Genomic DNA, 72,089 nt, shown 5'->3' on the forward strand with positions numbered 1-72,089 from the left:
CTAGTACCTACTGTTAACCAGCCGTTAAGTGGCATCTGAAAAGACACAACTGCCCTTCAAGTGTCATCTAATTTTCTTTATCAACCATCCGCTAAAATCAAAATCAACCGTCGAATTTTTCATCCCTGTGACAACACTTTTGTCTTTCTTCTCCTCTCTGTCATCTTTGGACCAAAACCAAAGCATTTTGTGGGAGAAAAGTTTTCCTTTAACTATTGTAATTATCTAATCTGAAAAATGAAAAAAGAGAAAAGTCTCCGGCCACCATCACTGATCTCTCTCTCTCTCTCTCTCTAGTATCAAGACAGCTTCTAGTTCTCCTCTCTTTTACCTGTAGGATAAAATATTACCCTGTTAAGCTAAAAAATAAAAATAAGTTGCATAAAACTTGAAATTTTCTGTTCTTAGCAAAGACTTGCAATGATTTTGCAAGAAAGGCAAAGTCATTGCAAGTGTTTATGAGAGAGAGCTTGGGCTCTGTTGCAAGGGTTTTGGTGTTTGTGACAAAGAGCTTGGGCTCTGTTTCATCTTCTTGAGGAAGAAGATGATGAACAGTGTATTTTATTTTTAAGGGTAATTTTGACATTTTCAAAAGTCTTAAATCGCGCATGAGGTCACGTGATATACATAACTGACAGTCCATTAACGACAGATACTAGATTATCGTGTTTCGAAAGTTTGAACACTGAATTGTCGCATTTTAAAGTTCGGAGACCAAATTGTCACTTGAGCCAAAGTACTACTGATCGGGAATTTTCCTAAAAAATAATAAAACCTTATGCACATGTTGTAGTGTATCTGATTTATTGATACTTTGAACCTTATTCTGCCATTCCTTTATGTGTTCAATGTCATATGACTTGAGCTCTATAGGATTAACCGCAAAATCGCAAATGAGATTTGGAATTTAGATAACATTTTTTATGAGTAAGATTATTTTTAACAGAATCAGAGATTAGGTTACATCAGTAACCCCCTTCCCCTCCCCAAAATAAGTTTTTTTCTATCCACCCTTTGTTTAGCCAATACATCTCCATCCCATTAGCCAATTTGTGGATCCATGTTCTAGCAACACTTTGTTTCCTTTGAGTTCCTTCATCTCCCCCATTACATTATGCAACCAGCACACTACTATTTTGGAGTCTCCTTCAATTTGGAAATTAGTGTAGTTCATATCATAGCCAATCTTTGGCCTTGTAAAACAGCTAATATCTCAGCTCTTTTAAAGCTCATGTAGTCTACTGGTTCAGAGAAAACAGCATAAATGTCCCCATCATGGTTTCTAAAGGTTCTTCCTATCCTTGAAGTGCCCAGGTTGTCCCTACTGTATCCACCAAAGTTAAGCTTGATACATTGTTCCGACAGTGAACTCTATTGGGAGATAATAGCAACTCTAGAGGATAATAAACATGAGGATGTTGACAGATGTAGATGCTCTCGCCGCTTATAAAATATAGAGGATAAGGAGGAGGTCCACTCTAGATTCTTTTAACTGGGAATCAAAGAGGAATCGAGGGATGAAGAGATTCAAAGAGACGAAGCACTGGAGAATTTGCCTAAGGTGGAATAGGACCAGATTATATCATCCTCTTTAAGGTCGTCAAAGCAAACCCCATCAAGGAAGTTGATCAATTCTAGAGACAAAGTTCCACTTAAATGTTGAAATACGAGAGAAATGAGAGATGGATTTAAAGCTGGATAAAGAAAAAGGACAAAGAATTTATCTTTCCCAATTCCCATGAATGTCCCCCAGTAAAAAAAAAAAAAAAAACTCACACCTGATTTATTGCAAGCAAAGAAACAATCCTGCAATGGATTTCTACGAGGAAACCAATGTTGCCCTTACATACAGCACAACACCCCAGCAGTAACATCAATATCATAAGTGCCACCAAGCAATATTGTGTGTAGAGTTTATCAAAATCCAAAAGAATCTCCACAACCATTTGTCGAATAATGCCAAATTCTTGTTGTTTAATTACCCGCTCCCGACACTCCTTTTTTTTCTTTTACACACAACAGCCCAATTAATTGCAATAAATAGATATAGTTATTTATTTTATATTTAATTTTATCTTCTACTGCTTTATTATACAAATTTACTGGGTTTCAGCTTCCAAATCGATATCTAGATACATAAATTAATTGAATTCAAATCTATATTTCCATGCTCCCATGCACAGTGTTATGTACAAAGAAAGGGACAAGTGGTGTCTCGGCTCTAGAGGGCTGCCAACCAGGAAGGTAACCAGACGATTCAATCCCACTTGAGATGGGGAAGGAAAAATTTTTCGTTAATCACAAGAAGTTTTACAAATCGTTTTTGGTTAAGATGGTTTCTGATGGCCCACAAATGCATTGAAGAACCATTCAGATTTGTGATGACAACAATAGGGAGTTATAATCAGTCCTCATCAGAACCAACTTTTTGCCTCTTCCACTTGTAGGCTGCTTCCAGGATTTTGAGATTCGTAGTCTGAGTCTCCTCCGGGAAATGATAATCATAGTATTCTTCGTACCTGCAAGGTTTCATTTAGAATTAACAAATAAAATCACCCAACGCAGAGAGAAGAAATGAAGACAAAAAGAACTAGTAGCATGAGCTGATGAGAAATTGGCCAAAATTTTTCAGACAGCACTTAGCAAGGAACTTGGCCAAAGTCGAGTTCACATCTGCTGCGCAGCACTCCATTGCAACCCCGCAATAAAATGCAAACACCCCAGCATTTGCAATAAATTCAGGACACCATGTCAGCTGACAGCTGACATTTTATTTCAAACAGTGTGTATGTATTTCATTGGGGGTCACACGGTTGTTCTCTTGCCAAAGTCTGCATGCCACCCACGATTCCAAGATCCTAGTCTTAAAACGTTTCCACCATCACATTCTGTATAAAAGAATAGAGAGCATAAAGTTGATGGACATACCCAGCTGGACCATCCTCGGATACAATTGGTCTCCTCTTCTTCAACTTCTTTGGTAGCTTACTTTGGACTAAACTGATGTCTCCAAGATTGCCAAAGCTACTCTCCATATTCAGCCACTCTTCCAAAAGCATAGCTCTTTCCTCTTTCAGTTCAGGTGCAGATGTTCTAAAGTAGTTAACAGCTTTCTCGAAAACTCCTGGTGCATTTTTTGAAAATAGAAAAATGAAAAAGATTGTCAGAATTAATGCAATTAAGATCCAAATTAATGTATCTATGCATTTATGTGTCTGTTATATATATATATATATATAAAAGAAAACAAATCCCATACTTCTAGCACGTAGGAGACACTGTTTTCTTTCATTAACTAATTCTTCATCATTCTCTTCCTGCATATTTGAATCCTTGTCTTCTTCTTGCATAGCAGATGCCTCAAATTTTGCATAGCTTATCCACACCTTCAAGTGCTTGGTGCGATCTAGTAATCTCTCATAAAGCTGCCTGGTTCTTTCATATTCTCCCTCTGATATCTCAAAGTCTATATAAGCCTGTTATCCGGAAAAAGCTGTTAGTCCCATTTTCAATTTAAGTGTTTTGACTCGCATCCAGATACCCAAAAAAAGTTGCAAAATGCAGAGGCATGTATAGCAGTGATTCAAAACTATCTACATGTAAACCAAGTAGGGGTGTACAATCGGTCGATTCAGTTTGGTTCAGTTAGAACCAAGAACCTAACCAACTATTCAGTTTAATCATCTTCCCCAACTGAACCGAACTGACCCTAACCAAATTCAGTTTGGTTTGGTTTAGTTTGGTTGGGCCCTGATTCCACATAAATGGTAAACAATTAAACATTCATCCTGATTCTACATAAACAATTAATGAATAATGAATAATTAATAATTAATAAGTGTTATTAATTAAAAGCTAGAATGGCCCCGAAGCCCAATGGTTTTAATTAGTACTTAGTTGTTTAAAATCTTTAGATAGTTTAATTAACTATTATTTATTAAATGTTAAAAGTTAATATACTTAATTAACTATTAATTAAGTATTGGCCATTATCCACAAATAATTAATAATTAGTCTAGGTTTTAATACTTCAATGGCTTAGATTCTTTAAACAATTTAATTAACTATTATTAATTAAAAGTTAAAATAGGCCCAAAGCATTAGGAATTGCCGACTTGACCATTGATTAAGAAAATAATTAATAAGTATAAAGAATTAAATAGTAAGCATTATATATTTAATATACTTAATTAAATAAAACCACTAGTTGGTTTTCGATTAGGTTCGGTTCAAATCTCAACCAAACCGATAACTGATTTAAAAAAAAAAAAACAAAAACCAAACCAAACTAGCTTACTCGGTTTGGTTTGGTTCGGTTTTTGGTTTATCATCCAAATTTGAACACCCCTAAAACCAAGTCCATACTCTGGTTCTGTTTGACTGCTTCACTGGTGACGAGAATATTAAGTATCAGTTTTTGATAGCCAGAAGCACTTGGTTTTAGTGGTGAAATACAAACAGAACACCCACCCCAGAAAAAAAAATGACATGGAACATTATTTGCAAGTTTCCATCCCTAGGGAAGATCGAAAAGGACAGGTTGAAGTAATGAGAAATGATCAAGGGTCCAGAATTTAACAATGGATATGACACTTAACAGAACAGAACAACATTACAGGATTCATGTGACCAATCCCATATGGGGACAAGGCTGACTTGAGTTGAGCCAAGTCGAGTTCCACCCCCACCCCAAACTACATGACAGGTTTTTTAAGGTAACATTTCAAGTAAAAAAGAGAAGTTTACCAATTAGAAGAGCAAAAAGAGGCTAAAAGAAGACTGTTAATGCCTTGATGGATGTGCACAACTTATTCATGTAATGTGGGATGGAAAAGTTGATGTTATCATATTTCTTTTTTTTTATCAATAACAACAGACTTCAATAAATAGGAATAAGCTTACAAAGTAGAGGAGCTAAAGTATTTTAACTCCCCAAGAAGGTGGGCAGGCACCCAAAAGGAAAAGAACAATTACAACTGAGCCCAGAAACCAGAATCCCTATTCACCCCTTGCCTAGCCAATCCATCGGCAAAGGAGTTTGCATTTATCTTTACCCAAGTACACTGAACTTCCATGTTCTTGATCAGCCATTAGAATTTTCTCTTTTCATTGCTGTAGCTCCAAAGCTTAGAGGTGCCTTCTTTTAGCCAGTTCACTACAATCTCAGAATCTCCTTCTATAATCAGTTTTTTGACATTCAGGTCTTTAGCCCTTTGTACCCCTTCCAAAGCTGCTAACACCTCAGCCCTCAAAGAGTCTCCCACTCCAATTGGGCCAAAGAACATAGCTATTACATTCGCTTTCTCATCTCTTAGCATCCCCCCCCAATACCTAAAGGCCTTGGATTCCCCATGTTGCTGCCATCAAAATTTAGTTTGATAAAACCAAGAGGTGGAGGGTTCCAGGTGGGATTCGATGTCTTCTTAACTAAGGCTGAACTTGCAATTTCTTAACATATCATCCGTTGAATAATCTGTGAACAAGTCCATTGTTTTCAACCAATGTATTACCCTTATATGGATCACTTCTAGCATAGTTTCCAACCTTCTCTCCTTTTCTGAAAAAATCCTTGAGTTTCTTTCTTCCCATATAGTCCAGCAAATAGAAGCTCTCACACATCTCCACACGATCCTTGACCTTTTTGTTGGGCAGTTGAAAGAAGAGGAATTAAACAAACTTTGCACATTCAATGCGGAAATCCACCTGCACCCAAACAAAGAAGCAAACCATTCCCAAATATTTTTTGCCAAATCAAAGGATATTAGTAAGTGGTAACCAGACTCACTAGCAGCTTTGCAAAGAACACACTTGTGAGGAGATAAACAACTATTGGGTCTTTTTCTTTGAATCAAATCACCTATGTTGACTCTTTTCAGGAAAGCTTCCCAACAGAAACTCCCAACCTTCGGAGGTATAGGTTGACACCACACTTCTTTGGGGGGGAATGACAAGCCAATAGGAACTGCTAGTTGTATTAGGGCTTTAAAGGAGGCACAAGTAAAGGAGCCTGAAAGAGACAAAGTCCAGATCCTGCTATCTGTTTTTGTAGGCTCCAAGAAAACCCCATCAAGAATGGACATGAGAGTTAAGGTACTATCCAATTCTGTGTCCCTGAGAGCTCTTCTCAAACCCAAGTTCCATCCAAACCCAGAAGTTGAGTTTGAGAGTACAAGTGCAATTGGTTCATTTTTGAAGGTGGAGATAGCAAAGAGGGCTGGAAATTGATCTTTCAAAGGAGAATCCCCAACCCAAACATGTTCCCAAAACTTAATGAGATTACCCGAGTGCAAGTCATACCTGATCCAAGGAGAAAATAAAGGTAGAATAGCTTGGATTGCTTTCCAAGGTGATGCCCTTTAGTCCTAGCCAGAATCCCCGAGTCCCATGAATTCTCCGCAAGCCCGTGAATACTACATATTATCTTAGCCAACAGTTTTTCCTTTTCCAATGAAAATCTCCACAACCATTTCCCTAGTAGAGCCAAGTTTCTCTTCCTTATATTCCCAATGCCTAGACCTCCATCCTGCTTGCTCCTACACACCACCTCCCACCTAACCCTATGGTCCTTTTTCTCCTCCCCAGGTCCCAAAGGAAATCTCTCATTAGCTTTTCCAACTTGCTAGCCACCCTTGCAGGCACCTTAAAGACCGATAGGTAATAAATGCCATCATATTTCTCTGCTTTGTTTAGACAACCTTTATTCAGTCCAGTTCATATCAGGACTTTTCTTTTTGGCCACGCTTGTTGGTTGGTTCAAACTATTTTTTTTCTTTGATCAATAGGTTCAAACTAATAGTTTCCTAAACAAAATAGGAAACTACTAATTATAGACCTAAAATCCAGGTGCAGTCATCAATTCCTCATTTCAAATGTTCTAGTAAGTTTCTGAAGCCCAAACCTACCTAAAAATTAATTTATTGTATCCTCTATTGCCATAAAAGTTAAACTACATCAGTCACACTCTCTTGAAAAGAATTCACCCTCAAACTCTCATTGTCATTCTCCCCATAATAAGGTGAAAAATGCTGCACATTGCTGATTTGCAAATCCAGTGGCAACTTCATTTTGTAAACATTTTCATTAATCCTTACTAGAATCTCACAAGGATCAATCTTCTTGGGCTTGAGTTTATGATATTATCCATTAAGATACCTCTCTTTAGAAAGATACTCCCACACTTCATCTCCAACTTCAAAGGCATGTTAACAATAAATGTCAATCAGCTTGCTCCTTTAGAGACATCCTATAATAAGGCTTTTTGGGAAGGGTTGTATCAGGAATAAGATCAATATGGTGTTACATGCTACACATGAAGCAATTCAGGTGTCAATTCTTCAATAAAAACATCCTAAAACTCTTCCGATAGGGATTGTACTTTTTTTTGTTCTGGAACACTATCACCACCTTACTGTCAAAAGTATCCCTTTTTGCTACAAAAGCAAACACCATCTCCTGCTCTTCCAGCTCATACTCGTACAGATTTGGAAATGCATACTATTCCCTTCCCCTTTTCGAGCTCCTTTTCACTTTAGGAGACATTAACGTAAACCATCCTTATGAATGATATAACTGCTGGTCCAGCCATCTAACTTAATTTTCTATCAAACATTCAAACTCATAAGGTCTACCAAGCAAAAAACATGTATCACCAATGGAGAATGGCACAAGGTAGCATTTGTCATCTTCTAGCACATGGCCCTTATTCCAACCATGCAAGATTGTAAGGCCTGCGGATATAGCTCCATTTTCAAGTTGAGCTTTGTTGGTGTGAAAATTTTAATAAATTCTCATGCAACATAATTCACTCAATCAAGTGATTGAGTTTTTATTATTTTGGGTAAGGCCCATTTAGGGAATCATACCGATTGTTCCCCTTAATTACATCTCCACAAGAAAGTAGAGAATACTTTTTGATTCTGACTTGGAGAAATGAACGCATAGAACAAAAGAAAAGAACAATAGGGTACTTAAAAAGAACTTTTCATTTGCTTTTCTTTTACATCAAGTGTACAAGAATGAGAAGAAAGAAAAAGAAAATACAATTGAGAAACTATACAGCAATACATTTCTCTTTTCTTTTTAATACAAAGAAAATTTCCTTTTCACTCCTTTCTTCACAATAAGTTATAGTCAATCAAATGAAATTCTGATTGTAGACAGCCTTAATCCTTGGAATTTTGCATACAAAAAGGGAACCGTAGTCAATCAAACTGAATATTTGATTGTAGATGATTTTCATTCCTCTGCTCTTCATTTTCATTTGAAGGGAATCATAATCAGCCTTCGAGAATTAAACTATAGATGGTTTAATCCCTAACTTTGTCTTGAAAGAGGGACCATAATCAACCAAGTAGAGGCACCTGGTTGTAGATGGTTTATTCCCCTCTACTCTTCATTTTCATTTGAAGGGAACCATAATCAGTCTTCGAGAATTAGATTGTAGATGTTTAATCCCCAACTTTGTCTTGAAAGAGGGACCATAATCAACCAAGTAGAGGCACCTGGTTGTAGATGGTTTATTTCCCTCTATTTCCTTTCTCAAAAGTGAAAATAAAAGAGAGAGGAAGAAGGATACATAGTAGAAGACATATATACGAAGTATTCACAGAGAGGACTTTCTTTTTTCTACCTGTATTAGTGAAACTTTTCCTTCCTTGCCTTCCCTTGAGCACTTCTCTTTTCTTCTCTCCTTATCTTTGCTTTTCTTAAGAATCTCTTGTGAAAATTTTATCCGAAGAGTCTCTCTGTCTTTCTAGCTTCCTCTTAAGGACCTTAAATAGGGAGTGGGGTAGTTATGTAACTACCTCCTCCTAGGTGAAGGACGCCTGTCCCTCCCACTTAAAGAGAGGGAACTCCCATACGGGATACTTTTTTATAGTTTTAATGATTTGGCTAGCAGACTAGCCAACCCACTTATTTGAGTTCTAATTTATTTAAATATTATTTGGACTAAAAAAATGGCTTCAACAAGCTTATTCATAGTTTCTTGGGAAATTACATATTTTATGAGTAATGAAGAAAGATTTTATTAACTGAAGAAAAAGATTACAAGTAATTAAGTCCAATATTGTTAAGCTAGTCCTTGTTACCTAACCCCTTTGTGTCTTATGAACAGAAGTTACACTGTAACCCCAAATACAACCATTCCCTATTAACCCCCTGCCTTGCATATGAATAAGCTATACCATGATTATGTCCCTCCTAACTTTCTTGCAATTTGTTTAGCCTGCCTCAAAGTATGCCAATGTTTTTCTATATTATCATTACTCAGCATCTCACCTCTGTTCTAGAGGTTTGAAGGGAAATTACATTCTTGCATCTATCAGGGTCTATATTAAGCTTGGTGTGATAACCAGCAATGGTGCACTTGGTGGAAAAGATATCATTCCTTCAACTTTTGTTCATTGACTGTTTGGAGCATAAAGTAATTATAAATACATCAAACAAAGACTAAGAGTCTACACAAAAGAACATAATATGCATCCCCTACCTCTTTTTATTAAGAACCTGAGTTTTTTTTCAGATAAGTATTCATTAAGAACCTCAGGTTCCTGTAGCCGATATGATTTTCAAAGTCCTTACCTTCTTTCACCAATTGTTGTTTCCGGTACACAGGCAATCCAATGCAAAATGACCCATTCTCCGCACTGATAACTTCATACCAACCTTATGAGTAGCTGGTTTGGACATGGTGCCTTGTTTGGTGGCAGAAAATAATTTTGACATTTTGCAGACTGAAGAGCCTTGACTAAGATTGGAGGCACAAAATTGGAGATAGGCCTACCGAGCTGGTAAAAAAAGGCTATTACCCAATGTTCATTCCAGCTATCTGGGATCTTGGGAGGGGTATGGATACAGTCTGGTCCTAACCTTTGGCATTTTTTTTTCACAAAGTTGCCGCCCTCAGACACAAACTTACATTTTTACGCTTGCCAGCCCAAGATTTTACCACTACACCAAGTAATGGCCCCTACAGGGCCTACTAGGCTAGTAATGAAGCTAAATTAATTTTCAGGGCTGGTTTGCCCCACAAACTCTTCTGGCTGGCTAGAAAATTGTGGTTCTTGGTGTTCTACTAGATGATTAATTAGATTGCTCAATTGTGTGATCAACTCTTCTTTGTTCCCCATGTCACATCAGCTCTTGCATGCTCCTCATTTTGTTCGCACAAATCCATGATAGTCTTTATGGTAACCACTTTAGCTTCTTCATCAGAACTGGGATTGAAGACCTTTTAAGGAGGTATCTTAATTCTAATACCAATTAATGTAGATCTAGTTGATGGTAGCCTCACTTTAGAATCCAGCAAAGTATGCTTTTAATCTGGGGACATTCAGAGAACAGTTGCTGGTTTTCTTCAAGTGACAAAAACTACAACTCACTTCAAACTAGCATCCCAAACATTCTGGAATAATAGAAATCCAGAAAATAGAACTTAAAAAATAGTGGTAGACTCAAACTAAGAACACCCAGAAGAAAATAACAGCTGGTTTAGAAACTATCAATTATAAACTGTCAGCTTCCAAATCCAGGTGTAGTCTTTTTTCTTTTGAAAGGCAAGGTAAAAAATTTTATTGATGATAGAGGAAAGAGTTACAACAACATCCAGATGTAGTCATTGATTCCTCCTTTCATATGTTTTAGCAACTTTGAGATGTTCAACATCTCTATGGAAATTGATTTGTTATATCTTCTGTCATTATGGGAGGCTGAACTAGGAAAACCCAAGTTACCAAAAAAAAAGGAAAAAAAGAAGAATGATGTTGGAAAGGAGGGGGTCAATAAATGGCATAGTGGGAGTCAACAGAGAGCATTCTACATTATTAATGTCAGAATCCCTAGGGAGTTTCTGCATGACATATAGTGATTCCAAGGGGACATTTCTTGGTGTAATAGTAAAATCTCTAATCACGAACATGAAAACCAAGGTTCAAGTCTGATAGTGAACTTTGTAACCAAAAAAAAATAAAAAATAAAAAAGAATAGAATGGAAAAAAAAAGTTAGATCCATGTCCAGTCCAGTCCTCATAAGACACTGGATGCCAAGACCACATTTGGTAATGGCCCTTTTATATCTGTTGATTATCAAAAAAAAAAAGTAAGGCCCTTTTATATAGTGATTGGTACTTGATGACCTTGCCCCACTTCCTGCCCAACAGGAGAAAAAAAAAACTATTTTTTCTGGTATGCAAACCTTATGAAGCCTTATTTTATTGTGTTGCTTCTGTTTGTACAGGGACAATTAAACCTTAAAAGGGAAAACATTTAACTGTTTCCAACCATGAAAAATACAGTATGCAGAATTGAAATGCTCTTGCTATATCTTATGGCAATGGCAACTAAGAGTGATTTTACCATTACAAAGGCCCGAATAAGAACCCTTAAAAGAACAACAGGCAGGCACTTAATTTCAAGCAACAAAATTGAGAAGATTACTTATATACATACCTTCCACAATAGTTCTGGCATATCCAAGGCAGGTTGATCTATTGCAAGTTCAAAAATAGCTCTAGCCCGTTCAGTCTCACTCAAAGACCTCTCCAACTCTGCATATTTGCTCCACGCATAGCAGTTTTCTGGTGCCCAATCCAAATACTTCTCATAGAGTTTTCGACAACGATCAATATTACCAAGTTGCAACTCTATTTCAATATACTTCTTAAATATCTGTTTGTCGACATGTAAAGCAGTGAGCACAGAACCACCTAAATTTTTTAAAGTTGGTTAGAAGTAGTGAACATATTTAATACCTTATCTTTGGGAGCCTTCCCAATAGCGTTGCCTAGGATTAGCCGTGCAGCCTTAAGATTCTTCTGCCGTATTTCAAATTGAGCAGCCAATAACCAAATCTTTGCAAATGAGAACTTCTCATGTGGGATCAACTTAAGGCATTCCCTAAAAAAATGCAAATAAATTAAATATATTTGATAACCGGGGAAACCATACATCTATATCATGGGGGGGCATTCCCTGAACAAATGCAAATTAAATTAGATACATCTGATATCCAGGGGGAACCATACATCCATATCATATTTTCATTACTTTTTCCCTCTCTCTCTCATGCAGAACAACTTTAGTCAGATCATTCAGCTAAAGCTGATGGAACAATTATAGCAAGCCATGAAAATTTTCTTGGTGGATAATGTTAACATATTGGTTGTTTGGTCATAATACATCTTGAAAAGGAGATGGATGCCTTCTGCAAATGGGAAAACGGAGAAACACCTATAAACAAAGAAAAACGATGGTTTCAATGATCAATGCTAAAGGACAGGTCAGAAAAGAATATCTGAAGGAATTAATGGCATAAAATACCATATAGTCTTAACATTCTTAAACAAAACAGTGGTATATTGGTTAAGAGGAGCTATATAGAACAAAATGAAGTAGGTTCTTTCTGATAATCATATACATTTGCTCTTAATAGTTAATACTAGTCCAACTATCCCTCAATTTTCTGCTTCTTATTTTTTTTTTCATCAACCCAAACACAGCTTTAAATATATTTATCCCTGGTAATTAGCCAACTACACTGAATGAATTCTGAATACAAATCGAAGCTTGCCCAACCTCCCAATGAGAGTGGAGCTTCTCAACTCAGACAACAAAATTCATCTGAATAGAAGCACTATCACTAATGAACTTAACGGTCATGCTCTTTTACTTGTGTGTGTGTGTGTTTCTGTTTGCAACTTTGCATACACACATACGGATATCTTACAAATAAATTGGTCACAAACAGATATAGTTGAAATTCTTAACGGATAAATGGTAATATACAAAATTTTCAAGTCTAATCAAATCCAATTTTTATTTCTACTAAGTGAAAAATACCTGTACACTTCTCTTGTTCGCTCCATGTCTTCTGCATCAAGCTCCTCATATAAAGCATAGTTAATCCTGTATATAAAAGTGAGACAAAAAAATTTAGAGAGTAACGAACAGCAGAAAATAAGTGGTAGTGTCACTAAGGAAACTAGACCTTAAACTTCTAATCTGACAATAGCTGCAATACATCAAGGTATAGCTACTATGCCTACTAACCCATATCAACAAAGATAGGTAACCTACCATAGGTAGATATATCGTTGCCAATAGCGCTTTTCTGCAGCAGGAGGAACATTAGCAATTGCTCGTTCATAAACTTCTCTAATTCTCTCCTTGTTACCGACGCTCTCTTCTAGTCTGATATAATCAAACCAGTGATCATAATTTAGAGGATTCTTTCTCACCTCTTCCTCATACTGAAACCTCCTCTTCCCCACAACTGCATCTTCTATCCCCTCCCTATCCCCGTACTGCTTCTCAAACGCGACAAACTTCCTATACAAGTCTTCGGCTCGACCCTTTGGTATATGGTCCAGGGCAAACTTATAAATACATCGTGCGCGCTCCGTCTCCTTACAACGTTCTTCAAATTCCGCAAACGCAACAAATAAGTTTTCAGCCTCTTCGTCGTCCGCCAATTTCTCAACAGCCCTCTCATAACAGTTTCTGGCCCTAGCGACCTCTCCGTTCTTCATCTCGAATTTGGCGTATCGAATCCATGCTCCGACCTTTGGGTGGCACTCTACAAACCTCTCAAAAATCGCCCTTGCTCGCTCGACTTCATTGTATCTAAGCTCGAATTTGATATATGAAAGCCAACCTTGTTGGTCCGGCATCCAACTCATCCAACGCTCAAATATTTGGCGTGCACCTGCAACATTTCCAAGCATCTCCTCCATGTGAATGTATTTGTACCAGAGCTGATCCACACGAGGGAGAAGGGTGACTGCTCGATCCCATACATTCCTCGCATGGTTTATGAACTTGTTCTTCATCTCCACTTCGGCGTACTTGAGCCATAACGTATGATTTCTGTAATCCACTTCGAGAGCCCGTTCCCAAACCGACCGAGCTCGAGCAAAATCCTTCTGCGATTCCTCCCATTGGGCGTATTTTATCCACACGCTGACATTCCATCTGGTTCTGCGTATTAGGTCTTCAAACTCCTTTCGCTTTCGAAGACGATAGTCAGCAAGTTCTGTCGGGTCAGTGATCTTTTGTTTGGGAGGTCTAATCTCAGCTTCTTGACGTTCACGGGCTTCCCTGAGAATTTGTTCAGCGGTGATCTGAATCGGCGCGGGGGTCTTGTTCTTGACTCTCGTTGGTCGGGGGAGCTTAACCTCGGTTTCTTTGCGCGTCAGATATCCTAACGTAGGATCTGATTCTCTCGCGGACGCCATGGTTGATTGTGGGAGCTCTGTTGACTCCTGTCCTACGAGAATACCAGAGGGACAGATAAAGATAGAGCAGTTGACAGGAAGATTATACAGCCGGCGAGAGAAAGAGGGGGAGTATGCAAGAGGGTTAGAGGACGGACCAGGGTTAAAGAGGCAACAGGCGAGAAATTTCAGATTAGTAACCTGTATTTTGGGGCTAGTGTCACTTTCGTCCCTCGAACTTTAAAATGTGCCAATTTAGTTCCTTTCGTTAATGAATCGTTGAGTAGCATATAAAAAGACATAAATGCCCTTATAATGACATCTAATTTTCTTTATTAACCGCTTCCTCTGCCTCCTTCCACCGGTTCCCGTCTCATGCACATATCCATCGCCTTTAGTTTTTCAATCCACACTCTTTATTATCCACGATGGAACCAATTACGAACTCAGTTGGTAAAAGCAATAGAGTTCTACCAGCAGCTACCACGAAGCAATAGAGTCTGTAAACTCTATTTTTTCCCTTGTGGATCACAATGTTTTAAGTTTTGAACTGGTGGAATGAAGAGATATCATGATTCATGATGAGGAATCTATTTGCTAATGACAAGTCTTTTTAGGTTTTGGATTTCCACTTTTCTTTGTTTCTTTTCGTGTATCTCCAAGAATCCATTCTACACATGCATTCATAATGCATTTAACACTTGATGACTTGAGCAGGAAACCATCCCTTCCTTTTTAGATATTTTTTTTATCTGGATCCATTCTACAACCGGCCTTTTTTTATCGGAAAACAAAATACAAAACATAAATTTAATTTAAGACCCAATCGGCTAATCATTACTAGAGAGTTTTTCTTTCTTTCTATTCCTCGTTTCAAGATGAGCAAAGCTTGTCGTCCCCGATGGTATCGAATCACCACTAAACGTTCGAGCAAAACTTGACTCAGTTTGGAAAGAGTATAAATGTAAATATGTAGAGTTCAAAACCTTATATATTATATTATTTTGTATATATTTACATTCTACATATTTACATATTTGCATTTATACTCCCTCATGAGCCTAAATGCCTTCGGCTGATTGAAACTCAATGTCTTCGGCTCAACCAAGATCTTCACGATCATTGACTCATTATTTACAAACGAAGTGCCCACGTTTGTCAGCATCTGGGTGTACTTCACCATGGTGGTGGTGGCTCCACCTTGTTTGAATGGGACAGCAAACGAAGGGTAGTGTTGACATTGCTGTGTTGTATTTCTGTTTCATTTCTTCTTAAGGAAGAAGATAGTGAACAGTGTTTTATTTTCAAAGTATAATTTTTATAAGTTTTAAATTGCACATAACTAATGGTTAATTAACGGTAAGAATTAAATTGACACATTTTAGAAGCTTAGATATTGGATTAACATATTTTAAAGTTCAAGGATCAAAATGACACTGGGCCCAAGCAGCTATTAATATGAAATTTTCTTTTTTTTTTTCGTTAGGCATGAAATTTGGTCTAAGCTTGGTTTTTTGTTAGGCCAGAAATCGTATATTGGTCTTTAGGAAAATTACAGACAGCCACTAAGCCACACTGGTCGAAATCTTGTACAACAGACCTCCCTGAATTGTTGGATTCTAGTACTTTTGCCCCATCGCTAGAATTATATCGGCTAATATATTTTTTAAACATTTTTAAAACAATAAACCTCAAATTAAGGGTGAGGATGGATCGGTTCAGTCCGATTCCAATAGAAATCTACATTGTCAAAATTGGTTTTAGGGTTAGTTTTGGCTTTGGAGATTTCAGGATCAATTCTAAGCTCTACCCATAAAACATACTCTTTCATTGCTCCCAATTAGACCTATTCATGGGCCCGGCTAGGCTCTATATGTATCAACAGAATACACTCAGGCCTGAGCCCGATCCGACCCGACCCGATCATTGGGCCTAAGTATTGAGCCCACCCTCATATAAAACCCAAAGCCCGGGCCCAAGCCCGATTAGAAATTTGAAAACAATTTTTTTTATTCAATAAAAAAGTGTTTTATATTTATATTAAAAACCTTCAAAACTCAAAAATAACAAACATCTCGCTATTACTTGGAAAAAAGAGAAGAAGAACAAAAAAAATATTATATATATATATATTATTAAATAAATATATTTTATTATTTAATATATTGTATCAAGTAGGGCTTGGGCTCAAGCCAGGCTTTTTTGAGAAAGCCCGAGCCCGACCTAAAAAAATTCGGGCCCACATATGTTTTATTTCCTTACTATTGTCATTCTTGGAGAGCTACATTCTCAAATATGTATTCCAGACAACGTTTCACATGCAATGCCAGACTATTAGCGGCCAATAATGGTGGACAACATATGTGATGTAGGGTGATTTGGCATGACCTCGTAACACGGGGACACGTGGACATGACCTGGCATGAACAACAACTCAACATGACAGCCTGGCCACAACCCGGCGTAACAAGCTCGACGAAGCCTAACCAAGCGACTCGGCGGGAGTAACAGCTCGCTAGGAGGCGAGGCTCAGCCCGCCCCGAGTGCAAGGCGTAAACACCCCGATCTCCCGCAACCCTAAGGGACCCGAGCTCCCCGCGAAGGAGCTCGAGCTCCCCTTGAGCCCTAAACTCTCCTCTCCTAGGGAGCCCCGAGCTCTCCACTCTTGAGGAGGGGGCATCTTAGCTTTTGGCTAAGTGTCTCGAGGGAGAAGTACCTCAGGACTGCATCCGCAGAATCTGTACCTGTCGGATCAGAGTAGTTCCGTAGCCTGTAGGGAAGATCCGCCTGACATCTGTACCTACCAGATCTGGTGGCAGTGCTCACATCTCTTGCCAGGCAGCGTCGTGCCTGCTGTCCCTGAAAAGCATAGCACGCCTGACGAGTTTGTACCCTGCAGCAGCAGCCCGTAGTAGCGGCCTACACCTGCTACCTCAGTCCTGACAGTAACGGCTAGGGCAGTGACGGTTACACCTGATGTGACCGACCTCCGGTATAAAAGGACCACCACCCTCGCAAAGCAAAAGTATTGAAGCATAAGCACTTTCAACACTCTTACTCTCTACTCTCTTTGAGATTCTTCTCCAGTCCTAACTTAGCTGTCGGAGTGTTCCCACCGGGATATCTCCCCGGGAACCCTTCACTTCCTCCTTCCTCACAGGTGCCAATCGTTCCAATCGGAAGCCAAGCCACAGTCAGGTAGGAGTGCCCAGATCGTGCAGCATCATTTGGCGTCGTCTGTGGGAAGCACTTCAAAAGGCCTTCCTATAACTTCTGTACAACTATCTTCAAAGAATTGTTCAGTATCATCAACACTTATGGCTTCCTCCAGCAACACCGAACGCCGAAACACCCCTGAGGAACAACTCCAGTTACCCACTGTCTGCATCGGCCAGTTCACCGTCCCTCTCTCTGTGGACGGGGTCCCTAGTCTGACCGTCCTCCCCCCGGTGGCACCCGTCACTGTTCCACTGCCCTCTACAGTCAGAACAACCGTCACTGTTCCACTACCCTCTACAGTCAGAACAACCGTCATTGTTCCACTGTCCTCTCAGATGCAACAGTTCCAACAACTCCAGTCCCACCAGCAGCAAGTGCTGCACCAAATGTCCCAATACCAATATCAACAACAGTTCCCTTCGCTCCCCCCCCGACATCCGGCGACGCAGCCAGCTAAGCCTCAGTGCCGCAGTGAACTCCCTTCCTGCCGGGGAGAGACTTCCGCATCGTCTCACGGAAGAAAGGGGAGGATCCCTACCCCCGCCGTGCTGCCCGCGGTCAGGTCGAGGGCTTCCCAGCCGATTAGGCCGGCGTCACCCCAACACTCGTTGTTCGAGCCTCTGCTCGCGGAGAACAGGTTCGAGGTGCTAGCCGGCGACATGGAGCAAGGACTTGCCCGCAGCTACCGGTAGCCATCCCTACCTCCCCCTGGGCTCGTTGAGCTCAGCAATACTGAAGCCAACAGCACCAACGCCGAGCCGACCAAGAAGCAGCGAAGACATCGCCGGTCTTGCCGAACTACCACCATCAACAACCTGCCCGAGCTCAAGGGCAAAATAGAAATAAGCTCGGGAGAGGTAAGAGTTGCACCACTCCTCTCAGTCCCCTCTCCTTTTCCCCGGAGCTTCTCGCAGTCCCCATGCCCAAGGACTTCAAGCTCCCCCGTTGGACAAATACAATGGGTCCTTCGACCCCAACGACCACGTCAACGCCTTCAGTTCCAGATGCACCTAGCCAGGGCAAGTGAATCTTGCATCTATGTGGCCTTCTCTACTACGTTCAAAGGGGTGGCCCACACTTGGTACCGAAACCTCTCGCCGGGCTCAATAAGGAGTTGGGCGCAGTTCGTGAAGGTCTTCACCTCCCACTTCGTCACTAGCAAGAGATGCCCGAGGACCTAAGAGAGCCTCCTCAGCATAGTCCAGAGAGATGGGGAGTCCATCTGGAACTATATCAAACGGTTTAATGACGCTTGCCTGCAGATACCCGATCTAGACCCTGCAGTTCGGCTCACTGCGGCCAAGCGGGGCATCACCCACAAGGAGTTTAGATGGCACGTGGTTGTGAACCAACCCAAGACCGTGACCGAGTTCCTCGAACTGGCAAATCGGTTCATAGGGACACAGGAGAAGATCAACCAGAAGGGTGAGCACGCCCCCGAAAAAAGAAGGGAACCAGAACCCCCGACTCCTAACAACTACAAGAAGAAGAAGGATCAAGCTCGGGGGGTAAACCCGATTCAGCCTTTCCGAGCTCCAGCAGCAGAAAGGGTGTTTACACCCCTCAACACGAAGCGGGCCGAGATCCTCATGGCGATCAAGGACGCCCCGTATGTAAAGTCGCCACCTCAGCTCAAGGCCGACCCTAACGTTAGGAACAAGAACTTGTAATGTAGTTTCCATAGAGATCACGGTCATAGCACCGAAAATTGTAATAACCTCCGCAATGAGATAGAAGAACTCATCCATCGTGGATATTTGAGAGATTTTGTACATCGTGGCAGTAACAATAAAGTAGGTCGGCAAGGGGAACAGAGTAAAGAAGCTCCCGAGTCCAGCAGACAGGCTGAGTAGCCGTAGAGGCAGCCTCCCGATGAAAGACCGGTCAGGGGAACCATCCATGTAATCGTCGGAGGATCGGTTGTCGCAAGCTGCACCTCGGCCGCAGCTCGGTCATCAGCCCATGAGGCCGCTAGAGAAGAGCTTAACCCCCCGAAATGGCCAAGGATGGAGGAACCGATCTTCTTCACCGAAGACGATGCGCGAGGGGTCCATTATCCCCATGATGACGCGCTCGTCATAAGGATCAAGATCAACGACTTCAAGGTCAAGCGCGTCCCAGTCGACTCGGGCAACTCGACAGACATCCTCTTCAAGGCAGCCTTCGACCAGCTTCAGCTCCCGAAAAGCGACCCGAAGCCCGCAAGCACTCCACTGGTAGGATTCAACGGTGAGGAGGTCAGGCCTTTAGGGAGAGTCACTGTACCGGTAGAGGTCGGTACCTGGCCCAGTGTAGTGAGGGTCACTCACGAGTTCCTAGTGGTCGCAACCCCCTCCCTGTACAACGCAATAGTAGGACGGCCCATCACCCACGCCCTATGCGCGGTAGTTTCCACCTACCACCTGGCGATGAAGTTCCCTACAGACTTTGGAGTCAGAGAGACACGAGGTGATCAGCTCGAATCCCGCAAGTGCTACGTAGCCACCCTCAAAGGAAAGGCCAAGGTAGCTGATGACCTCGAGCTAGAATGACCTGCAGAGCAGTTCGGGAGTGAGCCGCACCTACCGAGGAGATCATCCCCATCCCGGCTTCGATAGAAGACCCAGCTCGGGTGCTTCAGATCGACGCTTCTGTTAAGGAGCCCCTACGGTCTCAACTGGTAAGCTTCTTACTTGAAAATTTAGATGTTTTTGCATGGTCAGCGGCAGAAATGCCCGGCATAGACCCCAACATAATCACTCATAGACTCAACACCGATCCTGTAGTTAGGCCCATTAGACAGAAGAAACGCAACTTAGCCCCAGAGTGATGGAGGGCAGTCGACGAGGAGGTCGGGAAACTCCTTACAGCCGATTTTATCAGGGAAGTCCATTACCTGAGCTGGGTGGCCAACCCCGTTCTAGTAAAAAAGGTTAACAGTAAGTGGCGCATGTGCGTCGACTACACCGACCTAAACCGAGCTTCCCCGAAGGACTGCTTCCCACTTCCCAGGATGGACCGTCTAGTGGACGGGACCTCGGGGCATGAGTTGTTGAGCTTCCTGGATGCCTATTCGAGCTACAATCAAATCAAGATGGACTCGGCTGATGAAGAGAAAACTGCCTTCATAACCGAGTTCGGCATATACTGTTACAAGGTCATCCCCTTCAGGCTAAAGAACGCTGGAGCCACTTTTCAAAGACTTGTAAACAAGCTGTTTGAGCCACTAGTTGGCAAAAAAGTAGAGTGTTATGTAGACGACATGGTCGTCAAAACCCAATTTTCACATGAATTAGTACAAGATTTACATGCAGTTTTTGAAATTTTGCATAGATTTAATATGAAGTTAAATCCAAACAAGTGTGTCTTCGGTGTCACATCGGAAAAATTCCTAGGGTACATCGTTAACCGCTGAGGCATTGAGGCCAACCCGGATAAAATCAAAGCCATCCTAGAGATGAGACCACCCCGAAAATTAAAGGAGGTTCAAAGGTTGAATGGCCGGCTAGCTGGCCTAAGCCGCTTCATGTCCAAGTCAACAGATTGCTGCTTGCCCTTTTTTAAGGCCATAAAAAACAAAGGTTTTGAGTGGACTGAAGAGTGTCAACTCACGTTCGACAAGCTCAAAAGACACCTAGTCAGCGTCCCCGTCTTAACCCGACCCGAAGAGGGTGATGTTTTAGAGTTGTACCTCTCGGTGAGTGACGAGGTGGCCAGCTCGGTACTAATAAGAGAAGTAGATCGGGTCCAACGACCCGTCTACTATGTTAGTAAAATATTGTAGGGAGCATAGACGAGGTACCCCGAGATAGAGAAGTTAGCTTATGCACTGGTTGTGGTAGCCCGAAAGCTCTACCCGTACTTCCAAGCTCACGCCATCGTTGTCCTTACCAATAAACCTTTGAGGCAAGTCTTATTCAAGCCCGAGGTCTAAGGAAGGCTAACGAAGTGGGCCATTGAGCTCAGCGAATACGAACTCCAGTATAAGCCACAAACTGCTATCAAGGCCCAAGCCTTAGCAGATTTCGTCGCAGAGTGCACCTTCAGTTCTGAAGTCTCCAGGCCGGTGGAACACAAGGCCCCCAGCGCGGGTGAGCCCGGGCTTCCCAGGCCAGTTGAACTCGAGCCCCGTGAAGTAGCAACCAGCGCAGCGTCTCTCCTAGTCAGGCCAAGGCTGAACTGGGATGAAGAACCCTGGATCTTTCACGTAGATGGCTCATCAAACCGGCAGGGCAGCGGGGCTGGGATCGTTTTGTATGGGCCAAGCGGTGTGAAACCGGAGTACGCACTACGCTTTGAGTTCGCGACATCCAACAACGAAGCAGAGCCGAGCTGGATTGATCCGCTCACGAGCTTCCTGCTACACGGGACCCTCCCCGCAGGAGGGTAGAGCGTCAGGCAGCCAATACATCATAATTGACGTACGACTGTACCGAAGATTCTATATGCTCCCCTACCTGTGCTGCTTGCGACCCTCTGAAGCCGACCTCGTCCTCTGCAATACTCATGAGGGCCTATGCGGCGGACACTTGGGGGGCAGGGCCATCACTCAGAAAGCACTACGACAGGGGTATTACTGGTCAATGATGAAGGCATATGCGACCGAGCTCGTCAAAAAATGCGACAGGTGTCAGAAGCATGCCAACATCCACCATCGCCCTGCTGTCGACCTAAAATACCTCACTAGCCCATGGCCATTCGCACAATGGGGGATTGACCTACTCGAGCCATTCCTACCAGCAACTGGACAAAGAAGGTTCATAGTGGTGGCAGTTGACTATTTCACAAAGTGGGTCGAAGTTGAACCTCTCGCAACAATCACAGCCCGGAATGTGCAGAACTTCTTTTGGAAGAACATAGTGTGTCGTTTCGGATTACCTCGGATACTGATCTCCGACAATGGTAAGCAGTTCGAAGACATCAAATTCCAAAACTAGTGCCGAGACATGGGGATTCAGCAGAATTTCACCTCGGTGGCGCACCCTCAGGCAAATGGGCAAACGGAAGTCACAAACAGGGCAATCCTTCGAGGGCTAAAAGCGCGCTTGGACCGAGCTAAGGAACTGTGGACGGACGAGCTGCCCAGTGTGTTGTGGGCCTACCGTACCCACGGAAAAGACTGCCACGGGAGAAACCCCCTTTAACCTCACATACGGCACCAAAGCAGTCATTCCAGCCGAGATTGAAGTTCCTTCACTAAGATTAGAAGCATATGATGACAGGGCAAATGAAGACGAGCTACGTACCAACCTCGACCTACTTGACGAAGTACGGGGCCTCACATACATCCGGACCGCGGCCTACCAGCAAAGGGTAGCTCGGTACTATAACACCAGGGTCAAAAAGCGGACTCTCCGCGTTGGCGACCTGGTTCTCCGTATGGTTATGGTGCCTGAGCCCGGCGTTGGCAAGCTCAGTCCGAACTGGGAAGGACCCTACCGAGTAAAGCAAAAACTCGGGGAAGGAACATACAAGATCGAAACCCTAGAAGGGAAATAAGTACCTCGGGCGTGGAATATCATCAACCTAAGACAGTATTACTTATGAGTAACGGAGTAGACCACGGGTCACTCTCAGAGCTCTAAGGGGAAAAAACACTGAGCTGAACAAGGAGCTCGGCACCTTGCGGTAGGCCTCCCCCAGAACGGCATCGAACTTATCGAACTGAATATACTCAGAGATGGCCTTGACCTTCATCTCCTCTATCGCCTGGGTAAAGATCTCGGTCTTCTCTGCGATGTTCGCCTTGAGGAACTCCACCTCGTGCTGAAGAACCTTCTCCTTTTCCTTAAGGCCTTCCGCCTCTGCCTTAAGGGCCTCCATTTTTCCCCTCAGCTCGATGTTCTCACGAGCTAGCCCGTCCTTCTCCTCCGTCAGCGCAGTGGTGACGCCCCTCTGGGCCATGGCGCCGCTCTCCAACCGGTGGATCTGCTCGCGAGCCATCCTCAGTTTGGTATGGGCAGCGCGGGAAGATTCCTCGGTAGTCAAAGCCCGCTTCAGGTACCTCTCGGTCTGAAGAGTAAGTGCGTGCACGGCAGAGTTCGCCTGACAAAGGAGCTAGTTAGTAGTAGAGAAGAACATACAAAAAAGAAAAAGAAGAAGATTTACCACCATAGTGTGGGTGGTAGCCCGGGCTCCGAGCTGAGAAGGGTTGAGCATGTCAGTCCAAACCACAATCTCCTCAAAGTAAGTAGCCCCCTTGCTCTTCCGAAGACCGCATTGGGGGAGCAAGATGCTTCGGACCCCATCTGGGCTCCCCAAGCTAGAGACAGCCGTCTCGACTGTGTGAATAGGCTCAGCGGAGACTTCGGCTGCAACGTTAGCAGCCCCGGCGGCAACCTTGGCCTCGGCTGCCGACCTCACTACGGTCTCAGCTGAGGCCCCAGGCTCCCTAAGTGGTAGGGACTCCTCCAAGTCGATGATTGGAGGAGCCTCGGGGAGCTCGGGCTCAGAAATTGAAGCCTGTGGAAGCTGGGGCTCGGGAGTGGGGGCAGGCGGCGACTCAATACGAGCTCTCTTGGCAGCCCGCTTCTTCCTCCCCTTCATGTGTTTAAAAAGCCGGTCTCCCTTGAGTTTATCTGCCTCCATAGGACCTACAAAAGAGTTTGGCGTCAGTACTCAATTAAAAGAAGGAAAAGAAGAGTAGGCCAAACAGCTAAGGTACTAACTACCTACCCGGGCTCAAGCCGGCCTGGAAGAGCATACCCTCTTTGATATAATCTCTGAAATCACAGCTGACCTCAGCCCACGATTGGAATGCCTCCCTGATCTTCTTGTCGAGTATGACGCCAGGGTCTTGGATAGCTGCCCTCCAATGAGTAGGGAAGGGCCACCCCGTGGGGTTCCGGACTACGAAGTAGTCCTGCTTCCAGGGCAGGACCTTGCTAGGAAGCTTGTGCATTAACTTAAAGTCCGGGCGGGGGGACAAGTAGTAAGCCCTCCTGTGCTCGGGAAGAACACATGAAGCGCTCTTTTTGATGGTCAAAATGGAGCAGAGTATGTCCAAGTCAAGGGGGATGACATACTCAAAACAAAGAGAATGGTCCTGACCACGTTATGGACCGAGTTCGGGTGAAGCTGGTCTATCGTAACATTGAAATGTTTCAAGACCTCCACTAAGAGTGGATGGAAGGGAAGACGTAGCCCAGCTATGAACTGCTCTCAGAAGATCACGACCTCATCAGGGCCGTGCTCCCATGGGAAATTCCCTATAGGTAAACTGTAGGTGTACTCCCCTGGCAAGTTGTATTGCTGAATGAGCTCGCGGAGCCTCTCCAAGGTCATGGTGGAGGGCCCGAACCTATCCGGCATCCAAACTCAATGAGAGGTGGATGCCTGGTGACCCGAGGCCTCCCACGCCTCGGGAGGATTGCCCTGAGCCGAGGTACCCACCTCAGGCACCTCGGGCTCGTCCAAAAGGCTATCGAAAGAAGACATAATTGAAACTAAGGAAGAGCTGGGATGACTCACCAAAGAGAAGTAAGACTGGACTAGAAAGGAACTGACCCGAGCTGGAGGCTTTGGACGCGAGCTCAAGACTACAATTGAAGATTTGTGGCAAAGGAAAATGACCAAGACCCCCACTATTTATAGCCACTATCCTCGGGCATCTACGGTTGAGATCAAAGCAATCTGATGGCCCTCATGAAAACCGGTTGTGCGACCTTCGAGACAAAATCAGTTTAGCGCATTTTTTGGCGTCCGCGGAGTCTATAAATCGCGTGACGTCCGCGCGTAGTTTGTACGCGACCCGAGCAGGGAACCGGTCCAAACTATGAGCTGGCGGACAAGAAGGCTTAGATCTCGAGCCAAATCCACCCGATAGACCTCGGACTCCCCGCACTAAGGCCAGCACCCCTAGCATGGGGAGTGGGGGGCAATTGATGTAGGGTGATTTGGCACGACCTCGTAACACGGGGACATGTGGACATGACCTAGCATGAACAACAACTCAACATGATAGCCTGGCCGCAACCCGGCGTAACAAGCTCGATGAAGCCCGACCAAGCGACTCGGTGGGAGTAACAGCTCGCTAGGAGGCGAGACTCAGCCCGCCCCGAGCACAAGGCCTAAACGCCCCGATCTCCCGCAGCCCTAAGGGACCCAGGCTCCCCACGGAGGAGCCCGAGCTCCCCTTGAGCTCCGAACTCTCCTCTCCTAGGAAGCCCCGAGCTCTCATCTCCTAGGAAGCCCCAAGCTCTCCACTCTTGAGGAGGGGGCATCTTAGCTTTTGGCTTAAGTGTCCCGAGGGAGAAGTACCTCGGGACTGCATTCACAGAATCCGTACCTACCGGATCAGAGTAGTTCGGTAGCCTGTAGGGAAGATCCTCCTGACATCCGTACCTGCCAGATCTGGTGGTAGTGCCCACATCTCTTGCCAGGCGGCGTCGTGCCTGTTGTCCCTAAAAAGCATAGCACGCTTGACGAGTCTGTACCCTGCAGCAGCAGCCCGCAGTGGCGGCCTGCACCTACTACCTCAGTCCTGGCAGTAACGGCTAGGGTAGTGACGGTTACACCTGATGTAACCAACCTCCGGTATAAAAGGACCACCACCCTCGCAAAGCAAAGGTATTGAAGCATAAGCACTTTCAACACTCTTACTCTCTACTCTCTTTGAGATTCTTCTCCAGTCCTAACTTAGCCGTCGGAGTGTTCCCACCGAGATATCTCCTCGGGAACCCTTCACTTCCTCCTTCCTAACAGGTGCCGATCGTTCCAGCCGGAAGCCAGGTCACAGTCAGCTAGGAGTGCCCAGATCTCGCAGCATCAATATGCATTAAGCTTATTGATTTCGTTTATACTTATTACTCATCTTTTGTTTATATTATTGTTTTCTTTCTAAGATTTCTATTTTAATTCCGTTCAAATATTTTAGTTTAATTTCTTGTACATTATTTTGCAATAAATGTATCAAACCTATTAATGCCACATATACTCCAACGATTAACCCATGGAACTTTTTGAGTAATGACTTTAAATTGTGAGACAGATAATATCTTATCGTTAGCCCCCGCAACGCAGGGGCATCTTGCTATCTATCTATCTATTTATCTATCTATCTATATATATATATATATATATATATATATTAAGAAAATTTTTCCTTTTTTAAAATTTTTTTTATTCCATGTTATTTTTGAATCAACCAATGAGATGCACTTTCCCAATAACCTAAATAATCTCTTCTCCTAAAATTTCTCTTAAACTGCCTCCCCCACTTAAAATTTCTCTTAATCTGCCTCCCCCACTTTCACACAGTTTCTCCAAAATTATCTCTAATTCCTAAATATCTTCTAAATTATCTCTAATTTAGTAGAGAGTTTCTCTCCTAAATTATCTCTAATTCCTATTTGTCCTCTCCCCTACTTTTTATCTATATCTATCTAAACAAAGTTTGGATTAAAAAATTTAAGAATTATTTAAGTATTCTAACAAAATTATATAATAAATTTAAAATATTTATTAAGAACACAAAAAATAATTTTATATTTTTACAAAATATATCACTAAATTATGTACTAACAATTTAAATTATATTTTTACGAATGATCAATTTAAATGTTTTTCAAATATTTAATAATATGTAATACCTTTAAATAAATAAAACTCAAATAATAAAAAAAATTAAATATTTTATAGATTATTTAAATATTTAAATAACTAAATATTTATCATAACTACATTTTAATTAGTTAAAATAACGAAATTGTGTAATAAATTTAAAAAATCTGTTCAAAGTAGAAAAATGATTATAACATAATATTGAAATTAATAATAATTTAATATATTACAAAGTTAATAATGAAATTATGCAATAATAGTATAAATTATGATTTTATGGATAATTAAATTCAATAAATAATTAATATTTAAATATTTTACATATTATTTAAGTATTTAAATAACAAAATATTTAACACAAGATTTTAAATAGTTAAAATAAAGAAATTATGTAATAAATTTAAAAAAATTAAAAAGTAGAAAAATAATTATAACATAATATTGAAAATAATAATAATTTAATATTTTTACATGATATTGTAAATAACTAGTTTCACTAATATTAAGTAATAATTTGAGAAAAAACTTTCAAAAAATTAATATTTATTAATAATAATTTTAAACTCTTAATTTGTATTTATTATAAAATGATATATACTAAAATTAATATTTATTGTATTTCAGTAATTATTTATTGTTTTTTGTGATAAATGTATTTTCAATGATTATGTATAAATTTATTTTGTTTTGTTATTTAACAGAAAACTGTCAATAATTATTGGAGATTAAATTACTATTATTGAAATTTATAAATTTAATTTATTGTACTTATTGTATTTATTGTATTTTTTTATAACTTATTGATTAATATTTATTAGAGATTAAACTAATATTTGAGATTATACTATTTAGTGACTAAGTTAATATATTTTTAGTAATTATTGTATTTTTGTAAATATTGTAAATATTGTATTTTTTTGTTATAAATATATTTTCAATAATCGTGTATTTTTGTTATAAATTTTTAATGATTATGGAGATTAAACTATTGTTTTTTATTCGAGATAAGACTATTAATTTAGTTGAAATTATGAGTGTTCATGAGTTGGTTCAGTTCGGTTGTAGGCTATTTGGCCAACTAAATTGAGTTGGTTAGGTTGAGAAGTTGGTCAACTGAAATTGATTGACGTTTTGTGAAAACCGATCCACTCAAGTTGTATTGGTTTGGGTTGATTTTTTGGTTTGGTCAGTCGATTCAAAAGATCTAAACTTAAAAATTCAATTTAATTTTAAAAATTACAGTGTAATTATTAAAAAATAAATTTAAAAATTAGATTTATGATTTAAAACATTTTATACTAAGAAATATGGGAAATTTCCCACTTTTCTATATTAAAAAATAAAATATTAATATATATATATATATCAATGGTTAGGTCGTTCGATTTTGGTCAGTTTACAAATGACCAAAGTGAAACTAATCCAATTTGGTTGAATTGGGAAATTTTTTAACCAAAGTCGACCTAAAATACTAGAAAACCGACCAACTCTGTCGAGTTGATCGAGTTGGTCAGTTTCATTAGTTTGATGAATAAACCTAATTGAAATTAATTATCGTTATTTTTGTATTATGAAAAAATTATTAAAAGTAGTATATAAAATATGAATAATTATTAATTATTTAAAAATTTGAAAATATAAAACAATTGTATACTCCTATGTGTTTCTATTAGGGTCATTTACTAGAACACACCTTATAGTTTTACATATTTACTTAAACTACCTTATAGTTTTCATTTTACTAAAACATCCCATATATTTTACAACTTATTTACTTAATCATCTTTTTATTAAGGAGTATTTCTTTGGCCATTATGCCCATGATTTTTTATTCTAAAAATACCCTTAAGACTTTTTTGTATAGAGAACAAAATTGACCAAATGTAGCCAATAGAGTGGTTGCTCGTGTCTTATTAAGGGCAAAAATGATATTTTTATTTTTATTTTCTTTTGATTAATTTTATTTAAATGAAAATTAGGGTCAACACTGTCATTTTCCAATGTCATCAGATTGATTAAATCCATTGCAAATTATAAGTGATGTTTTAGTAAAATGCTAAATATATGATAGATTTTAGTAAACCCATGAAATTATAAGGGATATTTTAGTAAATATCCCTTTCTATTATTTAGCTTTCCCTTAATAAATCTGTCCCATTCCCCTCCTCTCTCCTTCTTCATTTACCCTTTATAGCTCTCTCATTCACTCCCTTTCTCCTTCCCTTCCCCTACCCAATCCTCCCAATAGGCCAGGTGGGAAGAAACTTTCCTTTTCAAGGTAGGTCTCTATTTGCCAACTTACTTGACCAATTAGTAAAGGTCGCAATGGTTACAAAAGATTAACCTTCTCCGTCCTTTTTTTCCCTACATCTCACAAGTCCTTTCCTTTCTCCCGTTATTTTTTGTTTTTGTCGTTATTATGCGCCAAAAGAATTATTCAATAGAATCAATACCCATGCTTTGAATTACAAACTACTGAAACTAGCAGGTGTGTTACGCCAATATTCTGATTTTTACCCTGTTTTGAAAACAGACATTGCCATGTCTGCAAGCAAGTTACACACGCATAATTCTCATGACAACAGCAGAAGCTAGGAACTTTGAGCGTGCGAAGCCAAGGAAGGAAGCAGTAGTAAAGCAGACTAGCAGAGCAAAGGGAGATAGGATTGGAAAATAACCAGATAATGCAGTTAGAATTGGATGATTTTTCAGTGGAGCTTGGATTCCCAAGCATCCCTTCCGACTTCCTACAAACTTCGATGGCTTTGTATCGCCAACAAATCGCCTTTCTCTATATCTTTAAAATATAAATCGCACTCAATCTCTAATCTCTGACAAATCCATCGGCTTCGAGGATCACTGAAAACCATTGAACTGAGATAAATCTTTTTGAGAAGGATCGTAAGAACAAAGGTATGATATGAGTGATTTCACCTAAAACACCTTCACTAAGGGCCATTTAAAATCACTTATATCATACCTGATACCTCCGTTAATCAGTTTTCCCAGGTAAGTCACTCAAAGCACATCGCCACCAAGTTTATTAATTTGCTGATTTATACTCTATCTCAGATTCCCAACGTAATTAGAATGCCTTATTTGTATTTCTGGTTGGTCATAATTTCCCCTCTGAAATTTGTCTAAGAAACGCTCTAACCCATTCGAAGTTGTTGTGTTTGCTTAAAAAAGAAAACACTGTAGAAGCTATTCGGGCAAAAGAGATGGTTTAAATGGGTTGGGTATTGGTCAAATCTCTTTTCTGTTGGATTCAGGTCCGACCCATTACTCTTAAGTGACGTGTAACCTTGAATAATTATTTATTTTATGATAATTTTGAAAAATTACAATAACTAACAATAATATAAATAATTGTTTCCACATATTTAGATAATTAACAATAAAATAAATAATTTTAAAAATTTGTTGTTATTGAATAAATTAAATAATTGTTAGTAGTATAGAATTATTGAAAATAAAATCAATAATTATCTTATGATAATTTTGAATAATTACAGTAATTATCAATAACATGAATATTTTTTTCTCAATATTATTTAGTTTATGGTAATTTAGAATAATTACAGTAATTAAATAATTGTTTTTATCATAATTAAATAGTCAATTTTCTCATAATTAAATAATTAATTATTCAAAATTATTGTTAAATTATTAAGACGAACTATTGTAATTATTTTCATTCATTAGTAATTATTAAAATTTATTAATTAATGTAGAATTATTCAACAATAACTCTCACTAATTAATTAATGTGAAATTATATTTAATTTCAATTGTTAGTATAATACAACTATTTAAAATTTAAATAAGTAATGTGAAATTTAATTTCATTTTGAAAAAATTGTTTTTATTCAATAAATTAAATAATTGTTAATATAGAATTATTGAAAATAAAATAAATAATTGTTTTATGATAATTTTGAATAATTACAGTAATTATCAATAACATAAAAATTGTTTTTCTCAAAATTATTTATTTTATGATAATTTTAGCAATTATTATATTTAGTAATATTTATTTGAAAACACCACACTCATGTAATCTAGATTAATTGATTATTTATTTAACTTAAGTGGATCTTAATTAATTGCAATTCTACATTGATGGGTAAATAATAGAGTGGATAAACACAACCTACAAAATGATACTTGGGACTTGGATAGAGATGGCAATTTTCCCCATCCCTACTAGGTACTGAGGATTGTGAGGACTGAAGTCCCCACCCCGACCCAACCTTGAATGTAATATATTAATATATTAAATATTTTTAAAATTGGGGTAGTTACTTAAAAATTTGGGGTAAAAGATGGGGTGTATGATCCCCACCTTGAATCTGACCCATTGCCATTGCTATACTTGAACCAATTGGGCCCAATTGAGAATATTATATGGCTAATATTTATCATATTTTGTTGTTTATTTTACTTTCCTTTGACAAATCCCAAGCATCGCACACAGGTCCCTTGGTATATATTAAAACAACGAAGTCTAGAATTTTTTTTCTTTTTTTTTTTATTTTTTTAATCCATGTCATTTTTGAAACTACCAATTAGAAACTTTACTTTCCCCAAAAAAAGTCTTCCTAAAATCTCTCTTTCTCTCTCTCTCTCTCCCCCACACACATGTTCCAATAACCTAAATAATCTAATATCCTAAAATTTCTCCTAAACAACCTCCCCCACTATTCCCAACTTTCTCCTAAGTTATCTCTAATTTAGTAGAGAGTTTCTCTCATAAATTATCTTTCATTCTTATTTATCTTCTCCCCCGCTTTTTATCTACATCTATCTAAAGAAATTTTGAATTAAAAAATTTAAGAATTATTTAAATATTCTAACAAAATTATATAATAACTTTAAAATATTTATTAAAATGGTAAAAAAATATAATTGATTTAATAATATTCATATTATTAATAATTATATATTTTACAAAACTCATCACGAAATTATGTCAAACAATATAAATTATGATTTCTTTGATTATTCACTCTAAATGTTATTCAAATAATAAAAATCTAACATTAAAAGATGAAATATTATTTAAATATTTCAATAACTAAATATCTTAAATAAAAAAATATTAAAATTAATATTTTAAATAGTTACTAAATAACTTTCAATTATAATAAATAGATTAAGATTTTAAATATTTAGTTAAATAAATAAATATTTTAAACAATGAAATATTTAACATAACTAGATTTTAAATAGTTAAAATAACAAAATTATGTATTAATAGTACTATAATTTTATGGATTACTAAATTCAACAAGTAATTAATATTTTAAAATTTAAATAATGATATTATTGCAGTAAATAAATAATATTGTAAATAACTAATTTCATTTATATCAATTAATAATTCTAGAGAATAACTTTCAAAAAAATTAGTGTTTATTAATAATAATTTTAAAAACTTAATCTATATTTATTATATGTTTATATATACTAAAATTAATATTTATTGTATTTTAGTAATTATTTATTGTTTTTGTGATAAATATATTTTCAATAATTATGTATAAATCTATTTTTGTTTCTTATTTAATAGAAAATTTTCAATAATTATTAGAGTTTAAACTACTCTTATTTAGATTTTTAAATTTAATTTATTGTGTATTTTTGCTATAAATTTTTAATAATTATTGGAGACTAAACTATTGTTCACGGGTTGGTTTGGTTCAGTTATAGGTTGTTTGGCCAACCAAATCGACCTGGTCAAGTTAGGCAGTTGGTCACTTAGGTTATATCGGTTTGGGTTAATTTTCGATTTGGTAAGTCGGTTCAAAAGATTTAAACTTAAAAAATTAAATTTAAAAATTAACTTTAAATTAAAAAAATACAATGGCATTATTAAAAAATAAATTTATGATATAAAATATTTTAGCCTAAGAAATATTAGAATTTTCCAACTTTCATATTTTAAAAAATATATTTAAAATATAAAATATTAATATATATCTATTATCAGGTCATTCGATTTTAGTTAGTTTGGTTAGTTGGATAGAAATGGCATGGGGCGGGGACGAGGAGCCTCTCCTTATCCCCGTCCCTGAGAAAATCCCCATCCCCACTAATGGGTACAAAGTTATCCACATCCCTGTCTCCACAGGGATCCCCATCCCTACGAGGATTCCCACCCCCCTTGATTATTTATAATGTCAACCATTATGTTTTTGTTTTTCATTTTATTTAAAAAATAATAATAAACTAATTAAAATTTACAATCCTATTAGAAAAGACTCAAACATATTCAACCATATTTTTAAAAATATGAACATATAGACATATATATATATATATATATATATATATATATATATATATATATATATATATATATGTATGTATATATACATATATACATATATATTAGCAGGAATCCCATGGGACAGGGATCGGGGTCCCCGCGGGCAAGGAGTGCTCTCCTCGTCACCACCGACGGGGATGAAAATTTCCCCATCTCCATCCTTACGGGAGGAAATCATCCACATCCTTGCCCCATTCGAGGCAAATCCCCATGAGGGTTAGGGAAATGGGGAAAATTGTCATCCCTATGTTTGTATTGTAAAAAAATTATTAAAAGTAGTATATAAAATATAAATGATTATTAATTATTATACATAACGATTGTATACTCTTACATGTTTCTATTACACATTCAAGAAACACAATGATGAAAAGCTTTCCTGTTGAGAGAATTTCTAGATTGGGCATGTTCACGGCAGTTCACCAATTCACGGGCATGCATTTATTTTTATTCAAAATAAATCAATGGGCAATTACTAATTTGCCCATTCTCACGGTAACATGTCCTACCCAGAAGCTCTCACAACAAAAAAAGGTTATTGACCCCAGCCAAAGTTTTTCCTTACCAAATATCAAAAAGGTGAAAAACATGTGACGGGATCTGCTCCTCACAAATGGGCGCCTCACAGCCATCGAGCATTTTTCCAATGCATGATAGGATGTGCGTATGAGACGCCTGTGAGGCGCCAGGGATAAGGAGCAGATCCGGTCTCGAAAAACATTGTTTATGCTTATTTAACTGGAAGAAACAAAAACATTACCAAACAGATTAACAAAAACATTACCATCTTGGCGTGGGTCGGAATTGGAAACATCTACGCCCCACAACGTCTCACACGCATCCCTGCCGTGCATTGAAAACATCTCTAATGAGAATACCAGTTGCGGAGATGTTTCCAATACATGGCGGAGATGTGATGTGGGACACTGTAGAGCGCAGATATGAACTCGTGCACATGTTAATCTGTTGCAAAGAATCCTGCTGCCACGTAGCCGAACCACAACTTCTTCTTCTGAAACATGTAAGGGCAAAACGTTAATTCTCTTCCGGGGCTTGTTTTCGGTTAGGTTATTTGAGTCTTCCTCCAGACTACAGTCTGACGCTCTCGTTTCGTCCATTATTCTCCCCGAACTGCATAGTCCGAAGAAGTAGAGGTCTTGTAAAGTCTGGAGGGGCAGAATCTCAACCTGTAAGCATCATTTTTGTTCTACCTTCTTCTTCTTCTTCTTCCTCTTTTGCTCATTTAATCTTCCTCTTTAATTAAAAACTCTGAAACCGCATTCCTTGTTCCTTGGGTTGAGTTGGGTTTCGAAGAACATTATGCTGTTGCATGAAGTTTTAGTTTGTTTTCCTCGTTCTCCATTAAAAGCTGTTTTTGTTCTTTCTTGTTTTGCTTTGTGAAACATGTCTGATGAAATGGACGAAATTAGGGTTTCTGAACTTGGAAGTCCCGTCGTGACCGCTGACATTGATGCGGAGGAGAACGAAAACCACAGCATTTCAGAAATATTTTCCTTCTTGAAATCGGTTTACAGGACGGCGGGTTTAGATGAAGCACGATATAAAAGCTATGGAGGTCGAGAAAAAGAGAAATTCAGAGGAGTTTAAAGAGAACGGTTCTGGGAGACCCGAGGGTGAATTAGAAAAAGAGTTGAAATTCTATCGAACAAGGTCTAGTGAGTTGGAAGAAAAGAATAGGGAGGCTGAAGATCGTTGTAGGGTTTTATTAATGGAAGTTGAGCATAAAAGGAAAGACCACGAAACTCTAAAAGACAAGTTTAGTGAGTTAGAGCTTAGAAAACTTGATGTTGAAGATAGGCTAAGGGAGCACATGAGATCTTATGACGACATCAAGGAGCGGCTTACTCGTCTGGAAGAGGATTACAAAGTAAGTTGTGAAAGAGAGAAAAGTGCAAGAGAAAGAAATATTAATTTATCGGAGGAGCTGAAGAAGATGGAGCAAGATACAAAGGAGAAACATCTTCAACTCAAGATGGAGAATATGGCCTTAGAGTCTGCTAAAAGGAGGGCTGAGAATGAGATTGAGATTTGGAAGAAGAATTTTAGAGAAGTGGAGTTGCGAGTCTCAAGGTTGGAGGAAGTGGATTCGTCTTTGAGATCTGAGGAGGCAGGAGCTGACTATGACAAAGAGGATTTAAGTAATGTAATCAAAATACAAGATGAAGAAAATGCTGGAATCAGTAATTCTCACTTGGTCAATCCGCAAACCCAAGAGAGAGAGCTAAATGATGATGGAACGATTAAATCTTTTGGCAATGAAGGGTCTATTTGCTTTTCCCCAGTTGAAGAAAATGAACATGTTCAGGTCCGAGGTATTGACAAATTCATTCAGTTTCAGTCAGATTTTTATTCTTTATCACATTTATGCTTTAATCTGTGTTGTTTTTTCCTGTACATTATATAGTCTGTAGGAGTTTATCTTAGTTTTCATGAAGAGACTTTTTTGTTCTCTTATACAAAAGATAACTTTTTGTTCTTGAGGCTCAGTTTGGAAGGAGTACAAATACAAATATGTAAAGTACAAATACATACAAAGTAATATAAAATGTATGGTTTTGTACTCTACAAATTTGTATTTGTACTCCTTCCAAACTGAGCCTGAGGATTCACATTATATGTTAATGTTACTCTGACTTTCAGTAGAAAGTAATTCACATGCATTGTCATACATGTAGGCCATGAAAGAAAATAGTAGTACAGCTTTCATTGTACCTTTCACTTTTTTTTTGGACAGCTACAGGTTCACCTTCTATTAATATGCGACTTAAGTCTTTGGTTAATGATCAGGAAGAGAAAAAAAGCATTTCTTTAGAAACTGAGGTGCAATATGGAACTCGAGTTAGAAAGCAGTTAGTGTTTGAGAGAGAAGAGAACAACAAAAAGACGCCTCCATCCATGCTTAGTAATGTCATACCCAGACTCATACCTGCATCTGGGGATGTCATTGAGATCAGTGAAAGTGATGATGAAATGGGGGCTGCTACTTTGCCTACTTCTAACATCAGAAACAGCAGAGTGACTGCTACTTCTGTTGACTGTTCTCTACGTATTCTGAACAATGAAAGGGAGAAGAAGTGCTTGATGAAGGAAACCTCAGATAAGAGAACGGGGGAAAATGAGAGCAGTAGTGAGGAGAATTTCCCATTCACTTTAGCACCCAAAAGAAAACGGGCTTCCAATATAGTTACCAGTGAGAGTGAGGGTGATGATGATGATGAAGATAAGATTCCCATTGCTAAACTTAAGATGATGAAACACCAAGAGTTAGGCTGTGAACCCTTAGATTCTCCTACTTCTGGGGTTGTCAATCCTGAAGAATCCCTAACCCCACTGAGGCGGCGTATAGTTACTTTGAGACAGTGCGAAGAAAAAAAGGGTGGGGTAGAAAGAACCTCTCTGAATAAGTTGGCAAATTGTGGTCCTAAATATCAGAATCAAATATTTGTAACTGCTGACAATGTTGAGGAGGATGAAATGGAAACTGGATCAGATAATGAGAGTGAAAGTTTGTCTGGATTTATTGTTAATAGCTCTGATGATTCAGAAAGAAAAAATGATTCTAGTGATTCAGAAGATTCAACAGATGGTGAAGCCTTTTATCAGATATTATCAAGAATCCGAAGGAACAAAAATAATAAATCAGGATGGGAATATGAGGCTGATATGCTTTCATCATTTGAAAAGGATTCTGAACTGTGTTTGAAGGCTGTTTGTGCTCTTTATCGCCAACAAACATCTGAGGAAAAGTCAGCGAAGGGTTCTCTGTATTACAATAACCGAGGGTTTAATAAGTTTGATGCTCTCAGGTATGCATTAGGAAAGTTTCTTTTATGATTATTCTATATTGACAAAAATGAGCTTTTCATAACTATAATTGAAACTCTCTACCTTGATTATAATGAAGTCTCATCTCATTTATATTTTGTATGGATACCTTGTATGGATATGTCTGCATCTTTTCCTTCTCTAGTGTGACTCAGTAATTTGTTTACTGAGCTTATTAACAATAAATATTGTTAAAGTTGTAACAATATGTGCTGTAACCAGTGTTACATGGACCAAGTGTTCATGTCAAACACTGACACTCTACGGATTCTTAAGGAGAAATTTCTTTATATGGTTTTCTCTTTCCTCTCACTTATTTGGCACAAATGGACATCTAATGTACATTATGAATTCCATCTTTTCTTATAGAATGTTTGCTGCAGGCATGAAAGCAGGGAAGGAATCATCATCATCTATGCCTTGTGTTGTCTGCATCAGTCCTGTTTTGTTCAGTGACATGTCCCTTGTTAAATTATGAGCCCTTAAATTATTTCTTACTACAACACATGTCCTTTTTGGTTTGCTGCTAGCGATTTTAGCTAGGGGTGTTCAAATTCAGATATTTAATTGAAAACCAAGCTGAATAAGTTAGTTTGTTTCGCGTTCAATTTTTTTCAAAATGTTGGTTTTTGGTTTCAGTTTGGTTTGACTGAAATTTTCAGCCGAGCCAAACCATAAATCAAACTAATATAATATACATATTAGTATATTAAATATATAATATTTTATTTAATATTTGCATCTTAAAATGTGTCCTCTGTTATGCTCCATTGCCTTTCACCTCTATTCTGTTTAACAAGGATCATGAACTAAAACCAAAGACAACTATAGTTATGCAGGCTGTGTTTGGTTTATATCAAATTTCAACATCTCATTTATGGGACCAATTGAACTGCAACAAACTAAACTGAACTGAACTCCATTTGGTTCAGTTTTGAAATCTAGTTCAATTTAGTTTGGTTATGATATTAGTTAAACCAAAAAGTCAGTTAAGTCCTTGATTCTAACCAAACCAAACTGACTGAATGTACGCCCTTACTTTTTAGCCCCTTCAACTTGTAACATATCACTTCTCTTTGGTAAAAAACATATAATTTCTCTTACGGGTGCAAGCAGGGAAGGAATCCATGGAGAAAATCAAATTTCACTTGATTCCTTGTTGAGTGGTAGTTTCATAATTTATGGATGTTTTTAATTTTGGTTAATTTCAGTTTTTTAATAGTTATTTTCTAGTTTGTTATGTCAAGATGTATTGGACATCAGGACATGCAATTGGGGATGTTGGAGTCACTGCCATCTACACTGTCTCCATTTACAAAAGACTTTGCCTGCATGTTAGCATGTTTGATCCCGTGCCTCCTAAATGGAGGGGGTGTCATCAGTGATTTAAAAGGCACACCTAGGTTCATAGGCGAAGCGCATTTCAAGGTCTGCTCCTCACCTAGTCCCAGGTGCAGTCCCTTTGAAAAGGTGCACACCTTTTGTGCCTAGGTGTGCACTTGGTGCACCTTATGCCTCAACTGAGGCATGTGCCTCAATCAAATTTTGTGCTTTTTGAGTCATGGTGGCTGGGCTGGGGGCTTCGCCCCCTCGGACCCCCAACACAAGTCCCTTGAGGCAAGCCCAAACAAATCTATGTTAGTGTCTTAAATTCTTAAAGCTGTACGAAAAATGGTTTTATAATTTTAATTATAGTTCATTATCTTTTAAAATATTCCGTGTATTAAGAAGAATAAATGAACAACATTAGAAAAAAAGGGCTTGTTTTTTGTACAGTAAGAATTTAAGACCTAGCATTAGACTTGTTTGGGTTTGCTCAAGGGGCTTGGTATAAAGGTGGCTCATAGAATTAGGAATGAAAGATGTTTAACATCATATTAGCTATTTGAAATAATGTGATTGAAAAATAAATTAAGAAATTGACAATTTGACATTCTTGGATATGTTCTATATGTTATGTTCATGTATTTTAATTTGTGCTAATGGGCTTTTTAAACTGTTTAGTTTAAAATTAAAGTTTGCATTTTTAGTTAGAACTATTTTTAATATTTTATTGATTTTTTTTTTTGTATTTTTTAATTGTGTTCCTTGCTTCAAAAAAATAAAAAAAGAGGCACATGCCTTGCCTTGTGCCTCTGGTGCAAAAACAAGCCCTTTGGGCTTTAAGACACTGGGTACTATGCAACCATCTCAACTACTGGTCATCAGCATACAAAAGATTTGGAGGTTAATTAATTGGATTTGTCAGTAGGAGGTTACACTCCAGCATAGAAATATAGAACATGTCCAGTTATTGATCTTTATAGATGCATTGAGTAGAGGTTGTGTAAAAGTTGTGGAGGATAAGGTGACAGAGAGTGGGGGATGATTAAGTAGCAATTGATCAAGCATTTAAGATATACAAGAAAGTGGTTGATAAAGAAGTAGAGGTGGGAAAGAATTAGGGTTGTTTTTCTGAGGTGGTGAAACATACCTGGAAAGTGTTTTGGAATTAGAAGTGGAGACAATGGGAAGTCCTAAATTGACATCTACAAAGCCCAATTGTCCATCTAGTAGGTCAGGGTGTTTTCATTTTAGGGTGGATGGGAAAAAAGATGGAATTTATTGAAGTATTTAGATGTCTCAAAGGTGTAATGGTCATGGTTTAAAGTATCGATACACCCAAATGTATCGGCATGGGTATATCGATACTTTTTACCCCACAGTTTTTATTTTTGTTTTTTTTTTCAAAATTTCATTTTTATACATATTTTTACATTCTTAATCAATAGAAGGATTGGTTTCCTGAAAACACCTTTAAATAAGTGTATCGGAAACCCAATGATACGATAAGATACATGCGATACTTTGGACCTTGGTAATGATAGGGATATACTGAATTGGTAAAGAACTAAGAGGGCTGAAAAGGATTGTAGGTTGGGGGTTTATTTTGCATTTGTAAAGAACTAAGAGTGGGCTGCCATTTTGTGGGATGATTTATGTCTTTTGTTTGAGAGTGGGTGGAAGTCTTCTGAAGGATGATGTTATTGGTTGTTAGGGTGGTTGTTGGTAGGGGTTTTGTTTGTATTTTGAGGTTGTGGGTCTTGTTGAGAGGAGTAGGTGTTGCTAAGGATGTGTTTGAATGCGGTGTAAATACCCGACTGGAGGAGTTCTGCATTCATTGGTTTAAAAAAGTGGTGATTATTGATGTAAAGATTTACATCGTTTTTATGAGAGATAAATTTCCCTCAATAACCGATGTAAAACTCGACCTGGTATTTACATTGATTTTTGGCGGTCATTTACGTTTCATCCAAACTGCTACAAAAACGGACTGCAGTGTAAAATAACACCGGTCTGGTATTTACACCGCAAAAAAAATGCAGCCTAAGGTGTTAGAGCAAGGGCCAAGGATTTATTTTAGTTGGGTGTGCCGCTTGATTCCTTGTCACCTAAGATTGTATCTTTCATCTTTTGTTCAGTTTTCTTTTTATGAAATTTTTATGTACCATCAGAAGCTCACAGTCTGATTGCAACATGCTACATTTTTTCTTTTTATATTTTGCCAAAATACAAAGCGCACAAGAACATGGAATATGTACAACCGTGGTTATTGGCATGTGGTATGCCTACTTTGATTAGATAATTTTGTGTATATGTAGTCTGTACCACTTTCCAAGATTTGGGAGCTTGCTGTCTCTCACGCCTCGTGTTCTTATCAGAATAAGATACCTGTGAACATGTCCTATATCATTGATGTTCTGTTACTTACAAAATTTTAAAACTGTGAGCCATTTTTACTTGGCTTAATTGTTTTGAAATTTTTCTTTTCTATTTTGGTTATAAAAGAGAATAAAATGTACTGAATTTCACTAAAGCAGTGAGCAACTGTTCTGGTGTAGTAAGTCCAGCACCTTTTCCTGCATTACTTAATGAAGTTGATAGTTTTCTTCCAAGTTGTTTCATTTATGTATTACACTTGCACCTTTTGGTTCATAGAGGGACCCGCAATCTAGCAACTTTTCCCAAGTCTCTTGAGATAAGTCCCATCATAACCAGATCAACCTCTATCTGCAGCCCAACCTATGGTACAAAATTACAAATAGGAGATTAGAAGTTTAATCCTCCCATTTCTCATTCAGGGCTTTTATAATAGTCTGGATCTGCTAGCAACAAACAATGCTAGGTACGTAACAGTTTTGTGCAACCTGTCAACAGTTGTGCTCAATTGCATTTTCTCTTGTGTTGAGGTCCTCGAGGAGAGGTGGCATAAAACTATGATGTGCCTAGTATTCCGCTACTGTTAGATCTGGAGTCCAATGTATATGTAAATTCAGTGGTTATTGAATGTAGCTTTGTTTTATCCGTTTATGTACGTTTCCATCCTTGAACATTTCTTTCTAGGGGCACCACATTGGCTGAATTTCTTACAGATGGGGACCCACGTGGAGATCTGAAGAAGTCCGTTGAGGAATTGGAGAGGTTTGATCCTAGAGCACTCGAAGAATGCAAAAGACTGGCTGCTAAATACTCCAAACAGTTATTCAACATTTACCAGAACAAGGAGGACCCTTTATTTCTCCCTTCCTAATAGGACTGGTTGTGAATCCTGATCAGATAGGGCAGAGTTTAGACATTCTGGTTTTCCTTAAAGTAAATAGAGTAGGATAGAGTGTTTGTAGTGTGCTTCAGTTCTTTGTTAATGTTATACAGGAGTTCAGAGAGAGGCTTGTTTTATTTGCTAATACGATCACTGCTATTAACAGCAATGGCATCCACCATTGTGGTAGCTCTTTATCCTCTTGTAGAATCATATAACCGATGGATAGGTCCGTTTGATCATACCGGAGGGCTTCTTGTTCTTTGCGTCAAGCTAAAATCCCACCACAATAAAGTTGGAAATGAAAATCCCCTAGCCCATGAAGGTATGCCGCTGGATCCAGAATTGATGGGAGACAGATTCCATGTTCGCCCCTTTCTTGGTTTATTTCCTGATCCAGGAATTTTATATTTGGTGGCATAGTCTGTGGTTGTAGATCACTGATTTTTTAATTTTTTATTCTTTTTAGGTTCAACTATGATACCGGGAAGGCGTGATATTGAAAATTCCTGTGATCAATCAACCGGTATTATAAAGACATGGTTCAAGGTATCGATACGTATCGGTTGATATGTATTATTCCGGGACCCCTCCAATATGCCTCTATAGTGGGTGTATCAGGGGTCTGACCGGTTCAGGGGTTAGAGGAGTCTTAAATCGGTCTCCATGAATCGGTTTAAAAAAAAAATAAAAAAAAGTAAAAAGAAAAACAGTATTGATTCGCCCAATATGCCCCCATCGGTGTATTGGGCGTATCAATATTTTGAACCTTACATAAAGGTGAACCAATCAGGTGGTATTTGATTGATCATAGGTTCTTTTTTTTTCTTCTTTTTTTTATAAAGGAATATACTTCATGAGGGTTTTACAAGTCGGGGGTAGTTCGTCCCCATAAATCACTCGGACAGATAAGGCTAAAAGATCCAACTAGAATTAATGGAAGGAGGATCCTTGTGTCCAACATTACCCAGCCAATGTGCCGCCACATTTGCTACAGGTAAGGCGTACGAATAATGCATATTCACCTCAAGACTTGTGCAAATATCATGGCACATTCCAATAATTGTTTCATTCCCCATAAGATTATTCATGACCAGCTCCGAATCATTGTTGCACTTTTAAACCTTCAGGCCGGTTGATGACCTTCTAATTCGAGTAGAGTGGCATAAAAAGAGAGAATCAATGTAAAACTCTATTGTTAGTTTGCATTTGTACGCATTTGTTTTCGGTGTAAATATGAATTGGTGTAAAATTCTGCATTCAGTCCGTATTTTTACACGTTTGTTTTCAATACAAGGTTTACAGTCCACTAAAATTTTAAACTTATCAATTGAATTTTACATCGATGCATTTTCCACCGAAAACAAATGCCAGCCATAATAATTTTATAAAACCTCTTGTTGGTGTGGGTGGCTTTGATTGCAGATGAGAAGTGGAGGGATCTCAATGTGGAATTCAGTTTGGCCAATTTCTAGTCCCTCAGCATGGACCACCTTGCCAAGTTTTGAAACAAACCCAGAAGCATATAAGACAAAAGGGGTGTGTAATTTAACTCTGAAGATGATCACATTCCAAAACCACATCCACCAGAAGGTGGGTTGTAGCTTCCACAGCTTCCATGAGATGGGGTTGGTGTACTTCCTGTAGAGCCGCCACTTGAACCGTGTGATGTGATAGTGTTCCTTGAGAAGAGGTCCTGTGAGAAGCTGCATCCCAATGTGGAAAGCAACATTAGGGGGTGTAGGACCTCATATTATCCATTACAAGTGCGACCAGAAGAGTGGAAGCAACTTGGGTTTGTATATAAAGAAGGTTTTGAGTCTTATGACTTCTACTCAACCACATTTGATAGCTGATGCATAACGATGCCAAGCAAGAAGCAGAAGGAAAAACTAGAAAAAGCAATTCTGCAACGCAGGCGGGCTATGCAGTACCTATATGGGCTTGTTCGTTTTGTGTCATCCGGATAAGGTGTTTTTCTAGGCTTGGCCAAGGATTATTTAAGTGAATCATGAGAAACAACGTGAGTGGATTTTTGGCAGGTGGATAAATAATTTACCCACGCTTTAGGTTTTAGAAAAAAAATTATCATGGACCCCATTGTAGTGGCAGACGTACATGGGATTATTGCATTTTCATGAAAATCACATACTTATCCCCCATTTTTACGCAAAATGAACATGACCTATATGTCTTTTTGCATTACATAAACGTCACACATAACAAACACATACAAATGAGATCAAGGATTTAGAGATAAGAAATCTCCCATGGATTAATGTATGGGAAAATTTATAAAACCAAAACCAAGACGTTTAAGGGGGCTATTTAGTTTAGTTGGCATTTATTTAATAAATGTTTGTACAATATTTATTTTGAAAAACGAAAAAAATGATTGAAAAACATTTTTTGATATTTTTTAGCAACAAGCACCATTAAGTGCATTACATAAGCTGAATACTGAAAAAATACCTTAGTGTTGGGGGGAAATATTAAAGGACAGATTCTCCAACATATGACTCTCACACAAATCGAAACAATCAAATAGTATTTCAAATTCTATTGGAGGAAATGCCTATGTGGCACCAAGCTTGTACTGTTTTCTATATAAACGTCAACAGAACCAAAAATCATATAAACAACAAGATGGTGTTTGGTTCTATGATTGTTTATTTGAAAATTGACACCAATCCATCACCACTTAGGCAATTATTTCAAAATGCTATTTGATAAGATTGTTTATTAAATAAACATTTTCTCAATTTGTGTGAAAGGTAACCATTGGAAAAACAACATTTTTAATGTTTTCCCCAACACTTAGCCATTTATTTATTATTGAGCTTATGTGGCACCTAATGGTGTCTATATGTCAAAAACTCCCCTGAATTTTCCAACAATCATATACACCTCTCTTGAGTTTTGATCTTAACAAATACTGCCCCAATAATTTAGAAAATATGTACAAACACATCTCTTCTATAGGTTTTCAGGGGAAAAAAGTTAACACGATGCTTTGATTATTTTAAAATGCCATACTTACCCTTAACTTTGTCTTCTCTTTATTTTATTTTTCCACCCGGAACTTCATGCCAAAGGCAATAAAGAAAGACGATCTCAGGAAAAAAAATCTACCTCTAAGGTCTTCACTTTTAGTGGTGGACTGAAAACAACTTAATAGGTGATGACTGATGAGGTGGGTTTGGTTTAAGATAGAAGAAGGCGAATAGGGGAAGGGTTGGAGTCTCTGTCAAATTGCCCTTGTGACTCCTTTGTCCTCTTCTTAGAATTTCTCTCAATGGAAACTTTCTCGCCCAACTTTTTCTCTTATAAATTCATGTCAACCCATTCATACTTCCTCAGCTTTCTTAGCCTTTCTACCTACTCTCATGTTCTTCTCTCAAGACTCGTCAATTCACTATAACACTCTTAGATGTTGTACTTCAATTCTTTAAAGGCTTATCAGATCTGTTGGGTCTTACAACTTTTGCTTTATTGATCTTGAGGGGGCATTCTTTTTTCAGATTTTGAGAGGGGGAAAGATGGTCAATGGGATTTTGGTTCTCATTGACCAAGAAACACATATTCTTTTTTTTTTTTTCAGATTTATGTGGGGGCCAAGGAAGTTTATTTTCTTGGGTATCATTTACTCGGGTAAGTGATACCTATCTCATAGGTGGGTAAATAATTTTCCCACCTGGGGGGAAGGTTGTCAACACTTGAATGGGACAAAAATGCCCCTTTTAATAATGATTTTTTATGATTAAAATGGTCATTGTCTTATTTACCTTGGAAATAAAAGAACATGAATAAATGCACTTACCCGGGTAAATGCATTTACCCAAGTAAGTAACTTACCGAAAAGCGAACGGGACCTGAGTTTGCTCTTATTGGAAACTTTTTGGACATTAAGAGGGGGGGAGAAGGCGATGGGAGAAACCCTGAGAATGGGAATGCATGAATGTGTTAGTAAAGCCATGAAAATTCCATTTGCATTTGAAGAGAATATTTTGGCAATAGTTAGGGATGACAAGCCATCCTTCTTGGCAACACCCATTTCAAACTGATATCATTGCGTTCCAAGTTGCCAAACATGGCTTTTCAATGATTTTTAGGCTGTATATGGCATTCCTTATTTTAAGGGCTTATCTCTTTTTTGCAATTAAAATGCTCCTATGAATACTAAGTTTTTAACTGCAAAAAGAAAATAAGTCCTTAAAATAAGAAATGCCAAATACAGCCTTAAAAACCCGGCCTTTTTGCACTTTCTATGCTTCCGTACTTGGAATACATGTTACAAGGGTTGTTCCAATAAATTCTTCCACTTATAATAGATTGTTTTTAAGAATGTGTATATGTATTCTCCTCCCAAACTACAAGGATCCGAACTAGGAACAGCCTGATTACAGTGGTCATGGTGATTAAATTTGGACTGTATCGAAACGTCTTTATATGGAATAACAGTTCCATGGCATCACTTGACCTTCCAACATGTACACAACAAGAAATAATTGAACTACAATGGATCAATGGCCTTTCACACAAGTTAAGACATACAGAAAAGAGCAACATCTATGTCATCAAACTTGCTACACTTGCATATGAGTGCATTTGTCACCATAGGATCATAACACATCTCATTTTTAATTCCTTAGCTGTGGAAATGCAATCCCAACTCGAACATAAGAATGATTAGCGAATCTGTCTATGGCAATTGAATTTGCACTCTTGTCTAACTTCTGCATCTCTGTTAAACAAATCATTACTTCAGCAAAACTTAAAATGATTGTTGTTTCAAAAAGGAATCTTGTTGTCTATCGTCTACAGCTTTGCATAGGTGCAAGTTAGTGATGTAATAATAGATGCATTAGTGTCAAGTCTACTTTTAATGGCAAAAGGAATAGGTGGAATTCAGATGAGCATTTGTTGGTAGAAGACAAGATATTCTCCTTCAAAATAACTAGTTAGATCGTATATAACACTCATTGTATTCCATGAAATAGAAGAGAATCAATTAGGCCATACTGAGAAAGCCAAGTAACCGGGAAGAAAACTAGTAAGTTACCAATTACCAAGTGGAGAGCTAGCATAAACAGAGAGATCCAAGAGTAAAGCCAGTGAGCTTTGTTCTATTTTCTTATCACAAAAATGATGATACTTGGTTTGGAAAGCTTGTATTTCAAGTTTTGATTTGGTTTCTGTTTATATGTGTATGAACGATTTAACCTTGTTGGTGAGGTTATGGAGGACAACAAAAGACCTATAATTCTACAACCATAGAGGAAAAGTCTAGGAGAAGGGTTATCCCTCATTGGAAAGGAAAGTTGGAATTTTAAAACTGACCAGTCCAGGTCAGAATTTTTTAGCCCCACCGTACAGGGGATGAATCCTGGCCGTGGATTGATGCTAAATCCACGGCCAGGATGTGGTTTATAGGGGGACTACTAGTAGACTATGGGGGGTTGTAATTCATAATTCTGCATTGAGCTAAGTGTACTTAATCGATTTTAAATTGGTTGATATCTCGAGGACAATAAGGCAATTTTGTAATTTATAGGGGTTCTCACGGTTCGGTTAACTGAACCGTGGGGCAATTTTTGGAACCGAACCGATACTACCGGTTTTTTGAAAACCGGTAACTGGAACCATACCGAAGCCAGTCAGTTAACTGGTTGACCGGTTTGCTTAACCATCGGTTCAGTTCATCGGTTTTTCGATTTTTTTATTTTTACAATATTTATTATAAAAATATATAATAAAAAATTATAAATGTATATAAAATATTATATTTTAAATTATAAATAATATATAATATTATATATATAATGCATATTTATTAATTTATCAAATATAAAATATATAGAAATATATATATACCGGTCAGTTTAGTTAACTGCCAGTATTCTATATTGGTTAATCGAAACCGAACCAGTACCTTCAGTTTTTTTAAAACACTGAATTGAAACTGAATTGACCGGTTTGGTTAACCGATTTTTCAACTTGGTTTCAGTCGATTTTTCAGTTTTTTTGCTCACCCCTAGTAATTTAAACGTTACAACCACTGAAAAAGTAAAGGGAGGTATTTGTATGGATGTACCTTTCTAAGTAAAAGGAAGGTTTTTGTTAGTGCCAAATCATAGAGGAGGATTATATATTTGTTAAAATATTCAGGGGATTTTATATTTTACCTTAAAAAAATGGCCATGGTACCAGGGGTGGCAAATGGATGGGTTGGGTGTGGGTTGAGTACCAACCCACCCATATTGACCCACTAATCCATTTGCCGCCCATGTTAGTGGGTCAAAGTGGGTCACACCCATTCAACCCTCTAACTCAAATTAGACCCATTTTTTCTCTATTCTAATTGCATAAAAACATAACATTATATTTCCATTAAAAAACAAAAAAAAATTAATTTTTTTCAAATATAAAAAACATCAGAAATTGAAGAAAAAAACTTAGGGAATAATAAAAAAATTAAATAAAAGTATAAAAGAGAAGTTGTGAAAAACATAAAAAAGTTGCACAAAACATAGGAAAATTGTAAGAAGTTTTAGGAAAATTCAGAAAAATGCAAAAGTTTTGCAAAAAAATAAATAAAGAAAGAAAAATGGAATTTGCATAAAAACAAGAAAAAATATAGAAATTGTAGAAAATACATTAAATGATAAAAAATATTGCAGAAAACACATAAAATTATAAAAAATGAAAACATATATATATATATATATATATATATATATATATATATATATATAAGCCAAAAGTAAGAAATTGCATAAAATACATAAAAATGGTAAAAAAAATCAAAAGAAAATTATATATTTCAGCTAATGCCAAAAATACAGAAAATGATAAAAATTTAATATATATAACCAAAAAAGTAAAAAATCATAGAAAATACATTGAATGATAAAAAAATATGCATAAAACAAATCAAATGATAAAAAAATTCCAAAAATATATATTTAAACCAAAATAAGAAAAAGGAAAATTCTGGAGAAAAAGCTTAAATGCAGAAAATAATTGAACATTGTAGAAAATTATAGAAAATGAAAATTGTAAAAATTTACAAAAAAAAGCAAAAATACAGAAATTTTTGCTAAAGAATGTAGAAAATGCAAAATTGGGAGGTTGCTTTTTGAACGTGTGAGGTGAAACCCCGTTGTTGTAAGACATAATGTACAAAATTTTGGAGCTTGAATCATTAATCTCCCACATAAATTTGTAGTTCATTACCAATGTATAAAAATACAAGATTATAGTTTAGTTGATCCTATATGACTCATAGGATGTCTCATGGTGTTGGCTCCACCGTTAAACCGGGAATATCAACATTTACACAGAAAAGAAGGATTGGAAATCCAAGGAATTTTATCCAAAAGAGAAGATATAATTAACTTGTAAGATAATTAGATAACTAGATACTCATATCATGGTTCTTATCATTAATTTCATTCAAGAAGTGAAACTTGGGGAGAAGATGAAGAGGATCTTTTTGCTTTTTTGGTTCTTATCCAACCTGAAGAACCATGTGTCAGATGATACAATGGCAATGACCACGCAATAGTTGTAGATCTGGAAATTTGGATCTTGAGTCTATTATCAAGGCTATCAAAGCTTTTTGATGAGGGCGGATTTGACCTTTCAATGACATCATGACAGATGGCATCTTGAAACAGCTGGACGACACCTAGACACCATCTAGGCGATGACTTCCCCTAGCCAAAGTGATGGAATTCCAAAACGCGATCCGACTTTGCCATCGACCTGGCGACCTGCTTCCTCTGTTGACCTAGCAACCTCGAGCACAACTTAGGCCAGTTATTAACACCTCATCTAGGGCCGACCTGTAGCACCTTGTCACCAACCAAAGTGACCTCGACGCGAGGAGCGACCTCCCTTGAGGGCTTGTTGTCTTGACTGAGGTCTATGTGGCTACCTGCGAGACGTGCTTGCTGACCAATTCTGCATGCACAACCCGTCACTACCGGGTCTCTTGAAAGTTGGCCCCCTATACCGAATGTTCCGGAGGAGACCGAGCAAGGCACAATGGCTGGTCTACGTGTACGGCTACCTCCGTGGACTTCGGACCGGTTGGGCACGACCTCCCTGAGATCTCGAACATGATGCACGAAGCCCACGCCAAGCAACACCTATATAAAGACCTGACTTCCAACCTGACAAGGTAAGAGAGAAAAAATGCACAATTTAGCTCTCATAGCTCTCTCACATTTAGCTCTCTTAAAAAATCTTTGATTCACTGACTTAAGCATCAGAATGCCCACCCCGGGTAAAGCAACTCGGGCACTCTAGCACTGTCTCTTTATAGGTCGACCCGATGAACTAGCTAGCTCGGCATCTGAGCCACCTTCCAACAGGGAACTGCAACAAAAAACTAAGTTCTCACCTTCTATAAAGTTAAATTCTCACTTCAAGATTGCTAAGTTTTCATCTTCTAATTTCCGGTTTCATCAACCCAATGATACTTTTGAGCAGCACCAACATCAAGAACAAGAATCAATCATTGGGGGGCAAGAGCATCTGTGATGAACCTTGAGAACCCCCTTGTGACAACCAATAGCATCCATGCCGAACTCAGCACTCCCAGTACCCAAGATAAACACTCTGCCACCTTATGTGAATGCTCCACTCTCCGCGGTAGAGCCATCAGCGGTTCCCACTGGGATTGAAGCGTGGCAATTTTATGAGCTGAAGCATGGATCTCCAAATGCGGGCACGGGACTAGAAGTTTGGTGCATTCATACCGCCGTAGAATAAACAACAACAAAATGATCTTGACAACTAGTAGTCCGGTGATAGGCACCTCGGAGTGAGACCACCCTCGCAGGTCGAGCCCTTCGTGGTTCCCGCGGGAGTTGATGGCCAATAGACTATGGAGAAGCCCTGCTGACCTCAACTCATTCTACGTTTATTCTCAACAATAGTAAGCTCGGACGAAGCCTCATCATCTCTGTTTCGTGAGGTTGCCTCTACTGGTCGAGCCCTTTGTGGCTCCCGCGGGAGTTGGCAACCAACGGACGGATGCCCTTGCAGGTCGAGCCTTCCAAGGTTCTCGTGTGAGCTGGCGACCTATAGTTAGTAGAGCTGCCCCCGCAGGTTGAGCTCCCTGTGGCTTTAGTATGAGTAGACGACCAACGAGCTGATGTAGTGCAGTCATGGCACCGAACTATTGGCCAATACTGACAACAACATACGTATCAACAACCATTACAAGGGGAGCATAACATGAACGACTAGCTCGGGCAAGTTTCAGTGATCTGGCCCAAATTGTCTCCCAGCCTGAACTGCGAAGCCTCACTACTGATCGAGCTTTATATGGCTTCTGTGAGAGTTGGAAGCGAATTGGATGTGGAACCGACCTCACAGGTTGAACCCTTCGTGGTTCCCGTGAAAGTAGGGCGACCCACAGACAGTAGAGCCATCCCCTCTAGGTGAGCCTCCCATGACTCCGATAGGAGTAGGCGACCAACAGTTCTAGGAGAAGGTGTAGTACATGTACGCCATGATCTCGTGATCACCTACCCGAGGAAGTAATTCCTAAGTGACAACATAGAAGCAACCACCTTTAAAGCTACAACAAAATGACTATCCACCTTAGCGACCTGGTTAAACTGAGCTCTAAGGGAAAGCCATACTATTTTTAGCTAAGGCTCCCTCAAGCCGACCTCGAAGCACATCGGCAATAAGAAGACCGACCTTAGAAGGACAGCCCACCCGTTTATCTAGCTCGGCAGCACGCCTCAATCGATCTCAAAGGACGCCAGTATCTCACCACAAAAAAAAAAGAAAAAAAAGAAGGAAAGAGAAATGGAGGAAAGGAAGACTAGTTCGCTTTCAGCACCGTGGTAGAAATGCAAACTTGGCCGATTTCTTCACAATCAACCTCCACCTCGGTTTTAGGCTCCACATCGACCTTGTCGGCTACTCCTTCGAGAGCTGGCTTGAGGGATATTGCATCAAAGTCTACCTGAGTGGAGCAACCTGATGAGGCAGTCACACAGTTAGAACCCTCTCTTGAGGACGGCATGATGAGCTTCGCTCTTGAGGTACTGAGTCAGATTGCAGAACCCCTTGATGGTTGCATCCCTGATAAGGTACATGTCCTCGGGGTACCTGCTCTACCTCTCCTTAAGCGGATGAATTCGCTCTTGTGCCCCGATAATCAAAACGACAAGGTGTTGCGTAAGGTTGCATTCAAACACTTGGACTCTTTCGACCTTATGAGCAAATTGGACTAACGCCAACGACTATGAGCTCATCAAATAGTCGTTCCGGGCCAAAGGAACAATCTACTCCCTTCACCGAGCTGCCCTCAACTCGGGAGTGGGGGGCAATTGATGAGGGTGGATTTGGCCCTCCAATGACCTCATGACAAATGGCATCTTGAAACAACTGGATGACATCCAGACACCACCTAGGCGATGACTTGCCCTAGCCAAATTTGCCATCGACCTGGCGACCTGCCTCCTCCGCCGACCTAGCAACCTCGACCACAACTTAGGCCGACTAACAGCACCTCGTCCAGGGCTGACCTGTAGCACCTCGATGTGAGGAGTGACCTCCCTCGAGGGCTTGCCGACCTGATTGAGATCCAGGTGGCAACCTATGAGACGTGCTCGTCGACAAATTTTGCATGCACAACCCGTCACTATCGGGTCTCTCGGAAGTCGGCCCCCATACCGAATGTTCCAGAGGAGACTAAGCAAGGCGCAAAGACTGGTCTACGTGTACAACTACCTCTGTGGACTTTGGACCGATTGGGCATGACCTCCTTGAGATCTTGGACACGATGCGTGAAGCCCACGCCAAGCAACGCCTATATATAGGCCTCACCTCCAACTGACAAGGTAAGAGAGGAAAGATGCACAATTTAGCTCTCACATCTCTCTCACATTTAGCTCTCTTAAAAAATCTCTAATTCGCCGACTTAAGCATTAGAGTGCCCACCCTGGGTAAAGCAACCCAGGCACTTTGACATTGTCCCTTTACAGGTCGACCTGACAAACTAGCCAGCTTGGCATCCGAGCCACCTTTCAGCAGGGAACCATTGAAAAGCCCATCATCACTTTTCAAAAGTAGCCAAGGAAGTGATCCTGTCACTCACTCACTCACTCTCGTTAGATCCAAGAGCAGCGGCTAGAGATTGGAGATCTGTAACTTGATTAGCTATTTAATGGGGATTTCTCTGGAAACTGCCGTTGCAAACTTGATTTGCAACATGATCTGTAACTCGTAAGCCAAAGTCAACAACGACACCCATTACAAATATAAATGCATGGTCGGAGGCAACATCTCTACTTACTAGAGAAGGGTTGGAGACGAAGAGATGAAGGCAGAAGAGTGGAGACAGAGAGGGTGGAGGCAGAGAGGGTGAGGCAGAGGGTTCGGTTTTTTGATTTTCAAACCCTAAGGCCTAAACAAGAAGTGGGACTGTGGGGTAATCCATGCTTACCCATGACCCACCCTACCCAACCCTTTTTCACTTGACCCTAATGGGTTATTTGACCTATCATCCATCTTGACCCACTACTCAAATGGGTGGGTTGGATGGGTCAGATGGGTTAGGGTCAAAATTGCTAGCCAAGCAAACTTTCAAACCAGACTTCAGACTTCGGCAAAATAAGGACATATGGAGTCCAAATTTGCTCCTCACATAGCACTCCTCTCAAGTCACAAAGCATCCCAACCACATGTTGGGAGCATCTCCCTCACTTTGTATTGTTATTCAAAGTCTTGGCCACACATCAAGAATATTTTTCTTCACACTGACCTCATAGCTTGTCTTGGCCACACATCAAGAATATTTTCTGTACTTGTATTTATTATTGATGGGAAGATATTTCCCATACATGTTAGGATATGGCTGTGAGGCATTTTCTATGAGGAACAAATTCCTATTCACGTCTACTGGTGTCACAATAGATATTAAAAGAGTTCCCCAACCTCGTGTCTGTATTCTGAAATGTATCCTTGCATCGTTCCCAGTTAGATCAAACCCTAACCTCTGCATCTTACCTTGCAACCTCTCCTCTCAATTACCTAGGCGGTCTCATTGGGTTCACTTTTGCCTAGCCTCACCACAGTGCTCATAGTGAATTATTTCTCTACAAACCTCCCGTTCTATTGTTTTTCACGTGAGCTATCACCTCCAATGGAATCAAAAGAAAATGGTAAAGCAGTGATTTCCACAAAAGAATCAATGCAGCCACATGAGAACATTGAAGAGCAATTCACTCTAGCAGTTACCATGGGGGAGGAAAAGTCACTACCCTCTTTTGACCCTATCGAAGAGGCCATTAAAATAATTGAACTAACTTTAAAGGATCGAATCTTCCCACGCCAATAGGTGCCTGAAGAAGCTCTGGTAAATCATGTCAAAAACTTTTGGAATATCCACCTCCATCCAAGTGAAGTTCATTGAAGGAGCTAGCATTGAATTCCCTTTCCAAGAGGAAAAAGACAGGATGAATGCCTTAGAAGGCGGATCATGGTTCTTCCGTACTAGCTAGATCCTCCTCGAAGAATGGAAGGACTCATACATAGGAACAATAGAAAAAGTTCGAAAGCAAAATGTCTGGTTGCAGATCCACATGGTCCCAAAAGGCATGGTGGAAGACAATTCCATTTGCTTTCTGACATGTTACGCAGGTCTTATTGTTCCAGACCAGCCAAAAATCAACACAGGTCAGCTCGAAAGGGGTCTTTTTTGAGGAAAAGAATAATAGTGGACCTTTAACAACCACTATATCTAGGGAGATTCATTCTCTATCAAGGTAAACCAATATGGCTAAGATACTGCTATGAACAACTCCCCCGCTTCTGCGTAAAATGTGGGTTAGTTGGACATGTCTGGACAAATCGCAAATGCCTAAACTCCTCCATCCCAGACCAAAAAAAAAAAAAATTCTTAGAAGAAAGAACCACCGATAACCTGGCGAATGGCTTTCGAGCGGAGTACAGATCAGACAAGCCGTTTAATCTTCTTGTTTACAAAACAATTGCTACAACATCACCTCCTTGCATAATTAGGCACAATGACTTCGGATTAAATGAAGACAGTGAAGAGGACACCGGTAATCACAAATTACGATGCATCGTGAAGGGAAACCAATCAGTGTGGACATCGGCAACGAAGAATCCTGAACGTGCCTCACACAAACTCAACCCACCGAGTCAACTCGGCATGCATAGGAGTGCAAGCAACTGGCGACAATTGTTCAACATCAACCGCCACATAGCCCACATGCAGCAGCAATGCAATGTCATGCATGGCTCAGAAACTCAAGAAGCACTTCACCTGGACCAATGGCCAACAAGGAACGTCAAAAGTCTTGGAAAGACTAGATCATGTACTAGCCAGAACTCAATGGTTGGATCTCTGCCCAAATTCCATACTCCATCACCTTCCCATCCTATCCTCTGATCATGGCCCCATCAAACTTCTTTTTCAAACTAATGCCATTAGAAGGAAGACCCAATTCCACTTTCTCCCTTTCTGGATAGAACATAAAGACTGTCAGGACATTATCACATCTGTTTGGGATAACCTAATACATGGATTACCTTACCACCAAATCAGCACAAAGCTCAAAATATGTAAAAATGAATTGAGGTCTGGAATAGAAACACCTATGGCCTCATTCAAAATCATATCAAAAACATCATAAACTACATCTCTCAAATTCAATTGTCCCACATGGACCACTCTCACTCCAGCTCTTGCCAATTGGAGAACCTCAAAAAGCAACACCATCACTGGTTGGAGAAGGAAGAACAACTATGGAGGTTGAAGTCCCGTGAAGTCTGGCTGAAAGAAGGGGACAAAAATACCAACTTTTTCCATCATATGGAAAATAAGAAGAATGCAAAGAATGACATCTCTTGGATGAAAGATGGGAATGGGAACTGGGTCACTTCAACAACTGAAATAGCCAAACTATTCAAGGAACACATGTCAAGCTTAGGAGATTCCTCAGAAAACCAGTCAAGTTTTTCTCTTCTCAACCTTTCACTCCCTTAGCTGAACCCACAGCAAATAGAGGATCTTCTAACTCCACCATGTATTGAAGAATTGCATAATGTCATTCACCAAATGCATCCCCACAAAGCCCCAGGTCCATATGGTTTTACTGCTTATTTCTACCAACACTATTGGAACCTACTGTGTGATGACATATTCCAGTTGGTAACTCACTTCTTCGAATCAGAACACCTTCCAAGAGAATTGAACAATACCAACATAATTTTCATCCCCAAGTTTGTTGTAGCTTCAGTTCCATCAGATCTTGTTCAACATTGGAATGGAAGTATTCACTGCTCTCCTCCAATCGGCTTCTCACAATGGTTTACTTGAGGGGGTAAGAATCTGTAAAAATGGATCTCCCATCACCCATCTGATGTTTGGAGATGACTGCATCCTCTTCTGTAAAGTAGAAATGAACCAGATAAAGGTTCTTAGTCGGATCATTTAGCAATTCGAAGAGATTTCATGCCAAAGAGTGAATTACTCAAAATCTCAAATCTTGTTCAATAGTTCAGTCTCGCGACAACATAGGAAGATCATTTCACATGTTCTCAAAGTAAAGAACTCAATGGTAGGATTAAAATACTTGGGCACTAGAGTTCATCAACAAAACAAGCACCACCTGTCGCCCCAAGATGTAGTCAACAAAATAAGTGCAAGAACAAACTCATGGAGTTCAAAACTTCTGTCACAAGCTGGAAGGACCACCCTTGTAAAATCAGTCATCCAGGCAATCTCAACATGCTCCATGATGTCTACAGTTTCCCCAAATAAAGTCCATGACAAACTGGAAAAACTGTCTAGAGACTTCTAGTGGCAAGGAGATCAGGGCAAACAAAAGAAGCACACTATAACATGGAGGAAATTATTGTATCCAAAAGGAATGGGAGGCCTAGGTTTCCGTCATTGGTCTTCAATGAACCAAGCACTCTTTAGGAAACAAATCTGGAGATTGCAACAATCACCTAGTTCACTTTGGAGTAAAGCAATAAAAGAAAAATATTTTCCCAGTGGTGACTTATTCTCAGCTAAAAAGAAGAAATCTAGTTCGTTGTGGTGGAAACAGGCCCACAAACTTCTACCCTCTCTGAAAACAAACTCACTTTGTTTGATCAAGGATGGTCAATCCATATCGTTTTTCAGAGACCCTTGGGTTTGTTAGACAGTTATGCCCTTAGCTCCAATCAGATTGATGTATCTTTTGACATTTATTGTAAATGAATAAAGTACATAATTGATTCATGTCATTGTGATGTGTTTTTGTTAATACCCTCAAACAGGACACTTATGAGACTCGTGTTAGTTTAGAATCTTCACAGCCGTTGGATAGATCTAGGGAGATTTATCCTGCCAAGGCTGACACTGATGTGCCGCCAAGTTGGTTGGGGTGGCTTATCTCAGCTGCTAGGGTGAGACCTGAGGTACATGTAGTGTGGGTTTTCTTGAAACCTTGAACCGGACTGAATTCCATTATTTCCCTGGACCTTTGAGATAGATGGGCAAAATTGGAATGCTACACCTAACCCCTAGACTCGATTATGGTACTGCACTAGGTGTTGGATTGGGATGTCTTTGATATGACAATCAGTGAGATCCTTAGAGGGGGTCAAAACTTGGGTATGTTGGGGCAGTCTGAGAATTCGCCTGAGTGGGTGATCATAATGACAAAATCAGCCCCTTTGTCGAACAAAGTGAATGATCGAGTAATGCACTCTCTCTGATGGAAACCTAAACTACCAATAGTTGATTTCAAACATTGAAATTTGGTTTTGCAATATATATATATTATGGTTTCAAAATGTTTGCAAAATGTTTTAATTCTCGGGATCCATGTGAGTGGAGAGTGCAACACTGTAACTTGCAACCGAAGGACATGTCCTCTCTTGTCGGGCAGTGTTTGATCATTATGGGTTGAGAGGTTAAGTGTAAAACCATTGAGGGTAATACCTAATGTGCTAATCTTGCATATGCCCACAGTTTTTGGATTTTCATAAGGTGGCTGGATATTAGGCCCATTAAGAGCCCATGGTGATGGACTCAAGGGTTCACTATGATATACAGTGAATTCAGCCAGACCTTGTAATAAAGGCTGGGCTGAACCCATGTGGCTGATGTATAGATCAATGTTAGGGTCCCACGCCATACAAAGAGAGCCAACTGGGCAGCAGGTTAAAGAGTAAGTAAGCATATAAGCTTAATGGGCCTAAGGCCCAATTCGAACTAGGCATAATGGGCCATACAAAGAGAGCCAATTGTGCAGGGCATCAATTTCTATTTTCATAGCATCCTTCCATTTTGGAATAGTAAGAACTTTTGACATAGACCTAAGAATTGGGTTAGAAGCAACAGAAGAAAGGTAGCCAAAATATGAAAGAGAGAGCAAACTATAAGAAAGGTGTTTGGAAATGCAATGTGAAGTACACTTCCTTTTTTCATTTCCTAATAGCAATAAGGATATCAAGGTCTGGATAGGATGACTCCAAAGGGACTATATCAGTACCTATTGTTTCTTCTGTGACTAGAAGTGTAGGAGGCTCATATGGTGTAAGGAAAACAATCTATTCATTTATGGTTCTCTATCGTTGATACAACCTGGGATTAAAGAGAGGTTGATGAGGTAAAGGAGGAGGGATATGAACTCTGGAATGAGAATGAAATGACTGATCCTCCCTTAACTCATTTAAAGGAGGAAGAGTCTCAATAGAAGACTCAATTGGGAAGTATCATAAAAGGAAGAGAGCTCATCAAAGGTGACATCTATTGAGACATACCGAATGCTAGTCTTTGAATCAAAACAATAATAACCCTTTTGTGTAGGGGAATAACCAAGGAAAGTACACTTGTGGGCTTTTGGTTTAAATTTATGTCTTTGGGCACTTTGGATATGTACATAACAAATGCAACCAAAGACACAGAGTGGAATAGGAAAAAGATCATTGCCCGGATGAAGAAAACTAAAGGGAACTTAAACCCCAAAACCCTGGATGGCATACAGTTGATTAGGTAGGTTGTAATGAGCATCGCCCTAAAATTTTGTAGGGACATGTTAGGCGAACAGTATACTTCTTGCAACTTCAATAATATGCCGGTTTTTTTCTTTTAGCAACTCCATTCTGTTCTGGGGTCCTAACATAGGAGCTTTGGTGAATAACCCTCAAATCAGTGAGATAGCAGGTTAGAATTTTCTCAAAATGTTCTTTTGCATTGTTGGATATGAAAATTTTAATTCCAGTATCAAACTAGGTTAGAACAAATTCATGGGATTGCCTCACAAGTCTAGGAATTTCATCACAGGATTTCATAAAAATTATCCAGGTGAACCATGAAAAATCATCAATGAACAAGATAAAATATTTGGAAAAGTACGGATTGGCCTAATGTAGATTTCTGATTCCTACTGCAAAGCTATAAACGTTCAGAAGGTCCAAAAACCACACTCCATGCACCCATACCCGCATGTGAATTGGCATCAATTCTGAGCTGGCACCTACCCCAAATGTACTTTGAGCTTACAAATTCTGACCCTGGGGTTATCGGTCATTCTCCCTAAAATATTTGTAGCCACCCATAGAAGGTAAGTGGTAAGGCCCCCACACATCACAGTGCACAATATGGAATGGTGAAGAAGATCTTTTATTACTCAAAGGATAACTGTTTTGACAACTTACAATGAAGACTGGACAGACTAATTCCCTTAAATAGTTTTGGGAATAAATGACTTAATGTAAAAAAAGAAAGATGACCCAAACAAAATGACATAACACGACTCGACTGATGGACTCTATAGATGTAGACCTAAAAGCAGCTTTTCTAGATTGTCCATGGCTTTGTCCAGGAGTGTTCAACAAATATATTCCATTCGCCTCATGGCCACTCTCAATCACTTTCTGAGACTCCAGATCCTGAAAAACACAGTAGGAAAGAAAGAAGGTTACACAATAGTTCAAGGACTTAGTTAGGCTACTTACATATAACAAATTTGTATTTAGCTTGGGTACATGAAGAGCAAAAGGAAGTACCAAGGAATTTGTAGCCTTGATGGTTCCCTTGCTGGAGATAGGGGCAAGAGAGCCATCGGGTAGGGTGATTTTGTCATGGCCAGGAAGTAAATCATAAGAAACAAACAAAGTGGAAAGGCTGGTCATATGATCAGAAGCACCAGAATCAATAATCCAAGGGATCCTATGATTACCTGAAATAGTTGCATGATTGGCAGAAGCCCGTATACCTGAATGAGCAAATGCAGAAAAGGTTGAATTTCTTTGAAGGTTGGAAGAAGAGGCCACACCCTCTAGGTGATTGATCATCCTTCCAAACTTCTCATACTCTACCTTCATAGCTGCTAACTGCTCACTAGCAGTCATCTCTTCAGTTAGGCATCTGTCACTATCTGGACCAATAGCAATATTGACACTCCTTGCATTTATATTATCAAACTTCTTTTGAAACCGAAGAGGAAAAGGCTCGGGATTCAATTTCCAACACTTATCTTTAGTGTATCTTGGTTTCTTACAATACTCACAAATAATTTCTTTCTTCCCTGAGCTACTTGGAGTCCCTGTAACTCCCTTGGGTTTCACTCCCATATTAGCAAAGTGATCATTTAGACCAACCCCTTGAACTTGGATAAGTCTCCTACTTTATTCACTACTTACCAAGGCATAGGCTTGAGACAGTGAAACATTATCCTTGGATAAGATATTTTTCTTTGTGATGTCATACTCTAGATTCAGCCCTGTCAAAAACTCAAATCAAATCAATTTCTTGCCATAGAGACTTCAGTATTGAGAAATAAACAGCTAAAGGTTTCTCCCCCTGTCTCAAATTCTTCACATCACTCCTCAGCTTATAAGCCCTGGCCACATTTAATTTCTAGGAATAGGTTTCAGCAATAGTATCCCAAATTTCCTTTGCTGAATTCATCCACAAATAGTGTGTCTGCGGTTGCATTGAGTTCATAAGCCATTCAATAACAATATAATTTTCTTGCATCCATTTTTCATATGATGGATCATCTTCCGAGGGAGCCTTTTTGCTCTTGGAGATAAAACCCCATTTGCCTCTACTGCAGATATGAATTTTTACTGATTGCGACCAAGCCAGATAATTAGTTCCATCTAGCTTGATTGTGGTCACAGCTAGTAGAGAGTCTACAGAGGCTCCCAGAACCTATCTGGATTCAGCAGCATGCTTGTTTTCAACTTCTGAAGGGTTCATCTTCTTAAAATACTTCAAAAATAACTTCTAACAACTTCGAATAACAACAAATGAAGACAAAAAAACTATGTTGTGAGTTAACCTCTATGCAGCCATACCTGCTACCTGCGTCACACCTGGAACCCGGGATAAATAGGGAAATCTCAGCTGCTCCTTGTAGACTTCACAGAACACCAATCCACTTGAATCGATCTTCAAGATGAAGGATGAGAAGACTTTCAATCACTAAGCGCCCAGGTCAAACTCCCTATGGGGCCCGCAATCAGATTTCTCCAGAAAGTTAGGGTTTTGGGCAACACACTTGAATCTGTCAGGAGGACGACAAAACCAGTCGCCTTCTCTCCAAAATCCACTAACAACTGGGCTGAAATAGGTTTCTTTAACTATTCATCCGACTTAGTTCTCCTTACACACTGTGTATGGGAAAAAAAGAGGTGAAAAAAAGAAAAATTCAAGCCAGTTTTGATACCAAGAATAAAAACAACCTTTTGAAAAGAAATGACTATTTAAAAAGTTGTAGAAAATCAAAAGAAAGTGGCAGAAATCAGGTTTCAAGAAGAGAGAAGAGGAAAAAGAAGGTGGCGACAACTAGGGTTCAGAGAGAGATTTTCGAACTTAATCTCCTCTTACACCCCTAATTCCATTTCATTAAGTTAAATTTTAGTAATTTATAGAGAGGTCCTTGGTTGGGCAGAAAAATAAAAACATAACATAAGAAAGAATAAGAGCCTAGATTAAGGCCCATTACAACAAAGAACATAAAAGATAAAAAAAGTTAAACAGCCTAAGGGCCATTCGACCCATCTTCTCTACATAATCCTTCTAACATTTCCAACAACATATATTTTTTATTTATGGCCGTCATAAATTTGTACTATCTACTTCTGCTTTTTTTTTTCCTTTTAGGTAAAATATAAAAAACTCCTATGAGGTTTTTGACAATCATAAAAACCTCCTTTAGCTAAGGTTTCACTTTAATAAAAACTCCCTTGTAGTTTTGAAAAAACTTGCAGTTACCTTCCTTTGGTCATTATTTCAGTAATTAAGACTTGGAATTTACTAAATTGCCCTTACTACTTTAGGACATCTTTATGCTCAATTCAAAATATTAGATTTGCCCTTCTAGACTTCACTCTAGCTAATGAATTTATAAAGTAAAATTACTTTACTCTTTGATTTGACCCACCCAAGAAATTGTTTTTTAGCTAAAATTTTAACTTTCTTTTGGGGTTATTTTAGTAAATTTTCATATGAATTGATAGGTATAAGGGTAAGATGGGTATTTAAAAAATAATGCATCATGCAATGTTTTCCATCTATGACAATGATGAAAGGGAGGTAATTGCAATTTTTTTCCAAAACTACAGGGGAGGTTTTTATTAAAATGAAACATCAATGAGGTTTTTATGATAGTCAAAAATTCAGGGGAGGTTTTTATATTTTATCCTTTTTTTAGTGTTTCCAATCAATCTGGACGGCTAAAGGGTTGAACAAGTGACCTGGTCATTAGGGGTGCTCATAAAAAACCAAACCTAACTGAGAAAACCAAACTAGCCAATGCAAATAACCGAACCGATCTGTTTGGTATTAAGATAACTAAACCGATAAAAAACTGAAATTGATTAACCGATTCGGTTTTGGTTTGGGGAAATGTAACAACTGGTAGGACTGGTTTGGTTTCAAAAGAATGCTCTTGTCATCTGCTATCAAGTTTTTGTTTTTTATAATCTATTTTATATACAACTAGGGGTGTAAAATCATTTTACACTACTTTGGGTTTGGGCCTTCGGATTGGACCCATTCAAATTTTGACAAATGCCCAACCCACAACCAGTTCAGGCATCTTTCCACACTAGTTGGCACAAGTCTCTTCTAGATGTTGTTGTTGTTGTTATATCAGAGGTTGACCCAAAGGAAAAATGGTTTAACCTCCAGGGAGGGTTTTAAAACATAGATTTCTTTTTTCTTTAATATTTAATTAACAAGTAAACCCTGAATAAAACTTTGGTTAGGTTTTGATTGACAAATTTGGGTTTGGATATTAGTTTGGATCCAAGTTAGATTTCATATTTATGGTTGGATTGACTCTTAACCTGTCCCAAATCCATATATCCCTGCTTTATTAACAGAGCCAAAAGGGATATAATGGAGATTTAAGAGAAAAGAAGAGAGTAATGATTTTATTAACTATTGGAGGGAAAGTGTTAAGAATGATTTCATTAGAGATTTAGAGAGTAATGATGAATTTTAGTAGAAAAGATTTAAGACTATATTTTTTATAGTTTGTTAAGGATAGATAATAACATGTCTGAAAAATGAGAGGAGTAAAAAGCGTGTGAACTCTATGGATAGAGGACCCTCACCTGCACTCTTTATTCTTCTAATATATAGATGATTTACTATTCTTGATTTAAGAACTGTAAATCATGCAATTTATTTCTTGAATGATCTTGTATCCTTCCTTTTGGATATGTGGGGTTACACACTAACACCGCCCTACGCTTGTATAATGTTCCTCTTATTTTTCATCTTACCAAGGGCCCGTTTAGCGTATCTTTCCGCGTGGTCTTTCGATTGTTTACAAGTCGGGAAGATCAATTTTTGGTTTATTCCAGTTTGGCTCACAGAAGATCTAACCGCCAAAAAACGGAGCGTCGAAAAGACGCGAGAAACTCATTTTGGGTTGATTTCGAGAAGCTTCAAATGAAGCTTTCCGTGTCTTTCGTGTTTTATTCTCACGCGGAAAGATAGAGAAAGATGCACGGAAAGACATGCATCTGCCAAACGTGCTTCAGGCTGCTCAGATCTTCATATAAAAGCTCAATGCGTCTTTTGCATGTCAGAGCTACCAGAAGATCTTCTTGAAAAGACGTACCAAACGGGCCCAAAAATAAATAAAAAAATCAAGTTATTAGTTTTTCATTGGACATCGAGACTGATGCAAGTACCAAGTATTCTCTTACGGGTTATGTAAAAATTATTTTTAGGGAAATTGTCCAAAACTCACCATCACTTTTTCTGAATTCTCTTAAACCCACCATAACTTTTCGAAACATCCAAAACTCACCATGTCAATGAGATAACGGTAACTTGACTAACGGGCAACATTAATTTACCATTTTTCCCTTCATTATAGGAAAAATTCCTAATAGGTACCCTGTACTTTAGGCCGAGTGCCAATTTAGTACCCGAACTTTAGAATGCGACAATCTAGTACCCAAACTTTCATTTTGCAACAATTTAGTACCTAACGTTAACTCAGATTAAATATTTTTGAAATACCAAAACTAACCTTTACGAAAATATACTGCTGTATCAATGGCAACGTCCACACATTCCTCTCCTCTTCCTCTTCCTTGAACCCAACTTCTAGTTGTCTTCCTCTTCCTCACGCCCACCCCCTCCTGTGAGTCACCAGCCATTGCCAAGTAGTCTGTTCAACTATTGTATCAATGGCGAGTCTTTAACCTCAGACTGAAACTGCGAGGGTCATGCTCATCCACTCGTCTCTTTAATACAACTATTGTTGTATCACCGACCATCTCCATTGATACAACTGCTGTTTAACTGAGCACGAGGAGGCATCTCTCTCTCCATGTTGGAGAACTGGCCAAAAATGGACCTCTTTGTCTCTTTCCTCCGTTAAACAGACTGTGAGACTGCAAAAATCCTTTTTTAATGATTTTATCTCTTTCTCATCGATTAGATTACAATTCTTTCCCCCCATGAAAAAGGTGTTGTAGTCTTCTCCATTGCTTCATCTTAAAAGTGAATTTGCCGTTTCAGCTCAGATCTTCGAGTTCTCTTTATTTCTTTTTGTAAGTATTTTAATGGTCTTGCAATGTTCACAGGCATTCAAAGCCATGAACGTGTCACCTTGATGGGAAGGTAACCGTTCCTTGAGATGGCTATAAAAGGGAGGGTCCCCAACCCCGTGCAATCTATCCCCAATCTGCAGAGAGGCTCCCCCATCGACGTCCATTCCCGACCGAATGGTGGTTTGAAATAGCAAGTATATAGCAGCCCAGATGTTGCTGTTATTCAGGCCGTTTAGACCCAAAACGGGCGAAGAAGATGACGGGTTCGAGGGTTGAGGCGAGTTCATTAATTTTATGCAGCGAGTTCTCGCTGCGTAAACTCGCTATGTCAGTTCGGCGAGTTCCTGTTAACTTTGACTACATGGTTTGACCAGACCGGTCGGTTCATGTATTTATACATTTTGGTTTTTTCAAAATTTGTTGCCCCTAAATTTTTTGATCTCCTGAATCCATAAACGTGGGTCCCGCACTCTAATTATAATTAGAACCGTACATTTCATCCTCGGTTTGGTAACACCTGAAACTTTGACTGGCCGGTTTAGGGGTTGCATTAAATCTTTTTGATCTAAATTTTTTCTCACAATCTTATATTGGTCTAAACTGCATTCTAGTAAAATTTGATGAATTTTGGAATTCATTTTGGCACTAGTTCAATGCATTTAGTATGTATTGACCCTAATTTATCGTTTAATTTGTCATTATTATTATTCCCTGCAAATCCAAATTATGCTTATTGCTGATATGTGATCTTTTGCTTCACTATACCTTTGAATTTGACAAATCAATTTGAAACCATTAAAATTGGATAAATCCTTAACCACCAAAGCGGTTAGATTTTGAAAATTTTGTATGATGCTCAAGTGGATGGTAATTACTCATTGATAAGTTGCATTATGTTGCATCAAAATGGTGATCACACCCAAAGGTGGGTTGTCATTTTGTGCAAACTAATGGGACAAGATGTTTGATACGAAAATAACAAGGATTTAAACCCAACAGTGTAAATTCTTGAAAATTTATGATGTTCATGTTGATTAGTCTTGTGGAGATTTTTTGTCACCATAAAATAAAATAAAAAAAGGAAGGGGAGAGAGAGAGAGCATTTGTATGTTGTATTTTTGCCCAAAGGTGAAAATACAATGAAACATCAACTCTTCTCATTGAACCAGATCCATTGAGTTTTCTGGATCACTCTTGGTTTTGTCTGGTTGATATTATGCATCTTATGGCATGATTTTAGCTTAACATGCAAAAGGAATCGAGATGCAATATAGTGAGCATGTTTTCCTTTTCTTTTCAGCCTTGAATACTGTCATAATTCTTAGCTATTTGTTTGGTATTGAAACTTTGAATGGTTCAAGCTTCTCTGACTGGAAAGAACAAATAGAGATAGTCATGGCCATTCTCATGATCGACTTTGTCCTATTAGAGGACGAACCTTTAAAGCCCACTAATCAGAGCACAAAAGAGGAAAAAGATAAACATGAAGATTGGGTGAGAGCCAATCGTATCTGCTTGATGGTAATGAAATGGACAATTTCAAAGAATATTAGAGGTGGTATCCCAGATGAGCCAGTTGCTAAGAAATACATGATTAGGGTTCAAGAGCAATTTGCTGGATCCGCCAAAGCAATTGGTAGTTCCTTAATGACACAATTAGTAAATTCGAAATATGAGGGTGCGAGAAGTGTAAGAGAACACATACTTTACATGGTTGATCTTGCTACCCAAATGAAAAGTATAGAGATGAATGTGGATGATGGATTTCTTGTCCAATTTATTCTGAATTCTCTCCCATATCAATTTGATGATTTGAAAGTCACATACAACGCTTAAAAGGACAAGTGGAGCCCTAGTGAGCTGATCTTCATGTGTGTACAAGAAGATGAGAGGCTTAAGAAAAGTAAAGTTGATAGTGTGAATCTTGTTGTACAGACACCCCAAGGGCCAAATAAGAAAAAAGTTTTTCAAAAGCCAAATGAATGTTGGAAAGTTCAAAAAATTTAGGGCAAACAACCCTCAAGGGTAGAAAGGAGGGAATAGTGGAGTCCAATGTTTCTATTGTAAGAAGATGGGGCACATGAAGAAAGAGTGTCTAAAGTTCAAAAAGAACATGGAGAAGAAATGTACCTTGCTAGCTTATCTAGTTTCTGAATCTAATCTTGTTGATGTATCTTCTAATACTTGGTGGATTGATACTGGAGCAGCCTTACATATTTCAAATACTATGTAGGGCTTTCTCAACAACAAGAGGTTAAGTGATGGAGAAAGAGATCTAGTGATGGGGAACGATGTCAAAGCAAGAGTTGAAGTAGTTGGAGTCTATAGATTGATTTTAGACACTGGTTTTGTTTTAGACTTAGAAGATGTTATTTATGTACCTAGTATGAGGAAAAACCTTTTGTCAGTTACAAAATTGGATGCTCTTGGTTTTAAGTTTAATTTTGGAAATGGTGCTTTTAGTTTTTTTTCTCAATCTCGTGTTGTTGGTACCGGAAAATTATGTGATGGATTATATAAATTGAATCTTGATATTGCATATGCTTCATCTCTTTTATCAATGGATGCATATAATGTTGTTGGTACAAAATGATGCGTTGTTAATGAAAATTCATCAATATTATGGCATAAACGATTGGGCCACATTTCTAGAGAAAGAATTGAAAGGTTAATAAAGGAAGGAATATTAAAGAAGTTGGATTTTACAGTTTTTAACACATGTGTAGAGTGCATTAAAAGTAAAATCGCAAAAGGAAGAAAGAAGGGAGCCATGAGAAGTTCAGATCTTTTGGAACTAATCCATACTGACATTTGTGGGCCTTTTCCTTTACCTGCTTGGAATGGTGAAATATATTTTATTACTTTTATTGATGATTTTTCTCATTATGGTTATATTTATTTGTTGCATGAAAAGGCACAAGCTTTGGAATTCTTCAAAATTTACAAAGCTGAAGTTGAGAATCAACTAAATAAAAGGATTAAGGCAGTAAGACTTGATCCTGGAGGAGAATATTATGGGAGATTTAATGAATTTGGGCAACATCTAGGACCTCGTACCAAGTTTTTAAAAGGATGCGGTATTGTTGCACAATATACTATGCCTGGGACTCCTGAACATAATGGAGTAGTAGAAAGAAGAAATCGCACCCTAAAAGACATGGTAAGAAGTATGATATGCAATTCCACATTGCCAGAATCCCTTTGGAGAGAAGCTTTAAAACTGCCGCATATATCTTGAACCGTGTACCTAGTAAGGAGTGTGCAAGACACCATTTGAATTATGGACTGGTAGAAAACCTAGTCTAAACCATTTGCATGTTTGGGGGTGTAAAGCGGAGGCCAGGATATATAAACCCAAGAGAATAAGTTAGACTCTAGAACAGTGAGTTGCAATTTTGTAGGATACCCTGAAAGATCTAAAGGTTACAGATTTTACTGTCCATCATGTCCAACCCGAATTATAGAAACTGGAAATGCAAAATTTATTGAAGATGGGCTTATTGGTGATGATGTGTCTACTCAACACATTGAGTTTGAGGAGAGGTCTACATTAGTTGTTGTTCTAGAGTCCGAACGTTATGTCTTGCCTATTCAAAATAAAGAAGCAGTGGTCGATGATCATGTAAGGGAAGATCCACACTCTCCTATGGAAGTTGATAATCCTCTAGTAGAAGAAGTACCATTGAGGAGATCCCAAAGGGTGAGAAATCCAGCTATATCTGGAGATTTCATTTGTTATTTACAGGAATGTAATTTTGATGTTGGCTCTAAAAATAATCCAACCACGTATAAAGAAGCCATCAATTGTCAACAATCATCTAAATGGCCAAGTGCCACGATTGATGAGATGGAATCAATGAAGAGAAATGAAGTTTGGGATCTCGTAGAATTGCCTGATGGAGCCAAAGCAGTTTGTTGCAAATGGGCGTATAAAACTAAACAAGATTCAAGTGGTAGTATAGAAAGATATAAGGTGTGATTGGTAGCAAAGGGTTTCACTCAAAAGGAAGGTATTGACTATAAAGAAACATTTTCTCCTGTATCTAAGAAGGATTTCTTCAGAATTGTCATGGCTCTCGTGGCTCATTTTGATTTAGAATTGGATCAAATGGACGTCAAGACAACATTTGTAAGTGGTGTATTACATGAAGATGTATACATGATTCAACCTGAATGGTTTGAAGTGAAAAGCAAGAAAAACTTTGTGTGCAAATTAAATAAATCTATTTATGGCTTAAAGCAAGCATCAAGACAATGGTACATAAGGTTTGATTTCAAAGACAATGGCTTAAAGCAAGCATCACCTCTTTTGGTTTCAAAGAAAATGTAGTAGATGATCTATCTCAAGATTAGTGGGAGCAAGTTTATTATATTGGTCCTTTATGTTGATGACATCTTGTTTGCTAGTAGTGATATGAAACTGCTTTTAGAAACTAAGCAATTTTTAATAGATAATTCTGACATGAAAGACCTAGGAGAAGCCTCCTTCGTTATCGGTATCCAGATACATTGTGATAGAACTAGGGGCATGTTAGGACTGTCTCAAAGAGCTTATATTGATAAGGTTCTCAAGAGGTGTGGCATGAACCACTGTTCATTGGGGGATGTTCCAATCATTAAAGGTGAGAAACTCAGTAGGGATCAATGTCCAAAAACTGAGTTAGAGGTTGAAGAAATGAAGAAAGTAATGCACAAATTCTCATGACTCAACTGTTGGAAGCCTCATGTACTCTCAAGTTTGCACCTGACCAGATACTACATTTGCAGTTAGTGTACTTAGCAGATATCAAAGCAATCCTGAAAAGGTTCACTATAGAGCAGTAAAGAAAGTTTTGAGGTATCTCCAAAGAATCAAGGATTTCATGCTCACATACAGTAGATCTGATACCCTTGAGGTGATTGGGTACACAGAATCAGATTTTTTCGGTTGTCCAGATGATAGAAAGTCGACATTTGGTTATATTTTTATGCTAGTTGGAGGTGCTATCTCTTGGAAGAGCGCTAAACAGTCACTTACAGCTTCGTTGACTATGCAGGCAGAATTTGTGGCTTGTTACAAGGCAACTAAGCAAGCCATCTGGTTATGGAACTTCATCTCAGGGCTTCGGTCATGGGTACTATTTCCAAGCCATTGAAAATTTATTGTGACAACTCTGCAGCTATCTTCTTCTCAGAAACAACAAGAGTTCGAGTGCATCCAAGCACATGGACATAAATTTTTTTTGTTGTGAGAGAGAAGGTTAGGAACAAGAGATTATTGTAGAGCATATTAGCACTACAACTATGATAGCTGATTCATTGACCAAGGTTCTTAATGTAAAATTGCTCATGGAACAAGTTACCCATATGGGTGTTGTAGAATCATTTTATTCACATGGTTAGTGGGAGTATCTTTTGCTAGCATAAAGACAATTGTTGTTCCCATATAATATAATTTTTGTTTCATTTATTCTACATCAAATTATCTGTTCTTCCACTATAAAGATTCTAGTGGGTTGTAAATAGCAGAAATCTAAGGAACCATACAGGTGGAAGAGATGTGATTGATCACTACATCATACGGATCATTCCACATTTAGGTCATGGACTATGGAGGATGTAGATGTCAATACAATGACCATGAAATGATATTACATTGTTAGTGAGATGTAATGATCTTTGTGATCTTGTATTGATAGCCTCATTTGTCTCAGTTCGATTTAATATTAAGAATGCCATAAGGAATGTGAATGGAGTATGTTTAATTAAATACGGAAAAATATATAATAATAATAATAATAATAAAAATAATAATAATAACATTCAAAATATTCTCTTAATGGTCTTGCAAAGGAACGTCCAAAACATTTCTTCTTCACTTTTAATGGTCTTGCAACGTTCACAGGGCATTCAAAGCCATGAACGTGTCACCTTGATGGGAAAGTAACCGTTCCTTGAGATGGCTATAAAAGGGAGGGTCCCCAACCCCGTGCAATCTATCTCCAATCCATAGAAAGGCTCTCCCATCGAGCAGATAGTTGAAACGGGGTTGAAGTGATCTCCCAGATAGTTGGATCAGCCATGGCTTCTTCAAGATCGCCAGTTTCAGGTAAGATTATTTTTCTGTTTTCTCAAGAGCAAAAGTTGATGTTAGTTTAACACTTTTTTTATTTTTTCTTTTCCTTTCTTCTGTTAAATCTCCGGATTAAGATGTTTTTATTTTCCAATTCGATCCCAGGATTTCAGTTATTGTAGGTGGGTTTCTTTAATTTTAGAATAGTTTGTCTTTTTTAATCATTTTGGGCCAAATTTATGTGGTGGTATATCAGAATCAAGTGTTGTATTCGATGTCTTTTGTGTAATCGGTTGGGGTGTTGGCTCTATCTTGTTTCTGCTTGTATTTCTTGTCGTTGTTGCCTAAGTGAGTTGAGAATTGGAATTATTGTTGGAGCTCGAGTTTGTTTTGAGTTCTGGGTGGGTTTGTGGATTCCCATTTAGGAATTTAGTATAATTCATGATTCCTAGGGTTTGTTTATGCTCATTTCTATTAATGGTTCTTTTGATTTCTTATCTGGATCAATCTTTTAGGTGATTTCAGTTTGTGGAAATCCATGTTCGTAAGCAGAGTATAAAGGTTTTGACTATTAGATTCTTTATTCTTGGTTATTTATTTCTTTTTTTTTTCATTTTGTTAAAAAAAATTGGCTTGGTGGGTTTCTTTTGCTCATGGATTATGGTGGAGAAGCTGGGTTCTTCGGTGGAAATGTTGGTTGTTTGAGCTCCTTTGTTTTATCTATGTAGGAGTGGTTTGATCTTTGATGGAGGTTAATGGTATGGCGAGAGGAATGATCTCTGGTCTGTCTCTTGGAATGCTTGGGTTGGAGATGCCTCTGCATCAAACATAGCAACAACACCATCCTCACCAACACCACCAGTAGCAACAACACCCCCAAATGGTGTCATTTCCAGGTTAAGACGCCAATCATCACTTGTAGTCTCAGTCTGTGAAGCAGCATGAACACCCTTCTTATGCCACCAAAGCGAAACCACAACCAGCATTGAGACGAGGAGTAGGAATTCGCGGGGGAAGACGGTGGAGCAGACGAGAGAAAGAGGATGTCTCTGTGGCAGAGAATGAAGTGGACAGATAACATGGTGAGGCTTCTCATCATGGTGGTCTTCTACATCGGCGACGACGGTGGCTCTGAAGGCAACGACCCCTTCGGCGCTGCCAAGAAGAAGCCTGACGGGCTTCTGCAGAAGAAAGGCAAGTGGTTTTAGGTTGGTATAAGAAATCCACAGGATT

The 72,089-nt window shown here is 38.8% G+C and overlaps 3 protein-coding genes across 9 annotated transcripts in view; 2 read left to right on the top strand and 1 right to left on the bottom strand.

The window, feature by feature from the left end:
- Window positions 1-2,256: 2,256 nt before the first annotated feature.
- On the bottom strand, window positions 2,257-14,368 carry LOC104600316 (crooked neck protein, putative / cell cycle protein). Of its 2 annotated transcripts, XM_010263192.3 has the most exons (8): window positions 13,075-14,368; window positions 12,838-12,903; window positions 12,178-12,228; window positions 11,751-11,895; window positions 11,449-11,667; window positions 3,260-3,476; window positions 2,929-3,124; window positions 2,257-2,519 (listed from the first exon to the last, which is right to left on the bottom strand). In XM_010263192.3, exons 1-8 carry the CDS (start codon window positions 14,229-14,231, stop codon window positions 2,405-2,407), a joined length of 2,166 nt encoding a protein of 721 aa, XP_010261494.1. In that variant the 5' UTR covers window positions 14,232-14,368; the 3' UTR covers window positions 2,257-2,404. The 2 variants fall into 2 exon arrangements, with proteins under 2 accessions (XP_010261494.1, XP_010261495.1); XM_010263193.3 differs by lacking the exon at window positions 12,178-12,228 and having other exon boundaries at window positions 13,075-14,367.
- Window positions 14,369-34,302: 19,934 nt separating this feature from the next.
- LOC104600314 (uncharacterized) lies at window positions 34,303-41,922 on the top strand. Of its 4 annotated transcripts, none has more exons than XM_010263190.3 (4): window positions 34,303-34,489; window positions 34,731-35,633; window positions 36,062-37,127; window positions 41,530-41,922. In XM_010263190.3, exons 2-4 carry the CDS (start codon window positions 34,850-34,852, stop codon window positions 41,714-41,716), a joined length of 2,037 nt encoding a protein of 678 aa, XP_010261492.1. In that variant the 5' UTR covers window positions 34,303-34,489; window positions 34,731-34,849; the 3' UTR covers window positions 41,717-41,922. The 4 variants fall into 4 exon arrangements, with proteins under 4 accessions (XP_010261492.1, XP_019053821.1, XP_010261493.1 ...); XM_019198276.2 differs by having other exon boundaries at window positions 34,305-34,489; window positions 36,056-37,127; window positions 37,530-41,922; XM_010263191.3 differs by having other exon boundaries at window positions 34,305-34,489; window positions 36,056-37,127; window positions 41,559-41,922.
- Window positions 41,923-70,686: 28,764 nt separating this feature from the next.
- The window catches only part of LOC104600313 (uncharacterized), a 3,732-nt gene continuing 2,329 nt past the window's right edge, over window positions 70,687-72,089 (top strand). Inside the window, exons 1-3 of one of the 3 annotated variants that reach the window (XM_088895451.1) lie at window positions 70,933-71,257; window positions 71,372-71,417; window positions 71,585-72,050. In XM_088895451.1, coding sequence (XP_088751577.1) covers window positions 71,900-72,050 — 151 coding nt within the window. In that variant the 5' untranslated portion in view covers window positions 70,933-71,257; window positions 71,372-71,417; window positions 71,585-71,899. Of the gene's footprint in view, window positions 70,893-70,932; window positions 71,258-71,371; window positions 71,418-71,584; window positions 72,065-72,089 lie in introns of those variants that run through there. The other 2 variants (XM_088895450.1, XR_016080730.1) reach the window with 2 other exon arrangements.

Source organism: Nelumbo nucifera, chromosome 1 (genome assembly GCF_055504915.1).
Source record: "Nelumbo nucifera cultivar China Antique chromosome 1, China Antique-T2T, whole genome shotgun sequence".
Classification (NCBI taxonomy): Eukaryota; Viridiplantae; Streptophyta; class Magnoliopsida; order Proteales; family Nelumbonaceae; genus Nelumbo; species Nelumbo nucifera.

Excerpts from the sequence above, each read along its gene's own strand:
- LOC104600316 (XM_010263192.3), bottom strand. The coding sequence starts at position 14,231 with ATGGCGTCCGCGAGAGAATCAGATCCTACGTTAGGATATCTGACGCGC. Across the intron at positions 12,904-13,074 it reads CAACGATATATCTACCTATG|GATTAACTATGCTTTATATG; the intron begins GTAGGTTACCTA and ends TTTTATATACAG. Across the intron at positions 3,125-3,259 it reads GTGTCTCCTACGTGCTAGAA|GAGTTTTCGAGAAAGCTGTT; the intron begins GTATGGGATTTG and ends AAAATGCACCAG.
- LOC104600314 (XM_010263189.2), top strand. The coding sequence starts at position 34,850 with ATGAAGCACGATATAAAAGCTATGGAGGTCGAGAAAAAGAGAAATTCA. Across the intron at positions 35,634-36,055 it reads TGAACATGTTCAGGTCCGAG|CTACAGGTTCACCTTCTATT; the intron begins GTATTGACAAAT and ends TTTTTTGGACAG. Across the intron at positions 37,128-41,529 it reads AATAAGTTTGATGCTCTCAG|GGGCACCACATTGGCTGAAT; the intron begins GTATGCATTAGG and ends ATTTCTTTCTAG.